Source organism: Trachinotus anak, unplaced genomic scaffold (assembly GCF_046630095.1).
Source record: "Trachinotus anak isolate AG129_WGS33_773 ecotype Australia unplaced genomic scaffold, CSIRO_AGI_Tana_v1 ptg000021l, whole genome shotgun sequence".
Classification (NCBI taxonomy): domain Eukaryota; kingdom Metazoa; phylum Chordata; class Actinopteri; order Carangiformes; family Carangidae; genus Trachinotus; species Trachinotus anak.
Genome location: NW_027273872.1, coordinates 14317440 through 14371305, shown reverse-complemented (window position 1 = coordinate 14371305; position 53866 = coordinate 14317440). Strand labels below are relative to the sequence as shown.

The 53866-nt window shown below is 43.2% G+C and overlaps 6 protein-coding genes across 15 annotated transcripts; 1 reads left to right on the top strand and 5 right to left on the bottom strand.

Annotated features, from left to right (window-relative positions):
- Window positions 1–845: 845 nt before the first annotated feature.
- On the bottom strand, window positions 846–2754 carry LOC139637868 (beta-crystallin B1-like). Its single transcript, XM_071506798.1, has 6 exons — window positions 2636–2754; window positions 2355–2452; window positions 2110–2228; window positions 1887–2019; window positions 1641–1783; window positions 846–1512 (listed from the first exon to the last, which is right to left on the bottom strand). Exons 2-6 carry the CDS (start codon window positions 2445–2447, stop codon window positions 1341–1343), a joined length of 660 nt encoding a protein of 219 aa, XP_071362899.1. The 5' UTR covers window positions 2448–2452; window positions 2636–2754; the 3' UTR covers window positions 846–1340.
- Window positions 2755–3870: 1116 nt separating this feature from the next.
- Window positions 3871–6739, top strand: cryba1l1 (crystallin, beta A1, like 1). Its single transcript, XM_071506799.1, has 6 exons — window positions 3871–3946; window positions 4438–4520; window positions 4703–4821; window positions 5249–5390; window positions 5480–5622; window positions 6062–6739. The coding sequence occupies exons 2-6, from the start codon at window positions 4446–4448 to the stop codon at window positions 6207–6209; spliced, it is 627 nt and encodes a 208-aa protein (XP_071362900.1). The 5' UTR covers window positions 3871–3946; window positions 4438–4445; the 3' UTR covers window positions 6210–6739.
- Window positions 6740–7668: 929 nt separating this feature from the next.
- LOC139637854 (uncharacterized) lies at window positions 7669–15252 on the bottom strand. 2 transcript variants are annotated; one of them, XM_071506772.1, is made up of 6 exons: window positions 14716–15252; window positions 13816–13929; window positions 12318–13639; window positions 10257–11339; window positions 10004–10126; window positions 7669–9499 (listed from the first exon to the last, which is right to left on the bottom strand). In XM_071506772.1, the coding sequence occupies exons 2-6, from the start codon at window positions 13916–13918 to the stop codon at window positions 8546–8548; spliced, it is 3585 nt and encodes a 1194-aa protein (XP_071362873.1). In that variant the 5' UTR covers window positions 13919–13929; window positions 14716–15252; the 3' UTR covers window positions 7669–8545. The 2 variants fall into 2 exon arrangements, with proteins under 2 accessions (XP_071362873.1, XP_071362875.1); XM_071506774.1 differs by having other exon boundaries at window positions 14889–15251.
- A 5546-nt stretch (window positions 15253–20798) lies between these two features.
- LOC139637857 (catenin delta-1-like) lies at window positions 20799–40643 on the bottom strand. Of its 9 annotated transcripts, XM_071506777.1 has the most exons (21): window positions 40487–40639; window positions 35314–35437; window positions 33443–33606; window positions 31115–31183; window positions 30610–31001; window positions 29742–30023; window positions 29397–29637; window positions 29057–29279; window positions 28082–28274; window positions 27853–27970; window positions 27610–27763; window positions 27356–27373; window positions 26944–27012; window positions 25644–25771; window positions 25301–25451; window positions 24961–25153; window positions 24632–24840; window positions 24433–24474; window positions 24268–24335; window positions 23964–24067; window positions 20799–22604 (listed from the first exon to the last, which is right to left on the bottom strand). In XM_071506777.1, exons 3-20 carry the CDS (start codon window positions 33599–33601, stop codon window positions 24008–24010), a joined length of 2769 nt encoding a protein of 922 aa, XP_071362878.1. In that variant the 5' UTR covers window positions 33602–33606; window positions 35314–35437; window positions 40487–40639; the 3' UTR covers window positions 20799–22604; window positions 23964–24007. The 9 variants fall into 9 exon arrangements, with proteins under 9 accessions (XP_071362878.1, XP_071362880.1, XP_071362879.1 ...); XM_071506779.1 differs by lacking the exon at window positions 23964–24067; XM_071506778.1 differs by lacking the exon at window positions 27356–27373.
- A 1336-nt stretch (window positions 40644–41979) lies between these two features.
- Window positions 41980–47626, bottom strand: LOC139637864 (uncharacterized). Its single transcript, XM_071506794.1, has 4 exons — window positions 47084–47626; window positions 46431–46531; window positions 46273–46348; window positions 41980–44105 (listed from the first exon to the last, which is right to left on the bottom strand). Exons 1-4 carry the CDS (start codon window positions 47376–47378, stop codon window positions 43291–43293), a joined length of 1287 nt encoding a protein of 428 aa, XP_071362895.1. The 5' UTR covers window positions 47379–47626; the 3' UTR covers window positions 41980–43290.
- Window positions 47627–48713: 1087 nt separating this feature from the next.
- smtnl1 (smoothelin-like 1) lies at window positions 48714–52664 on the bottom strand. Its single transcript, XM_071458344.1, has 5 exons — window positions 52255–52664; window positions 50781–51427; window positions 50573–50687; window positions 50289–50440; window positions 48714–49395 (listed from the first exon to the last, which is right to left on the bottom strand). The coding sequence occupies exons 1-5, from the start codon at window positions 52333–52335 to the stop codon at window positions 49008–49010; spliced, it is 1383 nt and encodes a 460-aa protein (XP_071314445.1). The 5' UTR covers window positions 52336–52664; the 3' UTR covers window positions 48714–49007.
- Window positions 52665–53866: the final 1202 nt, after the last annotated feature.

Here is a 53866-nt window from a genome sequence, read left to right as displayed (position 1 = left end):
CACATAACTGAAAATATGTGTTTAATAATATTTCCTGCTCATTATTCATTTGTTGTGTGTTTTTTCGGTCACTTTTTTTATTTGTACAACAGAAACATGAAACGTGTGGGGAAATAATTCTTGAAGTGTTATTTAAGTAAATTAAATCCATTTGTTTCTACTCTAGTTTCCCCGTGTTGTTGTTCATGTGTCAAGATGGAGGTGTGAAATTGTTTTCTTTTTTTTTTTTTACTTTATGACAGTGGTGGAGGGGGCAATGCAGACTGTACTGAGAGTAAACTAATGCAGTTCCTCAAAAGTGCTGGTGTATTCACAATGATCAGATACAAACAAGATATGATTACACTTAGATGTGATTTCAGTTGGCCCTGTTTTCTTACAAAGCCAATGTGAAACAATCCATCAACAATGTCACATGATCAGCATCACAGGTCTGAAATACTTTATACACTACGTGCTGTTTTTTTTTTTTTTTTAAACAAAACATGACATCACAGATTTCTTTTTTTTTTTTTTTGGGAGCTGACAATGCAAGACCCATCATGAACATGACAGGACTGTTTATCTGCCCTACTTACTATGACCACACTTTCCAAAGAAAACTATGAACAAATAACTACTGGTTCACAAAATGTGATGAAAAGTTTTAAGTCAGGCAAGAAATAATGTCCAGTTAATGTCCAAAATACAGAGCTTCAGAAAACCAGTGATTGATAAATGATTAATCAAAGTTGATTAATCTCATATTTTTACTCATCTTAATATTTTATTTGATCAGTTTTGTTCACTAACATTTTTATTTTTATTCAGGTGATCTTTGAGTAATAAGTAACAACGACAACATCTTTGAAATCAATATTTTTCATTTTATTGAAAACTTGGCCAGGATTCTGTACAGCAGAGAGAGTGTGCAATGCACAGGGGCAAGAAGACGGGGGGCAGGGGGCTCAAGGGACGTTTCCCATGGTGCATCATACCCTGAGCCGAGAATCGTGTGTAAAACAGCAACAGGCCTTGTGCTCCCTCTTTGGTGTCTCAGAGGACAGTGGAGGGGAAAGAAGTGAGGGACTAAAAAAAGGGAGAAAGGGGGGGAAAGCAAAGCTCAGCCCATAGGGGAGAAAGAGAAAAGTAGAGACAGAGAAGAATGGAGGATGGTCCTTCCACTGAGGTGTTGTCTCCGATCAGGGGCAGATCTAGATCCTCACCCTTCCCTTCACTGCATTAGACCATAGACCGTTTACGGAACTGAGGCAAGGGCCTCAGACATCTCTCCCCCTTTCCCTCTTCCTCCGCCCCTCTCCCTCACCTCCGCTCTTTCTCTTTCTCTCCTTCCCTGAGCCTCACTTGCTGGCCATGGTGTAGCAGCCCTGTTGGTGCCACTGCATGTCACGGATACGCCTCACAGACTGGAACTGAGGATGGCGGGCGCCATACTCGTTGAAGTGCCTGTAGTCGCCCTTCTCCAGCAGGTACTGGCTACCACGGTATCCAGGGAACTGGTATCCCACCCAGCTGGGAAAAAGAGAGGAAAAGTGTCAGTATAGGACTGATCTGAAGTCTTTTTATGTCATCTGAGTCCTGTCTTTGAATTCTCAACCTGATATTTGAGCTGCAACCACCGTACAGTTGTTTACACTCACGTTCCACAGCTGACAATGATGCTGCCCACTCTGTCGGTGAAGCCATAGGAGAACAGGCTGGGAACGTCATCGTCCATGATCTCCATCTTACGGCCCTTGAACTCTCCCACCTCGTACAGGCAGATCTTGTGCTTCTCGGGGTCCTGGAAGAGAAAAAAACATGGAGATACATGATTCTAAAGCAAAACAGACAGAAAAATCATGCAAGAGAGGAGTGAAATGGATAAAAGATGATTTTTTTTTTACCATTCTGACAGGCCTGAAGGACAGCAGGTAGTCGTTTCTCTGGCAGTTGCTCCAGGAGTCCCAGCGAGGATACTCGCCCTTCTCCAGGATGTACATCTCACCACAGAAGTTCATCTGCTCGAAGCCAACGAAGCTGCAGACGACATGAGAGGTTATGCAGTATCCATGCACGGCTACAGTACCTGTTTTAAATGTGAAAATGCATCTCCTGTGAGATACTTACGGTCCACACTCAACACGCAGGGAACGCACGCGGTCCATGCCCATCTCGCACACATTCATGCACTCGTTGCTGATCTCCATCATGCGACCCTGGAAGTTCTCCTGGTCGAACACGTACATCTGGAGGACACAGGATGCACACATGTTAGTCAGTAGAGCAACAAGCTAAATATATCTTCATGTGGCTTAGCTATGAGCCACTTTCATCTCTGTGCTCAGCAGAAGTCACATGTGAGAGCCACCCACCTTGTAGGCCATCATTCCCATCTCAGACTTCTTGCTCTGAGCAGCCTTCCCGTCAGTCTGGGAAGAAGTCTTGGACTTATCTCCACTGGACATGATTACTGGATGGAAAGAGAGGAAAAAACACTGAGAGGGGGGTACAATCATGTGACAAATCTAAGTGAATGATAGAGGATGTATAATAATGATAAAGTATACAGAATAATCTGTATTTTCCAGTCTAACCCTCCTGCTTTGTATCTCCACACACATGCAGGTTTACAGTATGCATGTGTGCACCTTACCTGTCTGTGTGTGCGATGCCTGCGCCGAGCCTCACTCAGAGTGTGTGTGGCTCGGAGTGCGCCCCTGCCTTTTATACGCTGGCGCCCACAGGAGAGGGATTATGGGGAAAGAAACAAACCTGCTGAGGTCAGAGACGAGAGACAAAAGAAACCCCGCATCATCAGAGAGGGACGCACAGAGAGGATGGGCGGAGGCAGAGGCGGACTAACAGAAGCTGGAGGACAGACTGAAGCTCACTTACTAACAGAACTAGTTAAACACGACGTCAAGTTGTAAAGTAAAGTAAAATGTCATTTAAACCATAACAGCCTAATTAAAATGATATAATTCAGCCTCTCATCTTCTGTCACCATACCACTACACTTATTCCTAATATAAACCGGTATACTTAGATAGGCTTGACTGCAAACAGTGGCATGTATTATTTCATTGTGGCACTGGGAGTGTGTGGCTCCCAACCTCTGGCTTCAAACCTCTGGCTGACAGACACGCTGGATAAAGTTTAATGTCATTTTTGGAAATTAAGCTACAATATGTTTTCAGATAATGTCAGAGAGGATCATTCACGTCTAAATCTGAATGAAATGCTCCACCACTTCAGGTCAGAGTTTGCCAGTCCAGTAGACCCCCCTTGTACAGACCACAGACCCACATTTGTTTAATGGAACAAAATCTATGGTGACTTTTTAAATGTTTGGTGCAATGTAGAATTGGACACAACTGTTTACATGGGGATGTAGCTGCAGGGAAAAAGGTCACTGATGAGTGTAAATGAAGCTAAACCGTAGCCTACACCTGTGTACACACAGGTGTAGGCTACCTGCACCCTTCAGGACATCCTGTTACACGAACAGGAGGAAAATGAAACTTTTACTGCCCCTTAACATTTCCACACATTCATCCAGACCCAGCCAGCTGTCTCACTTCTGTGCCTCTGCTCCGCCGTTAATCCCCACATTCTCCAGCCCGATCCCGGCCCTTTGTGCCTGGGCAAGCGCTGGACTGCTGACCGGGGCCCGAACATACCGGAGCGGCTTTGTTCCGGGGCACCGGCAGCACTATAGGATCTGCTGAGCTGGCCGCTGGGGCAGGACAAGGGCTCCCAGCGGCCGCGCCGGGACGCACCGGGAGCGCGCCTCGCCGCCGCCGCTGTGACAAACGGACGGCGTGCACAGTCCGTGGACGCGCACTTGGAGGCGCGCTCCCCGACCGTCGGTATAAAACTGCGGCGCCAGGATCTCTCAAAGCTCTACGCGAGGCAGGCGGTAGGCGCGTACCACTCCCGAGCTCTTCCAATAAAGTGAACCTAGGTAAGGCTGCACCTCACAGGCCGGACACACAGGTGCGCTCACACAGCCGCTCAAACCCAAAAGCACTTTCTGAATCACCTGCACGGCGCAGTTAACAGCTACCAGACTTGATCAAACTTTTGGAAACAGTTTTAACATATTTCACTTCTTTTTGATTTATTGGATTGAAACATTTAAAGAGTACATTGTTTTTTTGTTTGTTTGCTTGTTTTTTGTTTTTTTTTGCCCAGACCCCACTTAGCTGTGAATTTAAAGAGTTTTATGAATTCTGTCAAAATATTGCAGCTAAATTAAAGAAAAAGAAAAAAAAAAGTGTTCCTCTGATAATTGGAGGTGTTCAACACCATCATGCTTAAAGCTGATTTAAAACAACGGGATAAACAGGTCATCATGTTGTCCAATGACTGGTGCTCTGATACAGGCCCTGAAGGAGACGTCCTCTCCCGCCTCTTTACTCACCTCCTCCTCTCTGTCCTCTTGTGCCACCACAGGAGTAAAGATGTACAGAACTACAAGGTCCCCAATGATGCAGCCGCTGGTCAACTCAGGAATGGGCATGGCTCCTTTCTTTAAGGTAAACACACACACACACACACACACTTTACTGTACACACATCAGTACACTGCCTTATGTTACCAAGGTAAGATTTGAAACTGGATCAGGTGGCGTTGGATGGGTTACATGCATGTGTTCTGTGCACACCTTCTTGGTGTTGATTGCTGCCGATTGATCCTCCTGCTGCTCTGTGTCCTCAGGTGACTGTGTTCGAGCAGGAGCATTTCCAGGGCAAGTGCCTGGAGTTCACCTCTGAGTGCTGCAACATCCAGGAGTGCGGACTGGACAACATCCGCTCCATCAGGGTGGAGAGCGGAGCGTAAGTCTCACACACTAAAATGAGACCCAGTATAGTGAGTGTAGAAAACTAGATGAAATGATGATGGGATGATTCGAGGAAAACTATGATCTCCTTTTGTTTTTGAGTCCCAAACACAGTCCTGTTGGAGGCTTTAGGCACTGAGACAGATGAGATGTAAATCATGTAAAGGAGGCTGCACCTTAACATCCAAATGTTGTCTTTAACAGTTTGCACATTGGGTGTATCTGCATGTTTAAAAGAGATACATTAGTTTGTCACTTTTTGGAAAAAAATTATGTCTTCACATTCACCCAAAGGGATCAAAGTTAGATTACCACAAAGAAACTTCTTCAGTTGGGAACACAATAAAGTAATGTCTGTGTATCATTATGTAAATAGGCCTCGTTCTCTCTCTCTCTCTCTCTCTCTCTCTCTCTCTGTGAAGCTGGGTGGGTTTCGAGCACCATGACTTCCAGGGCCAGCAGTTCATCCTGGAGAGAGGAGAGTACCCCCACTGGGACGCTTACAGCGGTTCCCTCTCCTACCATGTGGAGCGCCTCATGTCTCTGCGCCCCATCTACTGCGCCGTGAGTACATCCTGACTCTTACTGACCAGGTTACCTCGGCAATCCAACCCCCCCCCCAAAAAAATGACACTTTTATTTCCCCCACACAGTCCCACCAGAGCAGTCGCATGATCGTCTTTGAGAGGGAGAACTTCATGGGCCGCAGCGTGGAGGTCTGTGACGACTACCCCTCTCTGCAGGCCATGGGCTGGATGATGCCTGAAGTTGGCTCCATGCACGTGCAGTGCGGCGCGTGAGTTGTGTATTTCTCTGTGTAAATTTGATGGTGTAAACAGTGCCAGTGGGATACTTATCTGTAAAACCTCAACAAATTGATGTCCACTTGACTATCCGTTTATATTTATCACCATTTATGGCTCAGCTGACTTGGATCTGTTTACAGTAACTTATCTAAATGTTCTTTTTTCTGTCCTACATCTGTCTTGGTTTCTGTTGCCTTAATGACCCAAAACCCCCAGTGGACCATTAAACATTATCTAATTTGACCTACACACTTCTCAAATAGACATGTCTGTCTATCGCTTTAATCCCTCACCATCTTCTATTGTATGTAATCGACATACCAGCTGACAGGTCTGAGCACGTACCAAATCCCTCCTCTGCCACACCTGTCACTGCAGCTCCTAAAATAGTCCCACTAACCCTTGCTGCTTTCTCCATCTGCCCCACAGCTTTGTGTGCTACCAGTACCCTGGCTACAGGGGCCAGCAGTACATCATGGAGTGTGAGAGACACAGTGGAGACTACCAGCACTGGAGGAACTGGGGCTCCCACTGTCAGACCCCCCAGATCCAGTCCATCAGGCGTATCCAGCACTGAGAGGAAGACAGGCTGAGACTGAGGCCACGGCCCACAGACTCCCCCTCTCTTGACCCATAATCCCCCTCTCTCTCTTTCTTTCTCTCTCCAATCCTTCCCTTCCTCTTGACTTGAGCCTCAAAAGCCGCCTCAACCCGAGTCAACACCACCACTGATTGACAGCCGCTGCCAGAGTGTGATAAGAGACAATATCGCACTGTTGAAGCACAGGGAAACACACTCCACACATACACACACATGCTGACATAACTGACACTAACACAGTGTCTTTTTACTTGGTTTAGAGGTCCCTACGCTCACACACACACACACACAAACACACACCTGCGCTGTACTCTCACCTGAGCTGGGCGACGAGTAGAGCATTTCCTCAGCAAGCTGGCACCAAACAGGGGGGAGATGAACAACCACGAAAACCTCGCCGGCTGCGCTCGCTCTCCTCTGCGCCGCAGTGCAGCTCAGATGTGTTTTGTTGTGTGTGTAGGAGGTTGATCCACAGGTTGATAACTAATAAACTCATTTTCAATTCATCTATCGTTGTTTGATTATTGATAAGTGTGTAAGTGATGCCTTAGAGAGCATGTTGAGACCAGTTCATAAAAACACAAATACATGAATACATCCCTTCTCCTCTCTGTGCAGCAGGAAACACACCCTGCCTGTGAAGGTTGGAGTTCTTCATGGAGAACAGTGGTTGTGCTTTGATGTCTGTTGCAGTGTTTTAAAAGTTTTCACAATGGGAAAAAGATTATCAAAAGGTCTATCGTGGAGGAGTGGCTTCAGAAGCCCTGAGTCTCTGCTGATGTTTGATACTAAAAAATAAATCCTACAACCACATGATAATCAGTATTTAAAACTTAAAGTCCTACATTAGACAGACAACATACTCTACAGGAGGGTGGAGACTAATAACAAAATAGACACAGGATAGAAGAGGAACATCTTCCATTATTCCCCTCGACACTGTTTAGTATGGTGGTGGAGAGGACTGAACGCACTGAGACTGGAGAAAACATGAGAGCAGACACAACACAATAAATGAAGGAAGTATCTTCACCACAACAGAGTTTGTTTTTTAGGAAAAATGTTGCAAATAAATTAAACACAAGCAAATGAAGACAGACATTTGCTATTTTGAAAATATGCAAAGAAAAATATGCTGCAGACACTATAGTTGTTACAGAGAAACAAGTCCAATACAACAGCTGAAAACTTCTGTGGGGACTGGAACTGACAAAAATGTCGTCCACTAATTAACACTGTCCAAAAATAAGTCTCAAACGTTTTACTTCTATCTTAATAATATAAGGTAAAACTGATCAATGATATTGACATATAGTGAGTATGGTGTGTTTTTTGTTTTAATGCCAAACCTGATGAGAGGGAGAGAAGTTATAAATATACACCGATGATGAGCCTCGTCTTCGCTGATGCTGTATAGACATGATACCACGCGAGGAAAAAAAGAGAAATCTTTATTGTAGAAATCAGAGTCAAGATTGAAAAGTGCCACGAGGAACGCTGTCAAACATAACATGACAGTAAAACGAGGAAGACAAGAGTTTTCCTGGAACATTTACAAACTGTGGCACAACAGAGGCTGACATTATCAATAGTATTTACAACTAATATAGTTATAGTCATATTTACAACTAATAAAACATCTGATTCCTTTGACAGATAAACCTGATTTTCAGTGAATATTTTCCTAAACTGTTTGGTTATTGTTGTTTTCAGCACTTGACAGTTAAAACAAACTTCTCTGAACAGATCTGTTTAACAGCAACAAATCACTGAACCTCGCAGCAACAACACTGTAACTCAATATAAAATCAATGGTTAAATATCTACAAACCCCCAGTCATCTGTATACTCAACTCAAGAGCAGAAACAAAATCTCTAGACACAAACTATGCAGTCCTGCTTTTGTTGATCCGTTTAGCACAATGATACAAATCCGTGTCAGGTTTTACCATATTCATCTCTTTCAATCTGAACATATAGTGAACAAGTTGCTCACAGCTTTTTTTTTTCCTAATCATCGGTGGAATAGGAAAACAAAAATCCCCCACGTGATTGTCAGAAAAACACAACAAAAACAGAAGACACAGGAGGTCACTAATAACAAGCATCTATGATGACACCACGTTAGTCTTGATCTCTGTCACTATTCGTGTCTCTACCTGCCTGTGAAGCTCATACAGTAGCTAAGTGAAACAAATTCAGGAATATTTTCTGGGAAATGGAAGAAATAACACAAACTGAAGCAGACGGGTAGAAAGGAAAATGACAGCTCTCTCTGTTTGCACTGGGTTTGGACGCCACACGTGCTCGTGTCAGAGCACCTCCGTCTGATATTTTTTGTTAACAAGCTCACCTTTAATCAGTGTAGCAAAGACCACCGATGTCTTATCTCCAACGACATCGACGTCATCGTCTCCTTCCTCTTCCTCGCCTTCTGAAGACTCTGTCCAGCTGATGATCTCTGGATCAGGGACGGGGCTGGAACCTCCGATCACATCGATGTCCTCGTCTTCCCAGCTTCCTGTCGACCTCACGCTGACCTCTTCTGCTGCGCCTGACGGAGGGGAAACAAAATGTGACGGAGCCGGTGGCGTTTTGCTCTCCAGGTCTCTTTTTGTCCGTTCTCTGAAGTCATCTGTGTGATTCTCCAGGTTGGTTCTTTCATCAGTGTCTCCGTCCACATCGATGGTCTCGTCACCGCTGCCCTCCGTCTCGTCATCCGTCAAACTTTCCCCTGTTTCTCTGAGTGCGATTTCTCTCCACGCTGTACTTTTGTCTTCTTGTTCCTCTCTTTGCAAACAGTCTCCTACACTGGTCAGTGAAACAGTCTCTACATCGATCACATCGTCTGCCTCCGCGGTTGCTTGTTCAGAGACAAAGGCTGCAGAGTCAGAGCTGGGTATGCATGTTTCAGAGGTCGGCTGGGCCAGTTGCTCAGAGCAAACCCTTTTGGCCACAGTGGCGTCGTCACTTGTCTCCTCTCCTGACTCTGCTCCTCTCTTCTCTCCCTTCCTTGCAGTTCCCTCTGCCTCTTCCTGTGGCTGGACAAGCAACTCTTCCTCATGGCTTTCTTGATTATTCTCTGGTTGTCCATTTGTGGGACAGGGCTCCACAGGCTGCAGCTGAATTGGGGGCGTTGAACTCCTACCATTAGATAAAATGAGAAGTTGTCCATTTTTCTTGGGCCTGCCTCGCCTGGAGCCCGGTTGGCCTGATGAGAATCGTCGTTTCTCTGAAAGTTGCCCCTCAAGAAAGGGCCTAGTGTCCTGTAGAGCAAATTAACTTTATTGAATTATACAGATAAATACAAAAAAACACATATGTAATGAAAGCAGCTATCTGAACCCTTCCCTAGATGACAATGCTGGGAATGTCACAGTACTGGACACAGTGATGATGGCTTTACTTGAAAAGTGAAAGGATTTCAAAAATGATTATTTTTCATTGTCTGGGATTACATAGTTGTGGCTGGCTCTCTCTGCCAAACCATCTCGTAGATGTTGAGATATTTATTGGGAAAAGAACCAGCTGGAGGTGCTAGAGGGAACATCATCTTGAGACCATGAATGTCTGTGTAATGATAATTAATGATACTTAATCCTAGAGCTGTTTATGTATTTCAGTATCAGTTGACCAAAGTGGTGGAACAACCGATCAACCGACAAGCGCCTCACTGCCTAAAAACAGTAGCGTAAAAACACGGTGGCCCCTTTAATTATCTGAAAAACACATTTGATGGATGTGATCTTGTAACAAAGGTCCATGCTCACCATGATTTGTGCTTTTCTAAACCTACTCCTGATTGGGTAGGTCTTTGTGCACTGATTCTTTTCAGACAATCTGCTACGTGGGTATTTCACGGGTGACGAACTTGTCTTTGCTTTTGCAGGACCCTGAAATACATATAAGACAAACCACTCACGATCCAATGTCACCCTCATATTAACATCAGTTATCAGATATATCTTAAAAATATGTTTTTTGGTTGATGGTTGCAGTTAGTTAGTTAGAAAAGTCTGTCACCTTGACCTCCAGACTCTGACAGCTGTGTCCCTGCAGGATAACTCTGACAGGCAGCGGGTCACTCCTCTCCAGTTTCACCACAGGCATCTGCTGGAGCAGTTTGTCTCCTTGGTCTTGAAGGATTTTGGTCTTGGTGTCAGTCATTGAGACTGACTTCCTCACCCTCTTTCTCTCTAATGAGAGCATATACTGGCTTTTCCTTCTCTTGTTCAGTCGTATGGCTGGTTCTTTCCCTGGTGTTCCCTCGGCATGTTTCGGGGGACCGGGACTATGAGCAGAGGCCTTGCCTGGCTGTGATTGGCTTGGCAGTGTTTCAGCTTCATCATTCTGCTGCACTTCTGCTGTTTGAGAGCGTTTGACTGGACGGGGTTTACGGGTATTCTGTAGACGAGTAGAGTCGGCTGTTATGGTCTGGGTCTTGTTTTTTTTGTTATTGGTCAGGACCGTATTAGACCTGCTAGCCTGTGTGGAGCTCTCAGCACCCATCCCTTCCTCTTCCCTGGCACTACAGCTGTTAAGATGTCGCTCAAACGACTGGAGGAAGTGGTCGAGCATATCGTTCAGCTCTCCCTCTCCCTGCTGCTGCAGAACAGGTACCTCACCAGAGGGGGACCCGCTGGCTCCTCTTGCTGCAGCAACGACTTGCGCAGACCCACGAAAGCCTGGACCTGCTTCCAGGAGGCCAGTGGCACTGCCTTGTTGTTTGCTTTGTGCATAGGTGCAACTACTGCTACCGGTTGGAAGAGGAGGCTGAGATTGTGGAGCATGGTTGTTGTTGTTGCTGTTCGGTAAAATGTCGAGTCCCATCATCACTTCCTCCAGGAGACGATCAATGTGCTCGGGCTGGTCCTCGTGGGGTGGAGGAGCGGGAGGAGGGAGGCTGGTGGTGTGCAGGAAGGGTGACGCTGGAGACACATAGGCGGCTACAGGTGACAGCATGATGGAGGATGGAGAAGGCTGGAGGGAGGGGCTGGGGGCAGATAAGGTATGAATGTTGTAGAAGGTCATGGGAGGAGAAGAAAAGGAAACTGATGTTGCTGATTTGGCTCTCGCCCTCTGAGCTCTGCCAACCGGGGCACTGTCCTGTGTGGAGTGAGAGTGTGTTAATCACAAAACATACAAAATGCAGAACGTTCCAAGCATTGAGATGTGTATTAACATATCACACAGTGGCGATACACTGAGTTCATAACTTGAGTCAACTCACAAATCACTGAGCAGAGCTGTCGTCCTCTTTAAGCTAATGACTGGTAAAACTTCAGTCATTAGCTTGACTGGTAAAACTAACCAATCACTCAGCGGGACCCAATATCTTTTCTTATCAACTGATCAGTTGCAGAGGCACAGACTTCTCAAAATGCTCACTTAACAGATCAGACTGACTCAGTGTCATTTTTTCTTAGTTAAGACTATGTTGTCATTACGTTCTGCTGTAAGAGTTTAACAAATATTTGTTTTTAAAACTACGTTTCAAGTGTAAATATCACGGACACAGTGTTGGCTGTGATTTTGTAGCAGAGTGTGGATATTTCAGATCACATGGTGACAGATAAATCTGGCATACTGTTATAGAGCTGAAGTGATCAATCTATTGGTTAATCATCAGAAAATTAATGAGCAGCTATTTTGATTCAATTGTTGAAGTAAGTTCCAGCTCATCAAATGTGATGATTTGCTGTTTTACTTTGTGGTCTGTGACATTAAACTGAAATGCTTTGGATTTTGGTCAAACAAAAATAAAACCTATGAAGACATCAGGTTGGACTTCCTATGTTGGAAACCTGTGTCACAGAAAGTTTTCATCAAGTTACAAATCACATATTTTTTTATGGCTGCTATAATTATAATTTTCTTGTTTTAATTGTTATGTTTATGTGAAAAGAAAAAGGAAACAGGAAAAATACCCACATTTTTAATCAGTAATACCATTACAGATTTTGTAAAATGTTCTTAAAATGGTGTTTTATTGAGAGATCAGACATTTGTTTTTCTGTTGAATTAAAAAAAAAAAAAACATAACAGCCCTCCCATCAACCTCGGTGTCAGTGTCAGCCCCCTCACCTGTTGAAACTGCTGTGTCGTGCTCCTTCTTCCACGCTGTGTGCCACCTCCTCCTCCTCCTTCGCTGTTTGGCAGCGTGTCTCCACTCTGGTTTAATTCCCACGCTTTGCCGCACCTTCTTCTCCTCTGATACTTGCTGGTCGGCATCAGAAGCTCTCTCGTCTTCAGATACAACTTCCTGCCTGCACATCCTCCGCCCTGACCCGACCTGGGTGTCCTCACCCCCCACCTCTGCAGGAACAGCTTCTGCAGCCTGCTCACCCCCACCTCCTGCACATCCACTGTCTGCGTTAACCCTCCTCTCCCCCTCCCTCTCCCTCCCGTTCTTGCTCGAGGCCTCCTGGCTCGTTTCTCACCCGTCCCTGCTTTCCTGGCGCCTCCAACCCCTGCCCCCCGCCTCCGCCTTGCTCGCCCCCTGCAGGAGCCCTCCTCTCTGTCCGGGTTCAGAAAGTAGTTGATGAATCCCGGGATGTTGCCTTGGAACTGCTCGAACCGCTCGCCCTCCCATTCTTCATTCTCTACCACATCTCTGGCTGCTCCTTCAGGACTGGCCCACCAGCTGTTGGGGTCAGCAGCACACTGGGTCGTTTGGGTGGAAAACGGCAGGAGAGACGGGGGCATGGGGGTGTAAGGTGGTGCCACAATGGCAACAGATGTGTGTCCAGCTGCTGTGGCATCTTGCATAGAGGCTGCAGGAGCAGAGGAAGGTTGGGGTGTTTGGTTGTGCACTGGTGGGTAGACGAGGGATATGGGAACATAGGGAATTTGAGGAGGAACAAGGCCTGTCTGTCCTAAACCTTGGAGAGCAGTCACATCAGTGGTGTCACAGGAGGTTGCTGAGTGAGTAGGGGGAGCTGTGCTTACCTGCAGCTCCTCCGTCTGTGTCCACACGTCTTTCTCAACATCTGATAGTGCATCCTTCCACAGAAAAGTGCTCCCATCCCTCACCTCTCTCCTCCACATGCCTCGTCTCCCCTCAATCTGCTCAAGCATCAGTGGCTCTGTCTGAACTCCCACCTCTGTGTGCAGGCCCCCTCCTTCTTCATCTCTGCTTTTATGTTCTCTTTTCTTGACCTCCACCAGCCCATGGATGCCCAGCTTGGCTGCAGCAGAAATAGCCTCTTGCTTCTCCTTCTCCCCCTCCCCAGCCATCTCTCCGGAGTACAGCAGTCTGACCATGTGAAGCAGGGTGCAGGCGCCGAGAGCCCGAAACTCCAGGAGATGACTCTGTCCTGCAGGGGGCGCCGGCGTGGAGGACAGAGCAGAGGAGACATGGGGGCTGATCGCTGAAAGAACACAACTGTGTGCTGGCACTGAAACACCTGGAGGAGAGGACAGATGTCAGTAATGATAATGGCACAATGATGATGATGAACACGATTGTTGAATTTATGTGTTGTCTGTTTGAACCTCCTTCACGAGCACTGATCACAACAACACAAACAGCAAAACAACACACTCTAAAGTCAACAGTGAAATGTGTGTCATGTCTTCATACCTTCTGCCTTGAGCAGGGTGTCACAGAACTGGCTGCACTGTTGCTGTCTCTGCAGCTCAGCGAGGAGGAGGGCTTCAAACCCTGGTTTTTGGTAGCACCACATTTCTCCATCCACTTTAGAGGAAGAGAGATAGAGAGTGAAATGTGATTAAATCAGAGGAAGGGTAAAAACATCATTTTGAAAGTGTAAAAAGAAAGATAATTTGTCAGCCAGAATAAAGTATGCATATGTACCGCACTAAAATACATGATCATAGATCTTTTAATTAATTGAGCATCATCAAGGCAGTGTGGGCGTACATGAAGAGACGCGTGACACAAAGGCAAAGTGTGGTCACACTTAAAACTGATTTGATATAGGTTTTTTATTTTTTCTTTACTGCACTTTGTATAAGGTAAATTAAAAAAAAAAAAAGAAGGATGATTTTTTTTTAATTAATGCTATTACTTTTTGAAAGAATTCTCACTTTACTTTTAGTAACTAAAACAACTCTTATTTTGAAATGGGCCATTCTGCATATTGAGTATCTATTTGTATTTTGATATAGTTTGAAAACACTTTAGTACTTTACTTTGAGTATCGTCATACTGTGGTGTTACAACTTGTATTTCAGCAAAATATCTGAGCATTTCCTCCACCACCACCAAATTACTTGCATTAATCAAACCAATTATCACTATAATTATTGTTCTGTGGAAGTTAACCTCCCTGCTCCCAACCAAACTTATATGTTTTTATCACATAAAATGAGTAATGAAAAGCCTCCAGAGCTGGGACAGAGCTATTAAAACTGTGCTTCCTGTCTGAAAGACCTGCACTGTGAAGGCACACCTGCACATTAGCATGATGATGTCAACTAGCAGCCAGCTAACGGTGCACAGACAGACAGACAGACAGACCTGGGACCAGAGTGAGCAGGTGTCACCGGGTCATGACAGACCACAGGCTGGTTATCATGTCATGAACACCACGGTGTCTCCTCTAACTGAGCCTCTGAGCGCAGCCGGAGCTGTTTCTGCTACTTCCCCCACGGCTGGCTGAGAAACGCGGGCAGGTGAAAGGCTGCGCTCACCGTCTGCGGGTCTCCCGGCCCTCCGCAATCCGCTCCCACGGCAAACAAACTAAACCGCTTCCGCTTCGAAATGCATTTCTCTCAAGGGAAAGTTAACAGACAGCGCATTGTTTTGTTTTTTTGTTTTTTTTTTTTTGGGTTGGTTTTTCTGTCCATTTTGGCGAGGTCATCCCCAGGTCAGCGTGGTGGTCAGCAGCCGTGACGCGAGGCTGAGGTGCGGCCAGCAGGGGGCAGGAGAGCCCCCACACTGCGGGCTGACAGCTCACACAAATACAGGCAACAATAAAAACCATCAAAGGCCTTTCACTCAGGAAACTAGTCGGGATTTGAAATTTCATGAACTATATAATGTCCTTGCTTATTATTTGGATCCCCATTAGCTGTCACAACTATTCTTTCTGGGGCCATAGAGGAAAGTTAATGGTATTATATGTATATTACATCAATTACATGCAAATGAAATTACATTTAAATATGGTGGTGAACATACATAAATACATGAATTACAAATGGAACAGTAATAAAATAAAATCAGGTACAGGACAAATATATTATAATCAGCATGTACACTTCTCATTATAGTCCTGAGTTTATTTACGGCACATTAAAAACTTATTTAACAGTTTATTAAAAATCTGTTTTATTCAGAAATTCATAACAAACTATGGCCACCCTGTACAGACCAATCTTCATTAAAGCATTACTTTGAGGTTGATGAACACACGTCCCCCAGAAGAAGTTGTTTGGTTGATATTGCCTATTGTCATTTTGGAGGCTGCAGTTTGCAGTCGTACTGAATTGTATTGCATTATACTTCAACAGAATATTACGAAATATTAGAAACAACTCTCACTGTAACGCAATTAACACAAAATACAAGCCCTTTAAAGAGTTTAAACTCAGTTTAAATAAAACTGAACATGATATAACCTTAATGAAGGCTGGATTTATTACAGAGCTACACTACTTAAGTCTGACTTAAAGTGGTACTGTGTAACCTCTATAGGACAAAATAACACATTCATGTTTCTAAAAAAGATAACATTTAATTCAATAAAACACAGCCTTGTTTAGTATAGTCAGGGTTGTTGCTGCCACACCCTCACTCTTCATATGACCAGTGACTATTTGCTAATGTTGACAAATGTTCAAAGTATTTCTGTGTAACTGAGATTAGTTAGTCGGTGCGGTGACTTGTCTGCTTGTGCTACTGTTACTTTACATTTTAATAGTAGTGTATCTATGGTGGAGCGCGTATAAACACTGTAAACGACACACAGTACTGTGGCTGAATCCTCACAGAGTCGCAGTAAAACATAATCCTGTGTTAATTGTTCCCACCCAACTCTCCCACAGCTTAGTTAAGACTGTGGTAATGACTGACCTTGGATATCCTGCCACTGAGTAATGTGAATAAACAAATTAACAGGATGTTATTTTTATCGACATCTGCATCGTCTTGTACAGCTAACAGTGCCTCACAACTCCTCCAGATATGATGGTAGCGATAGCAATAATGAGTATACATGAGTCTGTGTAGGTGGGATAACCCAAGGTGACAGGATAAAAAAGGAAATAAGCTATAGCCCTGCAGGCATCTGACCCACTTTTACAATATGTTATTTGGGGAGATGATGAATGGTGTCTACATATACTGTAAATCAAATGAATTGCATCTTGATAGTTTGGTCCAGGTGTTTGGATGAGATTGTTACTTGGTTAGAAGTAACCGCACACAGAGTCCATTTGCACTGCAGAGTTAATGGAGTCGTTGCAGGTCCAGTCGTTGAAGGTTTAGTTTGACATGGACCTAATTACATGTAAACTGGGTTCAAGCCTGTGCCAAGGTCACATGAGGGAGCAGAAGTGGAGGCAAAGGGTGCAGCTGATGATTTCATGATATCCATGTGTCTGCCATTCAATAGGACTGCGCTGATCTGACACGGTGTTTTCATCAATTTGATTTCAACCAGCCATCAGTTATACAGCTGACTCAGTTTTTAGTGTGGTGTCATGTTACCTAATGTAAAAATAATTCCAGTAATTTCTGTGCAGTGAGGTGTTAAATTTGGGAAAAGGCGAGCGCTGGCATCAGATTGAATACTTGGCATCAGCAGAAACCCTGAGGACTGATGTATCCCTACTATTCAACTGTACTTGTGGAAATAATACAGGGTAAGAGTTTTCGAAAGAGGAACAGTGAATGTTCTGATGCTTGTCATTAAATGTTATGGTAATTTTATTTTATAATTGTTTGTATATTGTTTGTGCATGGTGCTTTGCTATGAATGTCAAACAGACACTTTCTCTAATTCTAATGGTGTACTGATTTATCTATGTTTGACAGAGGTCATTTACTTCAATGTAAATGATATACAAAAACAATCTTGTAGATAAATGTGTCCTTAAAAAAGCACTATAGAGATGAAAAAATTCAAAAGTTAGAGCCTTATAGAAAATGTTGTCATATAAGGTGGGCCCCGTCTTACATGTTGCCACCAGAACTATCCCTAGAGCCTGATTATTAGAAAGGTAAAGCACATATACACAGCCTTAATAAAAGGAAACACATTACATGTACATTTACAGTCAGATATCAGTCTGTGCTCTTTTAATAGCACTGAGGCCTGGTGTCTTCCCACAGGAGTCCACGTTACTCATATCCACAAAGAAAAGAAAAAGTCAGTTCCTCCAGTTTTCGTGATCAAACACCTTGCATAGTTCCATTGTCTCTGTGCAGGTCAGTCAGGACTTGCTGGAAGGACGAGGAGGGAACTGGACTGAAAACCTGGGTAGGTGTCGGAGAGTCCTGTTGGTCAGCAGTGGGCCGTGGCCAGCGCTCGTTGAACTTGACAAAGAAGAGTGGGTCCTTGAAGGGCCCCCCGTAGATGATCGCCTGCATCAGGTAAACGAGGGCCACCACCATGGAGCTGATGAGGAAGAAGGGGATGAAGGGCCTCAGTTGGTCCCAGGCCACCCCGAGCCCGTAGGTCAGGCTGCTGAACGTGCTCTGGTTCCCTGTGTGGGAGGTATGGCGGGAGGTGTCTGGGGCCGGAGTCAGATCTGGGGCCTCGTCATCTGTGTTTGAAGAGGAAGGACTAGGGACATCGAGTGAATCCATGAGTTATAAGGCAAAACAAAGCAGTTTCTTTGCTCTTAGACTGGTTAGTTTGTACTCACTTTCCTCCACAAATCAGCTCCACAGATCATAAGGAAGGGAACAGGCCACACATAATCGCCCACAGCTGTGGTTTCCCTACCTTATCATACCTGTTAACAGACCCGGTGGTCTCCCCAGGGTGGACTATTAAAATCCTCACAACAATCCCTCCTCTCTGAACATGTGCTGTATTCCTTTGGTCTTATCCTCCCAGCAGTTTCCCCCTAGGTCCCGTAAGCTGGAGTTAAAAGTCGCTGCTTCTATTTGAGCCTTAGAGAGAGACAGAGAGGAAATGAAGAACAGCGGGGGAGCCTTAAATAGATATGACACCAAATGACAGGACACAGGGAGGGAGGGAGGGAAAATCTGCTGCGTATGGTCGTCTCAAGTTTAAAGAGGTGTGTGTGTGTGTGTGTGTGTGTGTGTGTTTGAGTACCAGCTGCACAGGTTACAAACATAACATACACTCAGTGACAAACACAGACATGCACACACTTCGCAGTTAAATATACGTTTGCAGCAGCCAGAGGGCAAAACCATTAAACCATCTCTGCAGTTTAATACAGCTCTAATAAAAACACTGCACTGTGGCTGCTCCAGTCCTAATGTTGTGGCAGGTGCAGCTCTAGGATTTTTATTAACCTGCATCACCTTCATACTTCTCATCTTATCTGGGCTGCAGCCAAGGTTTTAGATGTACTGAGGTCATGTGTCCAGTCACTTGGATATTTCACAAACGTAAATTGTCGCTGGTTGTTCTTATTGAGTCTTACCAAGAGTCCAGATGAGAGAAGATCTGAGTTGATCGAAACGTTGATACACTCATCTGAGTTAGTTATTAGTGCATGCTCAAAGCAATAAGCTCTCAACAAGCAGTAATTAGCGGTGCAGCTAGTGCTTTGAAGATTTTGTTTTACCCCAGAGGACAAAGAGCTGCTCCACCTTATTGGTGGAGGGCGTTGAGATGTATGCCACCTGAGAAAGGGGATGTGTGCAGACGTTACTCAGGGATGATAAAAGTAGCCCACTTCCAGCAGCGGTTGTGATGGGGAAAAAAAATTATTCTATCAATACTTTAATTAATATTTACATAGATGAAACATCAGTCATAGAAACTAAAGAAACTAAATATTAATTTAAGTTAGATCATTAAGTATATAAATATTCATATATAAGAGTGTATAAATGTATATTTGGCTGTTTACTTATATTCTCTTTCCCAACATGAATATCTAATTGCTCATTCAGAACCACCTCCACAGTGCAAGGAATAATAATCATGATGGTGAAATACTTGAATGAGCTGGATGGAAACGCCAAGAGAAATTATGTGAACCATTTGGTATGTTCTGGTTTTCTGCATTAATTGGTCATAAAATGTGATCTGATCTTCATTTAAGTCACAAATACAGACAAACACAATGTGGTTAAGCTAATATCGCACAAACAAGCACAATCTTTCCTGTCTTTATTGAACACAGCCAGTAACCATTCACAGTGCTGGTGGAAAAAGTATGTTGTTGTTTTGTTTGTTTCATTGATTGGAGCTTTTGTTAATGTTTTCAGATCTAATAATTCAAGTCAAGTCAAAAAATCTAATCACTCAAACTGGATCTGGGAAATTCAGATGCCAAAATTCAAGATGACGTTCAGGTGAGCAAGAATTTGTGAAACCAAAAAATAAATAAAAAGTTTAAAATGATCAAAACTTGAATTACCTTTTGCACATTTCAAACAAGGGAACCCAACAAAACAAAAATGTCTCTGGTAATTTCTGAATCAAACCATAATTTTTTATAATAGTTTTTATTGAAAGGTTAGACATTTTCATATTTCTCTCAGGTATCTGATATGCATAACCACCTCTCATGTTTGTTGGCTTCAAAAACAGTCAAATTGAAGTATATCAAGCACATGTAAACATGATGGGGTCGAGCTATAAAAATCTCCCTCGTCTGGGAAGAATGAACACATAATATTCACGCCTGGAAAAGTGTCCTCATCTTTATCAACATCTATATTTAAAGATTAAATTGTGTGCCTTGGTAGGGGTCACAGGCTCACGCATGCACATCATAGCCTGACTAATATCAGACTTTCACACTCTGATATGCGCTGAAGGCCCTCGTGATCCAGCAGCTGCTTCTCGATCTGCGTGGGATGCATTTCAGATGTGTTGCATACTGGAGACGCCGCAACACTTTCTCGTCCTCATTCAACCCGAGTATTCCTCCGACATGTCTGGGACCTGACAAACACTCACACACAAACACATACACGACAGCTATTCCCTGTCAGCATGCAGCTCAGGTCGTAACTGGAGACACCGGCAAAGCTGAGAATGTCAACACTGGACAATCTTTAACTGTGCTCCGCTGCACATCCTGATTTAAAGTCAGTCGGCTGCATTCAGGAATGAAGACGAGACCTGAGGACAGTTTGGGGTCTTAGGTTAGGAGATTAATGTGTTTGTACCGAGTTTAAAAAGGTCCGGTGACACCACTGGTAATAAGCCTTGATAATTAGCAAAACAAAAAAGAACAAGCCAAACGGAGCACGCTGATGTTAGGGAGTGAATACCTGACAAAGTGTCAAGTTTGTGCGTTTGCCATCTACATTAACAACACCAAGGGGATGAAATTACTCAGCCAGACAGACGGCCTCTCTTTAATTACACATGTTTATCTCCACGATATAGCAGTTCTTCCTCACCTCACCACACAGCCACATCAATCACACGTCACCAAATCTTGTCTAAGAAAAGATCTTTATTTATAAAAACAAGTATTACCAATTACATACTGAAAAAAGCAACTTGTCAGAGCCAAGGCAGGTATGAATGATAAATGTTACACGGAGAGGCAATAGTACAAATATACTATGTGTGTTGAAGGAAAAAAAACAAAAAAACAAAAAAAAAAAACAAAGATGATTGGTCTCTTTTGCCTTTAAAACAAGTCAGCGGTAAAACTCAGACTTAAAAAGAACACATTGCATAATGCTCTCACCCACTGCTCCCTCACATACAAACCCTGAAATTCAAACCATACAGAAAAACAATTAAAAAAAAAAAAATCATAGACAAAAATGTGCTTTTGTCCTCCTCTTAAATTAAACAATATCTCCCCAATCTGTCTGTTTAAACTCGAGTCTCCTCTGAGTAAAGAAGCCTCCCAAAGTGTTTTCATGTAAAACGACACAAGATGCACATGTGCAGGCATGAATGGCTAAATATCAAATAAAGAGCAAGTAGTGATTTTTTTGTTTACAGGTTTGCTAAGAAATCTGACCATAGGAGAAGAATGAGACCCTGCTGAAGTATCTGTTAGTGTGAAGCAGGCTGTGTCTATAGTGTCAACATTTAGAAACAGAGCAAGGAATGGTTTCTGAAGCAGGACGTCAAAATGTTTTAGAGGTTTAGTGGTGCATGTTCCCGGCTTCACATTTTAAGAACTGGTTTGATGTGTTGTACTGGTCCAAGTCAAAACACAGCAGCTGAAAATGTCACTATTTTTTTTTTTTTTTTTCACAGGGGGAGTAAAAGAAAAAGTTGGAAATTAAGGTATCAAACACAAAAAGAGGCAGTTGGTACATAAAATCTAAGAAAATTAAAAAAAAAAAAAAAAAAAAAAATGCTTTGTCACAGGAATAGGAGCACATGATAAAAACACGCAACATGAACAGATGAAATAATCAACATGTGGTCTTATGGGTCTGGTCCATGCACACACACAAAAACACACTCATTCAAAAAGGTCCATATTCATTTTCCCTCCCACACAGACACACACATAGCCACAGGTTTACTGTATGACAAATATACACACACCTGCCTTTTCTTGTCTACACCTGTGCTCATTCCAACTGAGAGAAAATAACTCTACACAAGAAAATAACTCCTATATAAACATTCTCAATCTACAGGACGACCGCCGGTCTGCCGGCGCGTCCCAACCTCCCAACAATCCCAGTAAGGGACCATTTAAATTAATGAGCCAAAACTACTGCAGTCATCCCATTTTCTTTTTATATACAGTATATATAGCCTACATGGAAGTCTACATACAAATTCATCATTAGGATGTGGGTGTTGGCAGCAACATGTCGACCATGACAGAACTCATCAAAAATGTTGACAATAGCAAGAAAAAAACAAACAAAAAACAAAAACAAGCAGGATGACAACACCAGAATTAAATGATTGTCAACAAAGGTGATTGCCTTTACAGAAGAAGAACTATAATTTAAAAACAGAATATATTTTTGTTGCTACACTTGAATGAATTTGTAAAAAGTAGGTATGTATGTGGATGTGTGTGCTGCATGAAAAGTTTCTGCCTGCAACACAACCACTTTCTTTGGATGCCAACCCTCATCTTCTGATCCCATCCGTGGAGAGAGAGAAAGAGAGAGAGAGAGAGCACGGCGTGGGGGGGTGGGGGTGGGGGGGGGGGGGGGTTGAGAGGGAGAGAGTCTGTGCATCTGGATCTTCTCTCCTCAGTAGCAGTGGTAGGGCAGGGACGGCCCAGTCTGGGTGATGCACACTATCAGTTTTTCTGGAGGGACAAAGCAAAGATGCGCTGATTGATTATTGTGAAAACAGACGCACAAAAAACTACACTTAGTTAATTTACACACTAAACAAGGAAACACAAAGACTCACTATGGGGTATAAGTATGGCACGTTGCACAGTTGTGCTGTCACAATAACTACAAATTCAATAATACTTTAATACCAATATTAAATTAACTTGGATATAGTTTGATTTCAGTATTGAATTTTATTTAATTCTATGAAAAAATATTTCAGGAAGCTGCTAAACATTATGTTACTGTAATCACATTAGTACATACAATTATCCTGTGACCCGTTGAATTAAAAGTGTGCATCAACATCCATTAAAAATATCTTATTGATAATAAATAGGACTCTTATTCTCTTATATTATATATTATATAGTCGATCACACAAACTGAACAAGCTCATTAAAGAGCAAAACAGTGAGACATGACGTCATCTTGTTATTTGTAATCAACTGAGAAACGTATCTACACTGCTCACTGATCAATCATTCTTCTAACAAGTTTGTTTTCCTGTTTAATCCCCATTCTGTCATTATCAAACTGACATGAAGTTACTCAATATCAGGCAATAAGTCACTAATTCCTAAACACAACACAAAGATCTAATACAGCGAATGTGTTTATATCCTGCCACATGTTGTTGTTGTAATACCCTGCAGAGCCACAAGACAGTGCTCTGACACACAACTCATGGACACGTGGCCAAAGGCAGCAAAAGACAGAGCTGCAACTGAGAATAGACCAATAATTCACAACATGGAAATAGTATCAAACACTGCACTACATTTATAATGTGAGTGTAAATCCACTCCGGCAGTTACTGCTAAAGATACACAAAGCTGCTTTGAGATGACAAAGATCAAACCAAATGTCACAACCAAAACCCACTTTAGCAAAAGTAACAAAGCTGTTAAAGGAAGTTTGGTAAACATTACTTTTGTTCTCTGCCCTTGTTTTAAAATAGACATAATATTTTTTCTATTAAAATTAACATTGGTATAAAAGTTTAAGTCCTGTTATTGTGACAACACAACTGCACAAACAACATTTATTATTCTGAGGATTTCAGTTGTTATTGTCAGCCTGGGGTTCTCTACACTGACAGACTGCATGGACCACAATGCACAAGGAGCACCTTGCAGCATACTATACCAGCATGTACACATCACATCAGGGTATCATAGAGCTAAGTATCAGTGCGATGGACCTCAGTCAGTGTTTCAGTACACCATCATAGACAGAGACCAGGTTCCACTCGGGGTCTGATGTAGTAAGAGACAGAGGAGAAGAACTCAAGAGTCCATGCAGGACGTGAGGTCAGTTGGACATACCATGCTGTTACATGCAGAGGGGGGGTAGAGGGGAGGGGGGAGGGCTAACCATCGTAGGAGTCCAACAGAGGCAGGGAGCCCTTTCTGCCCCCATACACCCCTCGCTGAGAGACAACCAGAGAAAGAGAGAGAGAGGACGTGAGTGTGAGAAAAGAAACTTGTCAGTAATTGTGAGGTTTTAAAGGCTGCCAACGAAAAAGGTTCAAGTCAGGAAAAGATTTCATAGCGGTGCAGGAGATTCGGGGTTAGTGTAGTTAAATGAGCGATCCAGCATGTGAATGTGTGTAAGCGTGATTTAAAGTACCGGTAAAGTGTCTGTGGTCTCATCCAGAGTGTGTCTCCTCTCCCTCTGGTCCAGTGTAGAGTAGGCCTCTGAGATGTGATGAGAAAAATTAACAGGTGTCATCTTGACAAACACGTTTTCCATAAGTTCATTGTGATCAAAAGCAGTGACGATAAATGTACTAACCGGGGCCAAGGTCATTTAGTGGAATCAGGTCCCTCTTTTCTCCTGAGATGAAGCAAAACAGTGTCACACAAAGACAAAAACAAACTTTACACAAACTTTTATCTTATATAAAATAAACCATTTGTAACTATTTTACCAAATGTAGGATATAAAAGTGGCTAAAATCATTTAAACCAAACATTATTTCTTTGACACCGACCTCTGTCCAGCAGTGGTGTGGTGCTGTCTTCATAGGTGCCGTTAGCTCGGGTGCTCGGGCCGTTGGTGGTGTTGGTGTTGGGGTTGAGGTTGACCATGAAGTCCGTCTTCTTCCAGCCGTCCTTCTCAAGAGGCCGACGGAGCTCCTTATGGGCCCAGACCAGCTGCAGCACCTGGCCCGCCCCCCGCACCTCACGATCTGAACGTTTGCTGTTGGATACAGGAAGACACGATCAGGCTCTTTGCCTTGTGCCCAGAGTGGGGGGGGGGGTATCGAACCTGTACCATTTTCCTCCCATAACCTGAGCTTACTTTACAAAACACACTTACCCGTCCTTGTTAATCAGCACCAGCCTCTCAATGCCCTGCGAGGCTCGGAGGGTCTTTGCTGCCTCCAAACTGTTGCCTAGCACTTCAGTGAGCGTGCTCAGGACAGACACCACCGTCTCCTCTGATAGAGCGCGCCCAGACTGACTCTGGCCTCCAGGCAGGTTGGCCACCAGGTGAGGCACTGCATGCAACCCTACAGTGGAAACACAATATAATTTAGCTTTGCCAAAAGTTGTAGCGAAGAACATTGTAGACAGAAAAATAAATCTCAAAATTAATCAAGAATAATTATAAATTTAAATCATATTCTTAAGAATTTTCTACAGGCTAACATCCTTACCGAGCAGTTCGCAGTTGCGGTTGTCGATTGCGAGGTTCCTCAAGGCTCCAGACATTGCTCTGACCACGCGGTCATTGCCATGAGCCAGTAGTTCTGCCATCATGGGAAGACCTTTCTCAAGACGCACAGTGGCGCGGATATATCGACCATACTGAGGAACAAGCAGACAGAAGGAGTAATGAATGTCATTTTACACCAACAATAACTTCGTAACACAGACAGTATTCATCACAGCTGACTAGTCAGATATAAACTAACTGAAAATGCTCATTCAGACAATGAAAATATTACTAGTAATTTGTATTTTCTGATAATAAACAGTTTGTTTAGAAACGGTACTAACAGTCCATCGACCGGCACACAGGTTCTGGATGGCACCAGCCGCAGCCTCCAGCACCGAGGGGTTCTTGCTCTCTCTGAGCAGCGATGTGTAAACACGAACCACCTCTGGTTGGAACAACAGCTCATAACCTGAAGTCGACAGAAAGAGTGAAGTTAGTTTCAAATGGAGTTTGACAAACTTCATTATTTGTGCTGAACCCAGGTAAAACCAAAAACCAGAAATTATTTCCACCAGTTGAGCTGGGTGTTGTGAAAAGTTTCAGACTCAATGTGAAGCATCTTTGGCCCTGTCCAGACCTGGCATTAGCAGGTGTCTCAGGTGATCCAAATACCAGTGGACAGCTCTAAGTACAGGTGTGACGTGTTTGAGATCAGAATACGTTCAGAGGTGGTCTGGGCCACATTCTTTTAGCAGTGTGAACACAAATGTGTCTGGGGCCCCACTGAAGGACTGCTCAGCTGACGTCCTCTGCCACAGTCAATTAGTCCTGCTACAGTTTCGTAATGAACCAAAAATATTTATACACTTCTCAAAGAGTTTCCTCTTCATTGATTTATTTGTGATGGTCCACCACAATATAAACACTGACCGCCACATCTTGATTTTATTTAATATAATATAATTTCAATCGGCTAAAACCTTAATTCATTGTCGAGCTGTTCATAGTGCATTGATCCGCTCAGCCCCTCCTTACCCCACACTCTCTCTCACAAACACAAACAACAACAGACCCGTCTGTCGTAGTGAGACTGGCTAGAAACAACAATGAATTTGGTCTTTGCAAAAAGAAAAGATGTTCAGTGAGATCCAAAAGTCTGAGACCACCTTTGACAATGTGTTTATTTGAATAAAGAGCAAACAGTGATCACAAGTGGTCACTGGAGATACATGTGGAGACGGATTCTAATGCCAGGTGTGAACTGACGTACTTAGAGCTGACGCATGTTGATGCCAGATCTGAACAGAGCCTTAATCTGTGAGGCTGAAGAAGACCAGTACTTGCTTAATCATCATACTCTCATGATCATATAATGTGGTGCAGACATTATAATAAAACATATAAACAAAACGAAAAAAATGGAATTTAAAAAATAAATAAATAAAAACCTAGATGATATAATTTGAAATAAAATGACAAACTATTGAAATAAAACAAGTGACAAAAGTCTTCTCTTACAGGAAATCTGTTTATGTTTAGCAGTCAGAAGTGAACCTTGACAGGACATAAGGGGAATTTGTACTCGGAGCTACTCTACATACTGATGAATTCATGATTTGAAGGGAAGAGAGAGACACATACCTTTAGCAGGTGTTGTTCTCTTTGGAATATCCACCTGATCTCCACTTCCATCATCTCCATCCTTCTTTCCTGTAGCAAGAAAAAAAAAAAAAAAAAAAAAAAAAAAACAGAGAGCATGAAAGTTTGAGCTGAAGAAATGATACAGATTACGTGAGGCTGGTTGAGATGAGCATCCAGTTATTCTCAGTCCTCTACTTTGGTACATTACTATATAAAACGCAAGCATGCAACCAGCGGAACAAGCACTTTGAGCATGCAGTGTGACATCAAGTGATCATGCCCATATACTGCATTTGAATTCAACATTATTATATATTCTTAATTCTCTAGTGAACGATTATTATGCGTTAGTAAAGTGAGTGATGACAGAGTGGTCAATAGTTTCAAAAAGCTCACGAGAGAAGAATCTTACCTTTGGAAAACCACTCATCTAAACACAGCAGAGAGAGAGGAGCAAGTGAGGAAGGGTGGGAAGAAAGAAGGGAGAAAGGCAAGAGGAAGGAAGGAGGAGAGAGAGGAGGAAAAGGAGGGAAACAGTGGTAGAGTGTGAAATACAGCGACAGGTGCTTCTGCCACCAACAAGCTCAAACCCACCAGCAGCTATTCATCTTTCAACAGCAAATCTCTCAGAGTAACTCGAAGCTGTAACAGCTGTCTGACACTGACCTTTGCCCTTTCGAGAGCCAAAGCAGCCACCTTTGTTAGCAGGGGCTGGTGCCTGGTTGAGGGGTGTGTTCTCTGCATAACGTTCACAGCCGGGAACCTCGCGGTGAACATGGTAGGACAGATTCCTCAGGAGGCAGACGCAGTTCTCCACCAACTGCAGGAAGAAAAGACACACATGGAGATGTACTGAAAACGTTGCTTTTTACATGTAAAAATTTTTAACTGTCCTAAGTAAATACGTACCTTATTATCCACATCTTTGCGGTTGATCTGTGATTGGACGATGTACATGAGTGAATCCACCAATCCTGTGCATTCTCTCAGCTTCCGCCTGGCCTCGCTGCGTTCTGAACTCACATTCCTGGTGGAGAGAAGTTAAGCACATAATTACATGTTTTCTTCTCAAAATAAGTCTCTCTCTCTCTCCTTTCGGTAACATTCTTTTCTTTGCCTTCATTGATCCCTTTCATACCTAAGGCAGCCAGCAGTGTTGGTCAAGGCGGTCTCCCACTCCAGATGGCGTGGTTTGCAGCTCTCCTCTCCACTGTTGCTCCCTCGCTCCCAGCCCGAGTGGGGAACTATCACCTCATCAGCTAGGGCGTGCAGGGCGTGGTCCACAATCTCCATCTTTACGGAATCGTGGGATGAGAGGTTCCACAAGGTGCCTGGGACAATGTAATAAATATTGTTACTATCAGTGCAATAAAAGACACGCGTGCCTGTTCTAATAATAAAATGCATGACTCATGCCACTGCTCTCAAAACGTTGATTTGATTTTTGGTTTCTTCCTCATCTGTCTCTTGACTTGTCAAGTAGTTTTAAATAATCAAGTAAGGCCTTCAGACAACATGATGTCATTCTTTTGATTCAAAGAGATCAATTTTGTTCATATTCTGTGTGTAAAAACAGATTAGATGCGTTTGTTGGTAGCTGATAACCATTTCACACCTGGACTGAAACACACACACACACACACTGCTTCTATTACATATTATGGAAGGTTTTGGAAAACCTTATGATGACATGAGATCTATTAGTACATCAGTTTTGTATAATGAGCATTATCTACTGTGATTACATCTCTCTGAAGTCTGTAAAGTAGCAGAGGGACAGCAGTCACTTTTATAATATGGTGTAAGCCAGAACCACTATAAAATAAGTTTGAAATATGATACAGAGCAAACACATGAAAATCAATGTTATGCACAATACACCACCACATATGCCATTAACTGTTTGATTCATTTCATTTCCTCTTGTAACTTCTCATCCATGCCAGATTGCATATAGTTGTGTGTTTTGGGACCAAAGCAATCCTAGGTGTGTGTGTGTTTGAATACTAACTCAGTAAGTGAAATCAAAAAGCTAAAACATATAACAAGAAAATACATATAAAAAAAATACAACACAAATGATCCATATAAAACAGTATATCATCACTGATACCTGTGATAGTGTCAGTGAGGTCCTGGTCATGGGTTTTCCTCAGTAACCTGACCAGAGCGGGAACTCCGTCGCAGTTCTTGATGGCAATCTTGTTGTCTTGATCTCGCCCATATGAAATATTCTTCAGTGCTCCGCAGGCCGAGTGGTGCACATCCTTGCTGGGGTGGTCCAGCATCGACACCAAGGATGGGATACCCTTCAGGCGACGCACTTCTGACTTAACCTAGACACACGCAGGCAAAATTTGCAAGCTCACATCAAGGATTTTTCAAACAGCCACCGTACAAAAAGTGTTTGTTAAAAACCGTTATTTTGCAGTTGAATGTGACCTTTGTTTCACCTTGTCATTTTTGAATGTGAGATGCTGGAGGAAGGCAGCAGCATTGGTCTTGACAGGGTCCAGACGGTAGTTCAACATGGCGATGACCTCTGGCAGCTCAGGCTGTCTCCAGGAGGTGGGAGGAGCCTTCCTTAGTGTGCTGTCCAGTGAAGCCATGCTCCCCCTCTCCAATGTCATGGGAACGCCCCAGGCATAATGGTCAACTCCTCCCATGTCACCATCCAAAGTATCCTCGCAGCTCCTGTATGTTGTCCAAAGATGTCACAGATTAAATGCAGTGCAGGTGTATTACATACATACATACATACATACATACATAGGCAACACAGTGTCTCTGTGTTTTACCTGAGTCTTCGTCTGTCCATACCCCCAGGGCCGGCCCCCAGACGTGGCATGGTACCATAGCCCCCAGGGTGCATGGGTGGAGGCCCCATGCCATAGTCATCATATCCCACGCTGCGCTGGTCATCCTCCAGACCGTAGTGCCCGTGGCCATAACGCATCTCCATCGCTGAGCCCAGGGCCCTCATTCCCCGGCTTACCTGTGGCTGTGCTGCATAGGGGTCCAGCTGCTGACGGCTTGGGGCCCGGTAGCCAGAATCCAGAGTCCTGTAGCCATCAACCGGCCTGGGGAGAGACGGGAAGGGGAGAGGTAATCAGATTTGTTAAAGTGACTTCCCATCTGAGTGATCCGTTCCATACTGACACAGTGAAGTGGGATCAGCTGAAGTCAAGCTAAATGTCCCAACACCTGTTATCTAGCTTCACAACCCTGATTCTGACCAGGTTTAAAAAAAGATGTCTGACAATTCTTGTCTTAATGTTGGTGTGAAGAAGAACATGTACATCTAGGTGAACCAGAGGTTACTGCCCGGGTATAACCATAAATTCTGCTCTTCAGGCTCAGATTGTTTGGAACATGTAGCTTCCTCCATTATGTTTCCATAAGGTTTCAAAAAGGAAGGAAATCACTGTTAAACCACTTTGGCAACGATATCTGTTGAGTCTTTTCAGCAATTATTGCTGTGACCACTTTTGAAGAACTGAAAAAAAACACATAATGCTTGGTAAATATATAGTGCTCACTTTAAGGTCGGCGGTTTGCCAGTAACTGCAGATGGAGTTTGGTTTGAATGAATGAAAAGGTTGATAAAACATACACGTATGGTCCTCACAAGGATTCATAGCATTCCTCTTAGTAGGGGTCTTATACCTGTAGCGATCATCCATGTGTGAGCCCCTGCTCAGACTAGTGTATGCTTCTGATGGAGGGCCTCCCCGGTAGTCGTCATAAGCCCCGACAGGGCCGTAGTGGTAGTTTCTGGGTACTGTGGCAGTTGGGTAGTCCCCTGCTCCAGCCTGTCTGTAAGGACGGTCCAGTGTGGCGCTGTAGCCGCCCATACCGGACACCGACAATCCCCCATCAATGGACATCGAGTCAGAGGGGAGGACTGTGCGTGAGATTGGTTTCTTCATATGAGGGAGAGTCGTGTCAGGCCGTCGTGTGGTTCCCTCCTCAGAAAACACTGAATGTACTTCCTGGGAGTCATCTTCTGGTGTGTAGCTCTCATCTAGAGCGCCATGTGCAGGGTCCACCATCCTGTACTGTAGCAGAGACATAATACACATTTTTAAAATCACTGAATAAATATCACTTACTGCATAAATATAAGAAAACTAATTACATTTACATTAAACCAACATAAGCAAACACCTACCTGTGTGCCGTTTATGTACGAGTCAGTCAGTTTCAGTCGTTCTATGTCTGCATCCCCTAAACGCCCGTTCTGGGATGAAAGAGAGAAACACATGTGAAATAAAGTGTAAAAATACTTTGATACCACCATTAACTTTACTGAAATATTCATTCCAGTGAAACTGAAGTGTTCGGTGCGGTCTACTTTCACAACCACCCAGATGACATTACTGCTGCTGAAGCACATTCACTGCTGACCAAGTCGTCCCTGCATGTTCGTGGTCTGTGAATCACTGCCAGACTTAGACGAGGACATTTTGGCGTGTGGCCATTCATCCCGACACCCTACTTCCTCCTGCTCTAATCTGTTACATAATCAATGACTGCCACTCTGTATAACTTGGACACTTTGGACACCCTGAGTAATACTTTTTATGTAATATGACTGCCTCAGTTATGAGCAATAGCCTCAAGCTGAATCACACGTGAACATATGATAACCAGACTACTATCTGGGACACTGTTGACTAATACAAAATAAAACAACGGTATGAGCCTTATCAAACACTGGATCCCACTTCACTTGGAGGAGTATGTCATAGTGCACTTTGTGTTATGTCCACGAGGAGGCAGAGCTGTTATTAAAAAGCAACGGGAAGCGAAGATAGTGTTTTCACAAGAGGGGCACAGTTCCTCCACAGCTGATCCATCCTATAATACCACCTCATTTACCAGCAGTTCTCTCGTGCATCTAGAGCTGTGCTGGCAGAGCATATATGTCTTCACCACCATTAATATTTTTAGAAGTAAAACCATGTACAGTTAGGACAAGGCCAAAAACACAGAATGCTTCTGTCTTAGCCTTCATCCTCCAGCTGCTACAAACTAATCACAGGAACCCCTTTCAAGGACTCAAAAGAGACAAAACATGACATCTAATCTATGTCAGCGAGCCCTTAAAGGAGGGAAAATATTTAGGAATATATTTTAAACTATTTTACTCAGTCAGTGTGCAATACCAAGTGCTGAAAGAAACGTGCTTAAATTTCAGCCCCTGAATACTGCACTTCCTGACCATTAAAGCCCTGCTTTATTTGTTCTTCCAAGCCCACGGGCAACTAAGTGAAGTTTACCACCTTGTGATAGTCAAATTCAGGACAAGAAGGAAACAGTAGGTTCATGTCCAACCAAATAACCCATCAGTAAACAAAACAGTACACACAAATTGCAGGGATATGCAATATAGGGGAAAAAAAGCCTTCCATCATAGGATATATTTTCTACTGCAATATAAATTTTGTGAAAAGGTAATTTTTTTTTCTGGAAAATCAACTGAGAAATCATTAATAACTAAAATGAGGGAATGTCTGTTTTTGGTTCATAAATACCTTAAAGATCAAGGTACTCTGTCACACTGACGCAAATGTTGCCCTGCCCATTGATTATCAACACGATTCATTGTGGTAAAATACAAAGATATTTAAGTCCCAGCTGCCATGTTACTCAAATGTGAATATTCACTGGATTTCTTACAATTCTGTCACTGAACATCTTGGGTTTCATACCGTTGGTTCGAAAAAACGAGAAATTTGAAGACATCAATTGGGCTCTCAGAAATTTCTGACATTTTAAAACCCAGAATGATTAATGGAGAAAATGACTGGCAGGTTAACTTGGTCGTAAAAAAATTAGTAAGGTCAAGCCCCAAGCGGTTTGTGTTCAACCTCTGATGTTAGACAAGTGTTTGATAAATGGTGTAAATGAAAATAAAAAGACAAAATTCATTCATTGTGATAAAAAAAAAAAACTAAATACACAACTATGTGACACATGCACGACAGATGGCTGCATACCAAAAGACAACATGCTGGAACAGAGAGGAAAATAACTGAGATTCCACAGCAGGGTCTGATGAAAGGTGTACATGTGTGTGTCAGAGTGTATCCGGTGAGTGACACTGAAAGCAGGCTCAGAGTGTGTGATGATGACCATCTCAGGCATGTTACAAGTAGCAGAAGTATGTGCAGGCACAGACTGATATGTTTAAGAATGAGGGCGAAGAGACAGATGGTCTTACAAGATATACAAACAACGAAGAAAGCCATGATGACACACAAAAACTCAAATACACGGACACACGCTCGCAGAGCACTGATGGAGAGGAGGAGAGACGGAGGAGAGAGGGGATGAGTGATAAATGGGCAGAGGGAGAAAATGATGCATGACTTCAATGGAAGGATTAGATGGAGGGAATGATGATCCATGTGTTGGAAGTGAAAGATGGGAGCTGTAGACGGCTACAAAAGACCCTGGATGGGGGTGTTAAGATTTTGTTGGGGGGTGGTGTTACCTGTGTATGAGGGAGGGGGTGACCCAGGGCAGAGGGGCTGGTGGCAGGGAGGCCCACTCTCCTCCTCTCCTCCTCCAGCGCCCGGGTCAGCTGTTCAAACTGCACCTCCTGCTCCCTGACCGACTCCAGCAGAGCTGCTGCGCTCTCACACTGCTCCATACACACTACACAGCCCCAAGGGGAGAGAGGGGGGGGGGCGTTACACACCTCCATACAGCCTCAAAAACACTACAGCGCAGGCAGGACGAGTCTAACAGAAACAGACACACCTCTCCATACAAACTGCAGCAACATCCACAGGATGCAGAATTCTTGGGCTGATCTTAAGCAGGATCTGATTTGTCTGCTGACAGATTTTGTTTGGGGACTAAGGCCTTTTCGCAAACTCATTAGCAGTGCTGGGATTGCACAACAGCAGATCTCTACTTTTGGCCTCAGTACTGAACATACAGCAGTGACCTCAGTAAAGACATGTTTCTGGTGTAAAATCAAACATCAAACTAAAAAAAGTGTGATGGAGGACTATTACACTGTGCGTTTGTGTACATCTATTCACGAGAAAGCCTGTTGTGGTGGTTTTTTCCTCCACATAGAGACTTAAAAGTGGCTGCTCTGCTCAGACTTCATGTTGGTTTTGGATGTATCTGAGCAGGTCGGCGCTGATGAGACTTATATCACAAGAAGTGTGTTAAATCCACCACTGCCAACAGTAAGTGCAGGGTGAAGTCAATCTAAGATGGTGCTCACTGAAAAGAAAATGTAATGAATGAATGATAAACTACCCAATTAGTGCCAATAAAACTAGAATTCGGATGAGAGGATGCTGTAAACTCGTCAGGTCTGACAAACAGAATATAGGACAAACGCTGCAGGAGGAGGACGGTGATGATGGAGGTCAGTCTTTGAAACCCTGGTTATTGCATTGAACATAAATATTGCAACATATTGATCATGTGGAGATGGCTATTGCAATATTCCCCATACAGATCAATAAACATATCACCACTCAACGCGTGCACGGAGGACTCCTCTGGGTTTTGACCCTTTCAGATGCCACACCAGAAAATATTTCAGTGCAAACTGCAGACAAAGAGATTTTTTGATAAATCTTCTTCAGTTTGTAGACTTTGTATATTTGCTGCAGCTTAACACCTAAATCACATCATTTCCTTTTTTTTAATGCCCTTTATCACTGCAGCACGTCTTTCAAAATGACTTGTTCAAATATTTCTATTTTATTTATTCAAATTCATCTTTAATGTTTTTAATGTTCTATTTTTGTATTAACATGCCTCTGTAAATGTTGAGTTGCCTTTTGTCTGAATGGTGCTATATAAATAAACTTGAATGCCTTAAATCACTGATGTTTGCCAGAACGCTACAAGGAAACTTCCTTTTAAAAAGGAAACAACATTTTTCTTGTTCTTTTAGAGGAATATGGGGCGTCTCATCTCATCTCATCTCATTTGGCTGAGAAACTCCAGAATCAATATACTGTTCACAAGATCATGGTGAAAAAGTTTAAGTTGATTTTCCATATTTGTACATCAAGAACTGAAAATAAAACCATTGATTTTAAATCCAAAAGCTTGGTGTGGGCTTAAATGAACCTTGTCATTTTTATGACCATTTATCCATGCACCAGCAGGATAATCCTTGGTTATACAGTATCTATGCAAAAATACCAAAGAGGATGAGGCCTGTTTCACACAAAGAGAAGCACTTTTTAGAGGAAGCTTGACGACACAAGACATTCATTTGAAGGGAGAACTGCATACTTCTCTCTACAGTTCAAGCACGAAGCAGAACACGCACATCAGCAGAAACACACACTCCCAAAGCTAATTTCAGAGAAAATTAGGAATACACACCTTCACCTGTGGGCGTGGTTTGGTAGAAGAGGTGAGAGATCACGCCAAGGTCAGAGGGTGAGTTCTAGCTGCTCATGTGTAGGAGGTCACCGAACCACCAAGCCCAGAAACGAGGAGAAATGGACTGCAGAGAGAGAGAGAGAGAGAGAGAGAGAGAGACGGAGGGGCGGAGGGAAGAGAATAATAAGGTCAGAGACGGAGAAATGTTTTAGTGAAGGCTAAAGGCACCAGTGTTTGAAAAGCAGCAACATAGTGAGAATACCGTACAATTGTGTCAACAAGGTTGTGTTTGCTCTGAGAGTAGAAAAACACAGCAAAAGACAGAGACATACAGTAGCTCCAGCCTTTAGACACACCCTGTATTTACTCAACATGTGGCCTGCATACAGCAGCTCGCTGCGGTAAGCTGACCAACCTGCAGCTCTTCCTGGGCCAGAGAGCACTGACTGTCAGCAGAAAGGCACAGATGGTTTCAGAGATAGTAACATCCTTCAATAAAAAGTTCATATATTCTCTTATCAACTCATCTTTTCTTTTTTCAGCTTAACCTTGCCTTTTTTTCCCCTTTTTCTTCCAGCTTTTCCTCTCTAATCAGCCTTCATCTAGCTCTGCCCAAACTCTTTCAGTCAGCTACTCTTGTTCTTTCAACTTAACTGCCTTTTATCCCTCCCCCGACAGATCTTTGTTATCTCGGCTGTGGTCTGAGAGAGAGACATTGTTATATCAGAGCCAAACAAGTGGAGACTCAGATCTTCTTATCTGGAGATAGACACTGCTGCAGCAGCCTGGCTCCCCTTAGCCCTGGCTGGGAAGTTGAATCAACCCAAGCATTGCCACACACACACACACACACACACCTGCATGACCGGTTGGACCAGACACAGGAGGGGCAACCAAATTTCAGTTCCCCAATGTCTGTCTCTCTCTCTCTCTGTCTGTCTGTCTAGCCAACATGCACAGACACTCAGAGTCGCGAGTTTGGACAACAAACAGGATCCTGCATTTACTTTTCGCAACAGGTGTTTGTGCGCACGACAGGAAGAGTGTTAACAAGTGCAAACAAAGTAACAAGCAAAACTGAAATGAGTTCAAGAGGAAAGACGGTGACGAATGACTCAAGTTTCACCTGCATCAGATCAGATTGTGCAAAATAAAGACAGACGTGATGATATCACCATGTGATAGACTGTTACGACACCCATTAGCTGGTAAAATGAAACCTGCAGAGGCCGTGTCCATTCCTGGATGTCTGTCAAATGAGTCACACACACACACACACACACACACACACACACACACACACACACACGTATGTGACTGTTTATTTTAAAAAAATCCCCACTTGGGGTGTGCCCAGTGTGGGAAAAAAGGAGGAAAGTGGGATGGCCTGATGAGAAAAGAAAATAAGGAGTGGCTGAAGTGAATTTCACAAGACAAAGGAATGCGTAAAAACCAAAACCAGGATTTGCATGTGGGATAAGACTGACTGACAGGAAGAAATGATGTCACACACACATGTTGCGTTTGGTAGCTGTGACTACCCAGAGCCATAACCTCCCACCTGAGCAAATCACAAACCACTGTCCTGTACCACACATGCCTATATATGGTCATAGCCAGGACAGGCCTGCCTTTACACACCACAGACAGAGAGAGAGAGAGAGAGAGAGACGGGCAGAGAGCTGCAAACAAATAAAACAAGAAGAAGGACTGGTGGCGAAAAAGACAGAAAGGGAGTCAGAGGATGAGCAGGAGGGAAAGAGGGGCCTGGAGATAAGGAGAGGAGTGATGAATAAAAGATAAAAGCTAATCTTGCATTCCTAGCATTGTCTCCTGCCAATTCAGCACAGCAGCCCACCCACTCATCCACTGTGAAACGACCTTAGTGAGACACTGGCTAATAATCATCCAGAGGTCTGCGGCAGCCGTCACAAGAACCCAAACACAGAGACACACAAACTATTTGACCATAATGTGATGCCACATGTAATCACTGTCTCACTCTTCATGTCTTCTCAGAATCAGCATATAATTATTATTAACATGCTACATGCTATCTCATTTCACTAATGAATGCAACTGTCAGTCATACAGGATTAATTATACACTAAGATAAATACTTCTTGGCAAGTTTACTTGGGAATATGTGTGTGTATGTGTGTGTATGTGTGTGTGTGTGTGTGTGTGTGTTTTAACCACAGCCAGAGGAGGGAATTTGCAGCTGTCTGTCCGGGAGGTTGCTGGAACAATGAGAAGTTTGTGCAACTGAGAGCATGAATGCAAGTGTGAAAAGAGTTGGAGAGTGAGAAGGACATCACTGGATACATTTTAGTGTGACTGCATCTGTGTGTGTGTGTGTGTGTGTGTGTGTGTGTGTGTGTGTGGTCGAGTTCATGTTGGTCTTTTACACAGTCATGACTTCAGTCCTCCACCGGTCTCCCTCTTTCACAGCTGTTGGTTTCAGCCTTGAAAGTCAGCAGTGAGTCTCGTTGAACAATGAAAACAATCAGTGTCGCACCACAGCCGCTCCCCTCCCCTTTTCCCCTCTTACCTGCTTCCTGAGAAACAGGATGTTATGGATTCGACATCAGAGATCAGTAAAAGGACGCGGCGGTGGCGGCTTTGGCTCACCAAAAAACATTTTCCACAACTGAACTTCTTGTACACAAAACCATGCGAGCCTATAGCATATACACTTTATTGACCAACCTGGTGGTTGCTTCCTCCATTAACTGTGTTTTTTTTTTTTTTTTGCAGTGAAAAACCCCCGTGGTCAATATGTTGATCATACGCCCACAAACCACTTCCCACTTCACTAATGTTTTCTGTTCTGCTTTCATGACCCTTCGGAAGTAAGCTATGAAACTGCAAGGTTGAATCGTCACATTTCAAATAATATTTTATTTTAAGTTACTAAAGTTTGGTTTGTTTAAGAAGTGTCCCACAGTCTGACTGCTGAATCCTCACATGCTTATTTTCCAGAGAAGCTGAAATGATCAAATCCATTGACAATGATTTTGATAAAGAATTATTTCACTATTTTTGCTAAAAATGTGAATCTCTCTCTCATATACACATACATACAAGGACACTGTGTGTCCAAATACCCATGTATGAGTCAATATTAACAATGTTTTTAAAAATCTTGGGTGAGTGGGTGTTGGAGGGAACAAGAGTGCACAAACAGAGGGTCATGTTCTACTGTCCCAAACTGTAACAAACGGTCAAAATGTCATGCACAGTGCCGTCAGGTCAACAACTCCTCGAGCATCTGACCGAGCCCTGACACACCACGAGTCACATATCTCCATCTGCTTCTAGAGCCATCAGTCAGCAGCATGACTCACTCAACCCTGTCAGAAGACATCTGCAATCACACACATTTGTAACCAACAATACAGCCTTTGTCCACTTAATGAAACTGTTTAATTCAATAAGCGCCTACACCTGCCACCGGCAGCACACACTCCACCTAAAACAACCTATTCACTGTCAAAGTTCACATCTGTTCACGGATCTCGAGGTAACCAACACTGCAATTTGCCTTTTGAGTCAGTGCGATGACACCGGCGCTGGTTTAAGCTGAGCGTGGCTTGTAATGAGATTGAAGCTTTAGCCCAGTAATCCACTTACCTCCTAACACATACACACATCATGTTGACATGCACGCAAATATATACACACACATTAGGCCCTTTGTGGATTAACCTGCACACCTAAAGAGAGCAGACACAATTGGAGTCGGTGTTGGGAGCATGCATCAACGGTCAAACAATGACTTGGAGGCAAGTAGTCAGGAAAGGCTGATACATGGGTGTTCATGGTCACATATGGTGTTATTAGTGGCGGCACCTGCACCACAGGCCCCGTGATACCCGCACACACACTGTATAACCATAAACCACGGCAGTGCTAGAGCCCACAAGGATGGCACTAAAATGCACTGCAATGCATGAAACCAGTGTTTACAAGAGAGAAGCTAGTTTACTTGTTCACACTCAGGCTGACAGTTATCCCCACCCAGGCATTTATTTTCCTACCTAAGCAAGTTCGCACAGGACCCACCCAACAGGTTCACAGACTGACAAACTCAAAATCCCAGGCTGCGTGACTACAACTACAACTGCAGGACCACCACCCTTTACACAGACTCAACGCACAGGACACAAACACGTCTAGTCAAACAAGTAGTGGAGGTTTCCAACCACCTTAAACTACACTCTTCTCTCTGGGGTGATAAAAAAAAAAAAAAACCTGCAGATAAAACCGTCTGCGTCCGACAGAAAGACGCTTAAGACCGAGATAACACCGACAGCAACACTAACTAGGTCAAACCACAGTAAATGTATATGGCCGGGGAATCAAACCCGGCCGACTTCAGCGGTGCAAACCCGCCTGACCATCACGTTGACCCCCTGTTGATCTCCAAGCCCCCCTCCTCAATTGCAAACCTTGCCCTGAACCAGCAGCACTTACCTAGCACCCCCTGATCCGAGACACAAAAATCCCACATGCAATCCTGAATTGATTTGCCAACGTAACACATCAATCCGGGGCAGGACCAACGAGCAGACAGCACTAGCTTAACACAGCCACACACGTTGGTATAAAATGACTCCCACGAACAAAGACTCACGCATTTGAGCACCGAGTTGCCCGGCGGTGGTCGCTTTGCGGTGGTTTGCGGTTCAGATAAATGACAATGTCGGAAATCAAATCAGCCCAGTTGGCTACAATGCTAGCTCAGCTACCCTGTGACCCGGTTTGGCTGTCTTGCTACGTTAGCATCACAATAACCCACATACCCGACAAGCAGGCTAGCGTTAGCATTACAAACACAGGTTAATCACAAGAGCTGGGGTTGGCGTGTGTTCAGCCAAGCGGCCTTTTAAGCTAATTCAGACGCCATTGTATGTTTTAGCTTTTGCTAACGGGGGCCGGTTTGAGTCAGTTATCACAGGCGGGCAACGGAACTTTAAGTTAGCATCGAAAGCTAACGTTAGCCTCGGAGAGTCGTGTTGCTGATATGTCGATGTGACCACTCCTTGCCAACGCTGCAGTGCACCGACTATCTGTGTATTGGGGGGGAAAAAAACAAAACAAAAAAAAAAAAAAAAAACAACCTGGGCCCCTTCATATCAACCATCTGAAAATATTTCTGTATTTCACTCACCTGTTCGCGGAAAGCCTGGCCTGACGCCTTCCAGATCGCTCCGTTTTTCGGTGTGTTTTCTCCCCTCTTTTCCCCTCCTTCTCCGGGTTCTGGGTCAAGCTCGTTAAAGACGAAGCGACATCACCGAGTTTTCTATCAGAGAGAGGGCGGGGTCAGCCAGCGGCTTTACCGTAAACCCTGCGCACACACAAATCCTCTCCTCATACAGGTGTTTGTTTGTCACCACTTGCGAGACGGGCCCACTCATTCAGTAGTCAGCGACCGGAACAAAGCCCTTATATTCCCGTGGGTCTAAAACTATCATTACCCCATATTATACATGGCTGCTTGAATATTTCTCCACATGCTCAGAAACCAACCAGAAATCATTAATTGGTTAATTCATGTGTCAGTTAATTGGCTAAAAAAAAAAAAAGAAAAAAAAAAAGGGAATATTTGCTAGTTTCCCAGTTTTCTATGACAGTAAACGCATCACGTTTGTGGTTTTGACTGTTGGGTCAGACAACAAAGGCCTTTCCCCGCTATTTTCTTATGTAAACAGATGTATTGATAAAGAAAGGGAATTGCTGGTTGCAGCCTCGCAGTAATTCTGTGATGGATTAATACTAGCTTGCCCCAGCCTCTCTGTGTGCTAATTACTTGACATGCAGAAAAAATTGGAATCACAAATGAGCACAATACAAGGTCAAACAATTTAGGTGTTAAAACCAGATTTTGAGACAGAGCCCCTCTACAAGACAAGGGTGGTTGTTCTGGTTGATAATGTACGTACATATGATATGATCAAGCATATGATTATAAAAGGGGAGTAGGGGATTTAAATTCTCTGGCAGTAGTGTAATAAATAGGCTACCTCCCACTGCCTCCTCTCTCCTCCCATTTTCCATGTGTCGCTCCCTCTCCCTCACATATACACCCACTGATGTTATTTCATTGATTGCCCAAGAACAATAGCCTGAGGGGAAGCAGCATTTCTTGGGGAAGTACAACAACAGCATTCCACACCAATGTGACAAAACTAGTGACACGTAAAACCACTACCAGTGACCATCACATCATCAGCATGTGTCCGATCAGCAACACATAAAGTAATGGATGAACCACGTATGACCAGGGAACTATTATGGGATCACTGCATAACTGTGATTAAGAGGCAATGAAATGCAAACTTAATGTTTTTTTCATGATTCCTTTTACAGCTTTTAGAGTATTTCTGCTTCATGGGTTCAGTGTATTTCTGCCTTCACAGACCTCACAGGCTATTGGGGTAAAATCAAAGCCAAACAAGTAGAAATGTGACAAACAATACTTTGGTGTGGGCAGGATGGAAAGAGGAACAATGCAAGGAATTTCCCCCAGTTTCCTTAAGAGTCCCCCCTCCACCTACCCCACAGACGGCACTACAGTATGAGCAAACCCGTGTCACAATATTTACTGAACAACAAACAATGCTGCACTCTAGAGGTGCAAAATGAAACTTGTCAAACACTGAAAACGGTTTAAAAAATCTATGTTTATTCATAATTGCATATCCAGACTACAAGTCCACCGAAAGAATCCACACTAAAACTGATTATTGCCCAGTCTGAAACTATCTGTAAGTATAAAAAGAGGGAAAAGAGAGCTGCAACAGTGGTCGACAGTGGAGGTAGTTTGTTTTAAATGAAACATACACGCAACAATGAAGAAGGGAAAATGGCTCTCTCCTTATGCAAGGTATGGAAATCACAACAAGACAAGCCACACATTTTCAATTCCTAATTAATCATAATGTTCTGACAGAAGTCTGAAGTTTAGTCAGTGTATCTGAGAGTGTGTGTGTGTGTGTGTGTCTCAGGTGTGTGACATGAGAAACTGTACAGTACATACAGCGATACAATAAAAAATGATCAACCATATCAGAACTGGATTCTTCTGTATGGTGCCAGTTCAACTATCCCCTAAACATCTGTGTAAGGCCAGTGAGGGCAAAACAATGAGCACAGCTGCTTTATGCTAGTCAGCGGACTGACATGGCTGTCGTATCAGCGTGATAACTTCATGTGGACACATTAACTTGTAAGTCATTTAATAAACTGTATTAGCCCAACACTAACTCCTGTTTGATTATTTTAAAAATTAACAGTTTCTTAACTCCTTCTTTTCCACAAAATTTACTGTATCACAATATATAGCAATATCACAATATAAAACTACATAGAGATAGAAAATGTATTCACGTTGCTGACCCTAAGCTGTTGTGTGTTTCCTTTTTATTTCAGTGTCATTCTCCATGTTTCTGTTCATTTTAGCATCCTAACAAGCATCGGTTGCACACTCAGCCATTTAGGTAGCAGTCTGGTGCTGTGCTACAGCTGTGTAATGCTCTATTACTCAAGTACCATTACACTATAGTGACCTTACATGACGGACTTAAGCTGACGTGATGCATCAAAGTTTATCTAATTTTCAAACCGTATGTAAGTACACTCTGCCAGTCTCGCCCTTCAGGGATGAAAATAAAGAAGGCATTTTATTTTTGAAGGGTCTTTTCCTATTGCTGGTTTTCCTAGAATTAAAAAGAGTGGACATCTCATCTGCCTGAACAGAGATTGTGCATGTTTGTGTCCTTACTTTGAACCACAACAGTCCATTGATTTTAGAGGAAAGTTGTCAAGATAAATGTAGTTGTAGATTATTAAGTACATGTGACCCATGACAAACATCTTTTTCCAAAATATACATTGTGGCACAAGTGTCAGTAAAAATAACATGTAAAAAAAAAAAAACTGTAAAACTCATGTTAAAACCCTTATCGGTCCTGGTCAGAGCGTCCCGTTACTGTGCGTGATCATGTGTCTGCGCAGGTTGCTGGGGTTGTTAAAGCTGGCGGTGCACTGATTGCAGGTGTACGGCTTCTCTCCGGAGTGAGTCCTCAAGTGGATCTTCAGGCTGCCGTTCTGCGTGAAGCGTTTCCCGCACTGCGGACACGCGTACGGCTTCTCGCCGGTGTGAATGCGCATGTGGATGCTCAGCGTGGTCTTGTTGACGAACGACTTGCCACACAAGGAGCACGGAACGGGCGACTCGCCAGTGTGAGTTGCCCGGTGAACGATCAGGTCTTCACGGCTGAGGAAGCGCTCGCCGCAGAAGCTGCAATCCAGAGATTTGTTGACGGTGTGAGGGAAGACGGTCTGCTGCTGGGAGAACTGGCTGACATGACTGGGGTGCCCCATTTGACCATCAGCTCCTATTATAGTTGTTTTTATTGCAGAATTCAACGTGGTTGAAGCCATTTGAGTGGAATGATTTCTTTCCAGCTGACTGTTTCTCACCAGTCCGACACTGTTGTCCTGCATCACTCTCACCGCTGCACTGTCATTGGCACCAGTGGTGAAACTGAGAAGACTGTCATGGGCAACGCTGTGGTCTGGAGACAGAGAGCTGAAAGCCTGAAGTTCAGAGGCAGTGAAGAGGGTGTCGCCCTCCTCCTGCAGGGGCCCTTCCCCTCGGCCGTGAACACTCACGATTCTCAGCTCCTTATCATCACCTGTCAGGCAGGAGGAAGCAGCAGGCTCTAAATCCTGAGTGTCTGTGGCACCATCTCCCTGTACACCGTGGCTCACAAAGTCATCCTGACCTGAAAAGAACAAACAACAAAATGACATTTAAGAATCAGGGCTGAGATCTAAAAAAAAAAAAAAAACACACACATTGCAGATGTATTCCTAAGAATAGTCTCATACTTTTAGCTGTCAAACAATGACATACTTTGTAGACAAAATCTAAAAGTGCACAGCTTTCAGCAATGTCTGACTTAAATTATCAAGTGTTGAATGAAATGTTGTACTAAGAGTGAGTACTGTGATGTCCACCCAACACCCCCCACAAAAGTAATGAATCAGCCAGTGTGTCATTGCTGAATCATGCAACTCATCATGGTTTAATGCACACTGTGTTGTAACAGATCAGCCCGAGAGGCAGTTTAGTGCCTCCCAACATGACACACAAATACACACAGACATCTTTTATTTTAAGATATTTACAAAAAAAAATCATAATTCTGCAACATTTGGAATATTATTAATTTATAATAAGGGCTTATTTTAAAGTTTAAGTGACGATCTGTCTCGTCAAAGTGGCCAAAGACCAAATCACTTTATTGCCACATCATTACAGTTTACTGGAATTTGCCTCAGTGAAGCTCTTTCAACAGACAAAAACAAAAACAGTTGCACAAAAGCAGATAAAATATGCACAAGAGCTTAGCAAAACCAGTTTTCCCAACAATACAGACATGGATAATATACCTAAAAAATACAATATATAAATATAGTTATCATAATATAGTAAAGAAATGCTAATAAAAGTGCTTGTTTCTGCATGCAGCCATTTTCCTGCTGTGTGTTTGTTTGCAGATTAAATAAATGTTAAATTGTTTTTGTCCTTTTCCATCTGACAAACCCTTGGCCTCTGATCTCTTCTCTCAGCTTCATGTTGACAACCACTGTGCATCCTTCACTCAGCTTCAGAATAAATACCAGCTCCCAGCAAAACATTGCTTCAGATACCTCCAATGTCAGACATTTTATTCAACCCCGTACTCCCAAGTTCCCTCTTAAAAGCCCACCCATGATACTCTTAATTGGGCGAAGATGTCAAGAGGTGTGAGATCAAAGTTTTATGGCAGTCTCTCTAAGGTCCTGGTTCCATCAGTGACACGATTTCAAGGCGCCTGCAGTGCGAAGAGTTAGACGATTACACATGGGACGGAGCACTGGGTCGGATATTTTCATCTTCTTTTAATGCCAGAAACCATTTGATGCAGCTCTAAACTGTTCTAAACTCTGATGCACTGGCCTCTGGTCTAAGTCCGAAATAAGCCGCTTGGTAACCGGAGTCCACCCCACCTGCACTAGATGTAAATTGGCACCGGCCTCCTTATATCATCAATTCTGGGCCTGTCCCTAGGTGGCAAGATTTTGGGACAGGATATTAAAATGTCTTTCAGATATATATGGCATCACTATTGCACTTTCTCCTTGCACTGCTTTGCTGAGTGTTTTGCCAATTGACTCTCTCCTCACAGACACCCAGAGATGGGCCCTGGCTCTAGAATCTATTCTTCTGAATTGGAAATGCTTCTGAAATGCTCACTCAGGGGTAAATGTAACCTTTTTTCCTAATACCTGGGACACTTACACAACCTATCTTAAAAAGACATATTTCTAAAAGAAAAGATTATAAACCCTAACCCCTCTTTGCGGGTGCATGCATGTCTGCATGTGTATGTATATCTGTAAGCGTATGGATGTATATACAACCATGTCTTCATATTTTTTCAGTCTGACCTGCCGTATCCTGCAGTTTGGTGATGCTCACATCTTCCTCTCGCCTGATGCAGGATAAACGTCATTTGTTTCCGTACTCATTATTTATGTCAACAAATCTCCTGAAACAGCTAAAAACAACAACAGGTTTGTGCAACTAACAACAAGTAACTGACAAGTACTGTCAGCGTAGCCACTGCCTGAAATACGACGACTGCACTGTCTGCCAAAACCAAAAACACATTAGAGAGGGGAACGACTGAATCTGTTGACATATTCCTTCATTACAAAGAACATGGTCAGTCACACCTGCCAAGATGCAGTCAAGTGAAGTCAGCAGCTTTCAGTTCAGTCTTAGCTGATATACTACTCTTGATAAAAACACAGAATACCTCTCAGCTCCCGCGGCTCAAAAACTGACAGTCAGGTAACACGTTATTCTTAAAAAAACAACAACAACAAAAAACACCTACTCACCTACAACTGGTCCGCATCCTCCAACGTCATCTTCATCTTTGATCAGGATGACATCTGGACTCTCCACATCTGCGCACTAACAAAGAAGAACACATATGCATGAGCGAATGCATTTCTGTTGACAAAACTACGGAAGTACAGGTGTGTATTGTGTTTACCTGCACTTGAGTGGCAGAGGAGGAAGTCTTGTTCTCTGACTGTAGAGACATAGAAACAGCTTCTCCTACGGCCTTTTGCTCCACTGGTGACTCAACGACGACTAGAAGAGGAGGAAAGAAAAAGGACCCCTGATAGTGATGTGTGAGGTGGCGTGTGTTATCATTGTGTGGACTACCCGTCAAATAAATATGATATGTTGCATACAGGAGTTTAGGGCAAGTTACACATGCTGTTAATAGTTGAAGGGGAACTTGATAAACACAACCCCTGCTGCAGACAGAGGTTAAAAAAAAATCTTCTTCAAATGTTAAACTGAAAAATAAACATTAACTACCATCAAACATTAAAAGTAACCAACACACAAGCTGTGACATCTCACAAAAACGGGGGTTAATTGATATCAGGCTCTCTGATGAAGTTGCCGATCACAACCGAGATTTGTGACGTCAGCGCGACCCTTTAAGGTTATTGATTAGCACTTTATTGACCATTCAGAAAATGTGTGGCTCTATTTCATAAAAACAGAAAGCAATAGATAAATAATAATGTATGATAAGTGGTTATGTAATTGTTAACTGGTCTGCAGGGCGTTACTTTTTTTTTTTTTTATACTCGAGTATGAAGTATTTTTCAAAGTAAAAGTGCTCGTTACCTTGTGCTTTAGCCCGCGGTTTGGGGACACCTCCTCTGACGGGAGAAAAGCGGCTCGCCGGCCGGTTTGTCCTGGTCTGCAGCCTGAGGGAGAACAGCTCGCTCCTCATCACCTTCATCCTCATCCTGAGGGCTTCGTTTTCTTTCAGGCTCTGGGTTAAATGCAGGCGGAGAGACGCCGAGTTCTCCGAGAACAGCTGGCTGATTTCCGCCACCGCCGCCTTCACCAGCACGTCCATGATGGACAGGAGCTGGGACTCCAGGTTCAGGCTGCCCGGCGGCATGGTCGTGGACATGTTTCACCGCGGCGCCGCCGTGGATTACGGTGGAAAACAGCGAGGCGCGATCGCTGGGCGAGCCCACGGAGAGAGCAACACAATGGCCTTTCCGGTCGCATGACGTTGATTACCGTAATTACTGGAGAGCAGAGGCCTCCCTGCACCCCAGATTACAGCTCCTGTCTCTGCATGGCCGACGCTGATGTCTTTACCCAGGCTCAGATTTGTTAAACCAATCATCAATAAAGGCATAAACAATAATATTTATCCTTTTAAACATATTTTTCAGATGGCAGAATAGTAACTACATTAAAGACCTGTTTTACTCGTGTGCCCATAAATGTAGCTCCTGCAAAGGTATTTAAATATAATTTTAATGTTTTATTAATTATTGGAATTCATTTTGAGTTATTGCTCATTGTTAGACTCGGTGGTGGAGGAAGTGTTCAGGGGCTGTATTTGTCCAACTGATGAAAGTAAACTGAAGAATAAACACTCTTGTTTTGTTTTGTTTTGTTTTGTTTTGTTTTGTTTTGTTTTGTTTTGTTTTGTTTTGTTTTGTTTTGTTTTGTTTTTGTTTTTTTACCCAAAATGCTCTTAAATGTAAGAGCGCTCCAGAGGTCTGTTAAGTTGGTTAAGAGTGGATCCTCAGCGACTGCAGTACAGAAACAGAGTCTGTTTTCTGTCTCAAAACAACAACAACAACAATAATAATAATAATAATAATAATACAGAAATGTGACATGCAATCACTGTCTACGCATCTTCAGTGTGGTGCTAAATTCTCCTTATTATATGATTTCTCTTAAGTACGGCATCTACCAACAGCAGTTTGTCTTGTAGCAGAATTGTATTTCAATTTCAGCCACTTTCCTGCTATTTCATCCCTATTTATACATTTATACATTATAGATATATTAGAATTTCCAATGTTCATAGAGTTTTAAAGGTTTCACACAAATAAAATGAACTGTCTCAAAAATGAAAATTATACATGTTCTTACAGAACATACCACTGAGTAAACTGTAAGGTTTTTATAAAGAATGTAAAATATGGCAGACGTGAGCTCAGTGTGTCTCTCTGATTGGTTATTCCTTCTCTGAGCTTGCATGCCATCGGTCATGTGATCACTAAGGAGTCGCTCTTAAGTTACTTCAGTTACTTACTTACACTTTGCTGTAAGTGAGAGAAAACACATGATGTGCATTGGAGACTTCCTAAGTGTAATTGTTTGAAGGTTAAGTAGCAGTACTACAAAATGTTACTGATACAGAAAATCATAATTTCATAAATTAGAGCTGAGCTTCACATATCCCCTCAACACAAAGATTTTATTGCACAAAAAACTGATTCACAAGTCTGTTATTTAATTTAGGATTTTATATAATCGCAGAACAAACAAGATAATTCGATTTTCTACCTTATGTGCTCAACAAACAACATGGCAGTCAAATAAAATAAAAAAAAACAGTGTAATACACTTTCAAACATACAGCTAAGTGTAAAATCACATTGCCAGTATTTGAGTTGAGAGTTGACCTGATGTGCCTCAGTCCAACACCAAGCTAAGACTTACTCATTGTAACACTGCAACCATCAGCAATCTTTTTGGTCTTTTCAGTCCGGCCGTGTGCGGTTAGTATTTTCTAGGACTCTGCCTCGACTAACGCTGCTCCACCTTCCTCCACCTCGCAGCTCTTTGGTGCATCTTCTTCCTCACCACTTCCCTCTGGCTCAACACTTTCTCCTTTCTCTTTCTCCTCCTGGCCATCCATCATCCCATCCTCAGCAGACTCTTCCTCATGCTTCTCTGCCGACACCTCTCCTGCTGCATCCTCTCCTTTATCTTCCTCTTCTCCCTCTTTACCAGACTTCTCTTTCTCCTCCTTTTCTTTTTCCTTCCTCTCTTTCTCTATTTTGGACAGGCTGTGGCAGAGGGACTGGACATACGTGAACACACACATGGGGTCCGGGTTGTTGCCCATCATAATCATGTCAGACACTTCCAGCAGAGGGCAACAGTCAGCCAGGGACCTGAGAGGAAGAGGGGAGACATGAGTCGAGATAAAACAGCAGTGCATTTACTCAACTACTTTACCCAAATACAGTTTCGAGGTGCTTCTAGTTTGCTTTACTTTTGATTCTATTTCCTGCTGCTTCATATTTCTACTTCATTATAATTCAGTGGCAAACAGTTTACTTTTTAACCCCATTACATTTATTTGATAACTTCAGCAGTTACTTTGCAGATTTAGAATAATAATACAAAGTATATGCAACTAATAAATTCAGATGTATCATTATAAGCCTTTATTGATCCCAAGGGGGAGAAATTCACAGGCTACCCAGCAGTTTATAAAGTAAGTAAAATTAGCCCCATCTTTAACAGCTGCAACATTAAAGTGATGAACGCACAACACACATACACATACACCAGTAATTATAATCCAGTATTACAATATACATTAGTCTGAAATGTACTTCTACACCGTGGGGTTGTTTCTTTTACTGAAGTTAAAGATCTGAGTACTTCTTCCACTGCAAGAGAGAGAATCCAGACTCTCTCACTGATTGTTCATCATTTCAGTGTGTGACCCTGACATTAATGGGACAACACACATCCATTGCTTCACTTCTTACCATCCTGCTCTTTAAGGAATTTGACATCCTTCCCCTGGTCAGATACACATGTTTCTGGAAGTTGGGTTCAATTTGTTACAGTTTTCATTTATGCAATAATACACCTGATGAGCTGATAGCTGCCTCTGGGTTCTCCATATGCTTAGTACTTCATCTTATCCCTGGTCTTATTTTCACCGTTTTTTCTTCAGCATGTGTTTACGTTCGATCGCTGCAAAAAGAACTCTGAACTGAAGTGAACTGAACTGAGGGAAGAAATGAAAGAGGGAGGATGAAATAGTCCATACTCTGCAGTTTGGAAGGCCAGAGTGAAGTTTTTCTCCCTCTCCTCTGGTCTGAGGGAGCTGTAGTCGAAGGCGTCTGGAAAGAAACGATGGATCAGAGCGCAGAACGCCAGCCCGTTGCACCAGGACGATGAGAAATTTTCTATGTTGATGCCCTGAAAGATCAAGGGACAGGAACTGAGTACGCACAGAAAAAAGCACATCTTCATCTAGGCATCCAGCTGAATCAGTAAAATAGCAATTAGTTGAATCTGACACATTGGATAACAGTTCTGCACTGAACTGACCTCATAGTTTCGAGTTTTGTTGCGACACCACTGAAGAATCTTCTGTTTGATTGAAGCTCCTGTGGCCAGAGCTGCAGATGACCTCTGAATTTTGAAGTTGCGCGGTATTGGCGTCCTAAAAATATAACAGTAGTACATAGTTTCTGATTAAACCCCCAACTGATCAATATTTAATGTCATTTTCCAAACTGTCTGTATGATGACTTACTCAGGGGCAGCTTGTTCAAACTTGGCAATGATGCTGTTCTTAGTGGATGCTCTGACAGAGCGTGCAGAGGGTCTTGGTCGGGAAAGAGAAGAGGAGGGAGGACCACTCTTTCTTTTGGGTTTCCCTTGCTTTTCTACCTCCTTTATCTTTCCTTTGTCTTTCATCTCGGTATCCGCTTCTTTGACTTGTTTTTTCTTCTCTGCCTCCTTTGCTGCTTTTCCACTCACATCTTTCTCTTCTTCCTTTGCCTTTTCATCAGTTTTACTCCTCTCTTCATCTTTGTTTTTGTCCTTTACCTCCTCTCTGTCTTTCCCAGTTTTGACCTCCTCCACCTGCCCTCCTTTCTTGTCTTCTTCCACCTCTCCCTCCCCTTCTTTTTCTCCATTTAATGGTTTGGGATCCTCCATATCAGTAGGTGCTTTGTCTTTATCTTGTCCAGTCTCTTCAGTGTCGCCTTCAACGGGCTTTGATGCAGCCTGGAGCTTATCTGTATCTCCAGCATTGACCTCCTCTCCTCCTCCCTGTTGTGATGCTGTATCCTCCTCCCTCTGCTCCCCCACCTCCATTGCCCCCCGACCTTCTGCTGTCTTCCCCTCTGTGTGTTCTGTCCCTGTGTCTTTATTGTCCTCCGGCCCTGGTGCATCTGCCTGCAGGACAAGAAACATTAATGCCTGAAGGTGAATAATCTAAAAATCCTATCTATCAATATAAATTAAAGCACAGACACAAGTGGAAGCCTAATACAGTCTGTCCTTATCCTGCTTCTGTGCTGCTCCAGTTTCATTACAAACATGAACTAAAGTTTGACTTTGATTTGTTTCAAATAATACAGAGAAGGTGAAATGAATCTGTGACAGTCTTGTTTAAACAGAAACATTATGTAAGCTGCTGGCCCACTAAAACTAGTGCCTACACGTTACTCTTGGGGTATCACAGATCACGTAACATGAGACCTGAAGCTCTGGTCTGGGATTTGTTAAGTATCTCACTTATCTAGATCCAGCAGAGAGGTTACACTTTCAGATGTTAAATTAGCTTTTTACTGTGACATAATACTTTATTTCAGAGTTGAGTATAACATTTTTTTTTTAAATCACCATTAAAATATTAGTATTAAACCCATGTGCTGTGTTTATTGAATGACCTGCTGCAGGAATGGTCACCCCAGGACAGACCTTGCGGTGGTGACTCATCAGAGGGAATAGGAAACTCCAGTGTGTGTCTGTGCGTGTGCATGTGCATTACTTTGCATAACTTGTGTGTCTGTTTGTGTGTTTTAGCCAGGAGTGAGAACAGGTGTAGCACAGCAAATGCATGCGAAACCACTTCCCTCGTCCTGCCGTCCTCACTCTAAACACAACACCTGCCATCGCCACAAATGCTCTCACTGCCTATTCCTGCCAGTCATTGTGGGTTTTACAAATAGGGAAAACTTTTACTCTGCACGTTAATATAAACATGCAAAAACACACACCTGGTTGTTGTTGTTGGTGTCGGTCTGATTAGTCGTCTCTGCAGACTCAGATGTCTCCTGGCTGGGTGATTCTCCATCCATGACCAGATAGGTTTCTTGATCCAACAGATCAAAGGTCAAATCAGACTTTTTTGCTTTGAATCGAATAACCACGACTCTTAAATGATCCCTTGTCTTGCCTAGAAAGTTTTCACTCGGTCAAAGGTGAATCCTCTTCACAGGAGCCCTGCTTAATGTCTCACTCTGCCCCTCTACTGTGCTTTCCTGTCCCTGTCTCCCTTTCTGTCCCTCTCTGTCTGCACTGCCTCGTGTATGTGATGTGTGTGTTGGTTTGTGGATATCCGCCTTCGCCCCCTTTCACCCGACACCCCCACCCTCTGCTTTGTGAGGATTCCTACGCTTCTTTATCTGACCTTATGAACAACACAGGGTCCCGAAATAGAGTCACAGTGACATAGGCACAGTCCAGTGGGCCGGACAGCTGCGTCTGCTGTGGAAACCGTGGCTGTACACATAAGGTATACACAAACACGTGGCTGCATGCATACAGCCCTTTAAACACGCTTGTATGCAATATGCCTCTTCCCGTTTGGTCTTAATATGAAATGTTGATTTGGATGCAGTTGTGCAGAGCCGGTATGGTTGAATGAATGAGTGCAGGCCAATTGAATTTAGAGTAAATAGTTCAACATTTGGGGAAATACACTTTATTATTGCTAATTAGGAGCAACTAGCCTGCCTCTGTCCAAAGTGACAAAATCCACCTACCAGTTCATTAATGAGCTTCTGAGACACACACTCATCTAACTGTCAGCAAGAAAGCAACTATTTCATTTTCCAAAATGTCAAACTGTACCCAACTGAGGTAAATAAAAGGGAAGTTTTCTTTGAATGATGATAAGAGTAGGCTTCATACTTTGCACACCTCTAAGTCATCTTACACGTACAGTAGCTTAGACGTGTTGGAATCATTATTCACTTCATTGTCTAAACAGTCAGAACAGGAACTAACTGAGTCAATCTTCACTGTGTAAAGGGAACACAGCAGCTGGACGTTTACTTAAATCAGTATGGTTATGTTTGCATCTTATTTGCTCACATGAGAAAATAGAAATCAGTGACTTTACCTTCACATAATTCCTGGCTTTGTGAATTTTTTTTGTTTATTTTTTTGTCATTCCTAAACCTTTACCTAATTAAATCTGGATTAAGAGGATCCTCAACTAGGTTGTACTTCCACTGGCAACCTACGATCTGCTTTTGGAGACGCCTGTTATGGCAGGTTACTTTCTCAACCTCAAAATCCAGCTTTCTGTGCCTGCTCAACTTTTTATTCTTAGTGGACAGATCTTTATTCTTGATTCAGACTAAAACCACGTGCAGTGTAGATGAGGACTAGCTGTGGGTGAAGGGATAAAATGTGAAAACTTTGAAGTGTAAATTTTCCATATATCCTTCCACTTTAAAGGCATTCAGATGGCACATAGATACAGAAGAAGTAGACAGATGGAGAAACCAGACTGTCCCAGCTAAACACTGCATCTAGTCATTCAACACAAAACAGATGGTTTTAAAAATAAATGTCTATCTTTATTCCCACTCTGTCTGTCAT

What these genes read in the sequence shown, in the direction of transcription:
- cryba1l1 (XM_071506799.1), top strand. Translation starts at nt 4,446, where the DNA reads ATGTACAGAACTACAAGGTCCCCAATGATGCAGCCGCTGGTCAACTCA. An exon ending in GCATGGCTCCTTTCTTTAAG is followed by an intron (nt 4,521 to 4,702) that starts GTAAACACACAC and finishes CTGTGTCCTCAG; the next exon opens with GTGACTGTGTTCGAGCAGGA. An exon ending in TGCGCCCCATCTACTGCGCC is followed by an intron (nt 5,391 to 5,479) that starts GTGAGTACATCC and finishes TCCCCCACACAG; the next exon opens with TCCCACCAGAGCAGTCGCAT.
- LOC139637857 (XM_071506776.1), bottom strand. Translation starts at nt 33,655, where the DNA reads ATGGAGGTGTGTAACGCCCCCCCCCCTCTCTCCCCTTGGGGCTGTGTA. An exon ending in CACATGGATGATCGCTACAG is followed by an intron (nt 30,024 to 30,609) that starts GTATAAGACCCC and finishes GTCTCTCCCCAG; the next exon opens with GCCGGTTGATGGCTACAGGA. An exon ending in TGTGTGCCGGTCGATGGACT is followed by an intron (nt 25,452 to 25,643) that starts GTTAGTACCGTT and finishes CTTGTTCCTCAG; the next exon opens with TATGGTCGATATATCCGCGC.
- smtnl1 (XM_071458344.1), bottom strand. Translation starts at nt 52,335, where the DNA reads ATGGATGGAGAATCACCCAGCCAGGAGACATCTGAGTCTGCAGAGACG. An exon ending in ACACCAACAACAACAACCAG is followed by an intron (nt 51,428 to 52,254) that starts GTGTGTGTTTTT and finishes CTTGTCCTGCAG; the next exon opens with GCAGATGCACCAGGGCCGGA. An exon ending in TTTGAACAAGCTGCCCCTGA is followed by an intron (nt 50,688 to 50,780) that starts GTAAGTCATCAT and finishes TTATATTTTTAG; the next exon opens with GACGCCAATACCGCGCAACT.
- LOC139637854 (XM_071506772.1), bottom strand. Translation starts at nt 13,918, where the DNA reads ATGTGGTGCTACCAAAAACCAGGGTTTGAAGCCCTCCTCCTCGCTGAG. An exon ending in CACCCTGCTCAAGGCAGAAG is followed by an intron (nt 13,640 to 13,815) that starts GTATGAAGACAT and finishes CCTCTCCTCCAG; the next exon opens with GTGTTTCAGTGCCAGCACAC. An exon ending in GTCAGAGTCTGGAGGTCAAG is followed by an intron (nt 10,127 to 10,256) that starts GTGACAGACTTT and finishes TATGTATTTCAG; the next exon opens with GGTCCTGCAAAAGCAAAGAC.
- LOC139637864 (XM_071506794.1), bottom strand. Translation starts at nt 47,378, where the DNA reads ATGTCCACGACCATGCCGCCGGGCAGCCTGAACCTGGAGTCCCAGCTC. An exon ending in ACCGCGGGCTAAAGCACAAG is followed by an intron (nt 46,532 to 47,083) that starts GTAACGAGCACT and finishes CTCCTCTTCTAG; the next exon opens with TCGTCGTTGAGTCACCAGTG. An exon ending in CCTCTGCCACTCAAGTGCAG is followed by an intron (nt 46,349 to 46,430) that starts GTAAACACAATA and finishes CTTCTTTGTTAG; the next exon opens with TGCGCAGATGTGGAGAGTCC.
- LOC139637868 (XM_071506798.1), bottom strand. Translation starts at nt 2,447, where the DNA reads ATGTCCAGTGGAGATAAGTCCAAGACTTCTTCCCAGACTGACGGGAAG. An exon ending in CCTTCAGGCCTGTCAGAATG is followed by an intron (nt 1,784 to 1,886) that starts GTAAAAAAAAAA and finishes TTTCTCTTCCAG; the next exon opens with GACCCCGAGAAGCACAAGAT. An exon ending in ATCATTGTCAGCTGTGGAAC is followed by an intron (nt 1,513 to 1,640) that starts GTGAGTGTAAAC and finishes TCTTTTTCCCAG; the next exon opens with CTGGGTGGGATACCAGTTCC.